The 72,089-nt window shown below is 41.3% G+C and overlaps 1 protein-coding gene and 1 pseudogene across 1 annotated transcript; both read left to right on the forward strand.

Moving 5' to 3' along the window:
* The first annotated feature begins 3,386 nt into the window (after nt 1–3,386).
* On the forward strand, nt 3,387–46,596 carry LOC128642676 (lysozyme C-1-like; annotated as a pseudogene).
* Nucleotides 46,597–67,764: 21,168 nt separating this feature from the next.
* On the forward strand, nt 67,765–69,986 carry LOC128642677 (lysozyme C-1-like). The gene is made up of 4 exons (XM_053695458.1): nt 67,765–67,903; nt 68,330–68,488; nt 69,509–69,587; nt 69,920–69,986. Exons 1-4 carry the CDS (start codon nt 67,765–67,767, stop codon nt 69,984–69,986), a joined length of 444 nt encoding a protein of 147 aa, XP_053551433.1.
* The last annotated feature ends 2,103 nt before the right edge of the window (nt 69,987–72,089 follow it).

The raw sequence follows: 72,089 nt of genomic DNA on the forward strand, positions 1-72,089 counted from the left end.
GGGTGTGGTTACACTGATTTCCTCTTTGCTGACCGTGCGGTTTACCGGAGAAGAAGTGGTTTCTCTGTTTGGCTTGGGTCATAGGAGGTGGTGAGTGCCCCAGCCATTGGGGGTATAAAGGTGCCGTTTTATCTTTTTATCTATAGTCTGCTTTATAAGCGCAAGCTATGGAGGGTTCTGATGCGTTAGAGGGTACTCCCTCTTTACCTAAATCTAATACTTGTCTATATTGTGAGGAGGATGCTTTGATAAAGTAATGATGTCAAAGAAAGTTAATATGTTTGATACCACTTAGCCGTCCACCTCTGAGGAGTCTCCGTCCCGTGAGGTGCGCACCCTACAGTCATCTCCTATTACACATGCAGCTTCCTGTAGCACTCCTAATCCTCCATCTGGAGGGGCCCTTTTACCGCCAGACTTTGCTGAGCAATTACAAACGGCAGTGTCTGCTGCCTTTAGTGCTTTACCTCGCCCTGCTAAGCGCAAGCGAAAGGTTAAATATTGCTATCCTTCCCAGGGGTCATCTACTAGCTTATTGGATTTATCTGATACAAGATTATCCGATGATGAGGGTGCCTCTGATATTTCAAAGGGGGCTCTTCATGGGTCGGAATCTGCTGCCTCTAGGCCTCCAGCTGCGGAGGAACCAGACTTTAGATTTAGGATTGAGCATTTACGGTTTCTGTTGAAGAAAGTTTTGGCTACGTTAGAGGTCCCAGAGCCCAAATTGCCTGAGGAACCTTTGATTCCTAAATTACATAAGGTCTACAAGGACAGGGTTGTACCACAAACTTTTCTGGTTCCTGTAAAGATGGCGAACATTATTAAGAATAAATGGGAAAGAATTGGTTCTTCATTTTCCCCTTCTTCTTCCTTTAAAAAATTGTTCCCGGTCCCGGACTCTCATTTGGAGTTAGGAGGCTCCATCCCTAAGGTGGATCGCACTATCTCCATGCTTGCTAAATGCACTACTATCCCGCTTGAGGATAGTTCATCTTTTAAAGAGCCCATGGATAAGAAAATAGAAACTCTGTTAAGAAAGATGTTTCAACATACAGGATATGTTTTTAAACTGGCAGTGGCTGCTGCTGCGGTTGCTGAAGCGGCTACCTACTGGTGCGTCTCCGTATCTGAGTTGATCGAGGTGGAGGGTCCCCTCAACGTGATCCAGGAAAGAATTGAGGCCTTAAGGGTGGCTAATTCTTTTATTTGTAATGCAAATTATTCGCCTTAATGTCAAGGTTTCAGGTTTTTCTGTACAAGCCCGTAGAGCACTCTGACTGAAGTCCTGGTCTGTGGCCGTGACTTCGAAGTCAAGACTTCTTTCCCTCCCATTTAAGGGAAAGATTCTATTTGGTCCAGGCCTGGACTCAATTATCTCCACGGTTACTGGAGGTAAAGGTGCCTTTTTACCGCAGGATAAGAAGAACAAACTTAAGGACAAGGTCTTAATTTTCGTTCCTTTCTTTCAGATAAATCCCAACGTCAGCCACCCTCCGCAAATCCCGAGCAATCCAAGATGACTTGGAAGCCGGCTCAGTCCTGGAATAAATCCAAGCAGACTAAGAAGCCCGCCGAGGCAAAGTCGGCATGAAGGGGCAGCCCCCGATCCGGCTCTGGATCACGTAGGGGGCAGACTGTCGCTCTTTTCGAATGCTTGATTTTGGGGACGTACAAGACCCATGGATCCTGGAGGTCATCTCTCAGGGATACAGGATAGGTTTCAAGTCTCATCCACCCAGGGGCAGATTCCTCTTCTCAAACCTGTCTTCAAGGCCAGAAAAGAGAGAAGCCTTACTGGGGTGTGAGGGATCTCTCCTCCCTGGGAGTTATTGTCTCGGTACCTCTTACAGAAAGAGGTCTGGGCTACTATTCAAACCTTTTTGTGGTCCCAAAGAAGGAGGAAACTTTCCGCCCGATTCTGGTCCTAAAGTGCTTAAACAAGTTCCTATCTGTCCCCTCATTCAAGATGGAGACAATAAGGTCCATCCTTCCCTTAGTTCAGGAAGGAAAGTTCATGACCACGATAGATCTGAAGGATGCTTACCGTCACGTTCCAATACACAGGGAACACTTCAAGTTCCTAAGATTTGCGTTCCTGGACCAGCACTTCCAGTTTATTGCACTTCTGTTTGGTCTGCTACTGCTCAAAGAGTCTTTACGAATGTTCTAGGGGTTTTGCTTGCAGTGACCAGAACCAGAGATATAGCAGTAGCGCCATACTTAGACGATATTCTGGTTCAAGCTTCATCCTGTCGTCTGGCAGAAGACCATTCAAAAGCCCTTCTATGGGGGCGGAGCTTGGCCGTGCTGGATAATGGCCGCACATTAAATTAGCTCTTAAGCCTCAGTGTTGTTCCAGCCATAAAATTAGGTGATCACAGCATTAAAGTATAATAACCAAACTTATACAGCGAGGTGAGACGTCTGCTCATCGCCATACAGGACGATATCAGCGACTTGAACAAGTTAAAAGCGCTGGAAGAAAAAGGTAAAGGAGCGCGAAAAGGGCACAACTTATCTTACAACGGCCCGTTAAAAGTCTCAAGACAGTGAGAGAGGGAGACCTTTACAAGATCCACCGGTGGCCTTAACTTGCTTGCCACAATTGGTAACAGCGGGGCGGATTGGGTCAGGTTGGGAGGGTCCGAGTCACAACCATTAAGTGCATTTCCGCCATTACAGGTCAGGCAGCAGCAGATTAGATACAGTTGCGGTAAAGGAATCTGACCACTGGAGATCATAGAGACACCTCTGAAATAGAGGAGAAGATTGGAGAGAAGAGACTTTGGAGCTGCGTGCCCTGTGACACAGCTACTTCACAGGGCAGGTAACACTTCCCTAAATAAAGCAGCATAATTAAGCTTGATGCAACGACGGGCCTTTGGCGGTGGCGGGGTTGACAGCGTCTAGCTCCAGACAGAACCCTTTCTCCTCATAAACCGGCACTACCCGATCTCCTATAGATATAAACTGTTTACAAATAAATGACCCAGAATGGTACACAGCACATAAGGGGAAACAAATAAACAAAAGAAAAAGTGAAACGCTCCACTCACAAGATCATAGATATTGGGCCACAAGAGGAAATAACAGGAAACTTTGCCTAGGTCTTATATCATCACCACACACTGTCAGAACTGCCACACTGTCAGTATACACAGGTTATGCTTGTACCTTTACTCAAATTTGATTAAGGCCTCATCCTTTTACCTTATACAATTGTTAACTGGGACACAGACATGTCTCTCTCAGAAGGAACTCCAAATTAGATAAACCTCCCAAGTCGTCTACATTAACTCAATATTTAAAGATACCGGAAGCCAGAGGTTTTAGAATCACTGAATACTTAACTTATTTCAGCCCAAGTGCATGACGCCATTATTATGGAAAATGAAACAGCTACTAAAGCGGATCTCAAACAATTAGCATCAAAAGATGATATGCAAACCGTGTTAACAGAGGTCCGCCAGCTCTTTGGAGACATAAAAAGAGACATTTCATCGGTAACCCAACAAGTACAGCACATAGAGGAGAAGCAGAAGGAGTTGGCTGGTTCTGTGCAAACAGTAACACATACACTTTGAGAACATGATGATAGCCTGTATTATTGTATGGAAAAGGTTGAAGACCTAGATATTAGGAACAGGCGCAACAATATCCGCATAAGAAGTATACCCAAATCTGTATCTACCTAGCACTCTGCCAGGCTACCTGCAGGACCTTTTCCGAACGATGAAGGGGACTCCTTCTTCCAGAGATATAATAATAGAGAGGGCACACAGGGCTTTAAAACCACGTCCACCACATCAAACTTTAAAATTTTCAAGACAAAGAGGAAATTTTAAAGTGCTTCAGAGCAGAACAACAGATTACACACACAGGAGTACCATTACAATTTTTCTCAGATCTGAGCCCTGTGACTCTGCAAAAACGGAGGGACCTCAGGTTTATCACTTCTTTTTTACAGTCTGAGAAAATACAGTACCGCTGGGAATTTCCGGTCTGCATCACAGCAACCAAAGATGGGAAGTCGACTACATTCAAGAGTGCAAAAGATTTACCGGAATTCTGCAAGACACTGAACATCCCTTTAATTACACCACCTCAAAACTATGGACAACAACATATTGCAGTAGGCAGTAAAAATTTTTCCATATAGTCCATGGTAAATTCTCGGCACTTTCACTGCTTCAAACATCTGGACCACGTAACTATCTATGGGCCTGCCCAATTAGAGAATGTGTTATTGTTTAAATCTAATTGTATTAGCCTATTTTCTTAGGATCCTTTTATAAATGTGTTATGTATTTACTGCTGAAAAAGTTAGATATAAGGAAACCAATTATATGTTATAGATAGCAGATGGGACCCCCTTCGATTGCTATGTGACTTAGGAACACCTGTACTTTGACTATAAGAAAGGTTTAAGAGTATTGTTTCTCTAATAAAGTTAAAAGTTGTTAATATACTCAGAGCACGGTGAAGCCCTCTTACACAATGTTTTCATAAAGTTTAGGGGTGACTTACGGGGGTTCCCTTTTGCCACATAGGTCGTCCTATTACAGTTTGTTACATCTAAAGTCATTTGGTCTACATTATAAAATTCATCTCTACCTTGGTCCTGGATTAAACTTTAGGCCCAGGACCGTCTTGGGCCCTATACCTCACACCTCCTGTTTTAACGAAATAGTAGCACCACCTACAGATTTTATCTCCACATATATGGACTCAGTTTATATTTTCATTAATAGAACAAAACTGAGGATACAACCCTCAAATTCTACTACTTATCTTACTGCAGCATACTACAGACTTTTGTTCTGATTTGGGCAGTAGGTTAGCAGCCGTTCCTCATTGGTCATTTTGTGATTTTCCTCCTTCCTCAGAACAACACAAATCATCCCCCCAAACACACTCTCTAAACACAGGAGGATATAATATTTGATAATCCCTATAATCTCTCATATACCCAGCTAAAAACCATTCTTTAGCTCAGAACCCTCCACTCTTACCCATCTTCACCCCCTTATCTTCCTCCCTCCCCCCTTTTTTTTTCTTGCGAGAAGAAAATGGTACCCAGTAAACAATACCTGACTTTCACATCACTTAATACTAAGGGACTTAATATCCCTGAGAAGCGCTCTATGATCTCCAGAGAACTCTCCAAACTGAAAGGTGATGTGGCATTTTTATAGGAGACTCACTTTAAAAAAGGCCACAAACCTAGGCTTCTTTGCATCTGGGCCAAACAAAAAAAAAAAATGGAGTTGGTATAATATTCAAACACTCCATCCCCTTCCAGATCATACAGGAAGAAAAAGACCCAGAGGGCAGATATATTATTCTTGTAGGCATTTTACAAGGGAAATCAACAACTTTAGTCAATGTATATTCTCCCAACGTACAACAACACACTTTCATTAAACATATTTCTAACAAAATTCTAGATCTTAGGAAATCCTGGGAGGAGACTTGAACATCCCGTTAGATCCACTTCAAGACACATAAATCAGCAGTCTCAAAAAAAATAACCAAACTGGTTAATAAAAGCTTAGCTGAATTGGCTATACACGACACATGGTGAATTTTACACCCTACAACTCAGGACTTCACTTTCAATTTGCATCCTCACCAGTCATACTCCCGTATAGATTATTTTCTGACAGATCAAATCAATTTAGCTTCACTGCAGTCTGCAGATATACATCAAATCACCTGTTCAGACCATGCGCCAATTCAATGTACATTCACATGGGACACAGCACCAGATAGACCTTTTATGTGGAGACTGGATGACCATCTCTTAGATAACCTATTAGTGAAAATAGAGGTAGAGAAGGCCCTGAGAGAATACTTTGCCTTGAACTCTTCCACTGACATCAACAACTCAATCATAGGGGAGGCGCATAAGTGTGTCATCAGGGGTGTACTCATACAACAAAGAGCAAAAATACTTAAACAACATAGATTAAGACATAATAACCGCCTTCTTCAAATTAAAACACTAGAAAACATACATAAAAAGACCCCACCCAACTCGAGATCTTAACAAAATTACAGCAAGCCAGGGAAGAGGTTAAAATCCTCTTGAGAGAAGAACATCTTAGAAATGCCCTACGTTTGAAACAATTATACTATGAACAAAGCGATAAAGCAGGGAAGCTATTGGCCAGGGCTTTGAAACGTAAGCAATTTAAATCTCACGTTCACAACATGAGTGATATCAAAGGCAAATCACAAACTTCCTCTCCTGATATAGCTGACGTATTTCGCTCCTACTATAGCACACTGTATAACATTAACAAATCGAAATCCCATACTGCCCAAGAACACTGTAAAATACAAGAGTATATACAGGACGTGAGGTCCGGGACAACAAGATAAAAGTTGTTCAACTCATCTCGCATACAAAAGCCAACCAAATACCAATGCTCCTAGTCTCCACAGACTCGGAAAAGGCATTTGACAGGGTGGACTGGGATTTTCTCAGGGCTACTCTGTCAAACATGCAATTTGGCAACAAATTTATACACAATATCTTCTCTCTATACTCTCAGCCCTCAGCACAAGTAAAGGTTAATAGGATATTGTCTGACCCATTTCAAATCAACAACGGGACAAGACAGGGGTGCCCCTTGTCATCTCTGTTATTTGCCCTATCTGTGGAGGTTTTGGCCCAGAAAATTAGGCGCAACCCTCTTATCTTGGGAATAACTATAGGGGAAAAGGAACATAAGCTTGCTATGTATGCGGACGATATTCTCTTAACTCTTTCCTCCCCTACCCTATCGGTGCCTCACACTCTCAAGGAATTTGAAGAATATAAAAAGGTCTCCAATTTTCAACTAAATTTGTCCAAATCAGAATTACTAAACATTTCAACACCAGATACCGAGTTAACTCATACTCTAAAAGACTGCCCCTTTAGGGTACAGCAACAGAAATTAAAATACCTAGGCATATTTTTGACACCGTCCCCTTCCAGCTTGTTCGAGGTGAACTTTCTGCTTTTACTAGACTCTATCATCTTGGACCTGTCATCATGGAAAACGAAAAACATCTCATGGTTGGGTCGTATAGGAGTGATAAAAATGAATATACTCCCTAGACTGCTGTATTATCTACAAACCTTACCAATCCCCCTGCACCCCACATTTAATAAAATGTTTCAAACAGCAATAAACAATTACATATGGGGAGACATCAGGCCCAGAGTGAATAGAAATACTTTATATCTTTCTAAGGAAAGGGGGGGTCTAGGCCTCTCGAACATAGACATATTAAAAAGCTATCACTTTGCAGCAACAAGCTGAGTGGTGTATGAATTCACCAATAAACTATAGATACAAATAACTAGGGACATACTACAAGTAGACAACATGGGCATGTTGAGTTGACTTCCCCCAAAATCTAGACCCACGATAATAAAAAATTACCCAATTCTAACAGAATTCTACTACTAATGGCACAAGATTCTAGCCATTTATCCACACATCTCATCAGAATACTCACTGCTCACACCCTTCATAGGTAACTCAGAATTGCCGGTATATATCCCTAGCTTACGACGACAATCCCCTACACCCGCGAGACCGTTAACTATATATCACATATCCACAGGTAACAAATTAAAACCCCTCTCTGATCTGCACAAAATAGATATACCTATTACTTGGTTTACCTATGCACAGTTAAAACATTACCTGGGCACCCATACTCAAAAAACTAAAATCTTTAGAGAACTCACTACATTTGAAAAGCTCTGCCCCTTAAACCCGCTACCTAGGCATATGATATCATTAACGTAAAGATTATTGCTAAACAAGGTTGACAGTTCACCTGCACCATACGCAATGAAGTGGAACCTGGAACTAGATTCCCAAATACCCGACAAAGATTAGCCTAAAATATTTATAATTAATGCAAAATCCTCAGTTTCAGCGAAAATACAGGAAATGAACTATAAATATTTATCTAGATGGTATCTTACTCCTCAGAAACTTAAAGTGATATATAAAAATTCGGACGGCAAATGCTGGAGAAGGTTGTGGAGGGGTTGGGTCTCTTTCGCACATCTGGTGGGGATGCGATAGGATACAGAACTTTTGGGAGGGTGTCATAAGTCATATGAGCGTGAAATTAGGCACCATCATTCCTAGACAACAGCAACTATTGCTGCTCTACAGATTACCCAAGTTAACAGACAAAAGTAAAAGAGATTTGCTTCTCCTGATGCTGAATAGTGCTAAAATGTTTCCTATTGATTCCTAAAAACTGGAAATCGACCATTGTCCCCACTGTAGAAGATTGGAAGAAACAAGTAGACTGGCTCTTACAGCTAGAGAGATATAGATACCTACGTGATGAGAGAGCAGAGCTTCACGAGCGCATGCAACAAATATGGAAAGGTGACTAAGCATAAAATCTTTTCACGATACTCAACGCCTATGTGCCTGATTGTTTTTTTTTTTCTCTCTCCCCTTCTAATCATATTCTTCCCCCTCCCCATCTGTTACTCTTTTCCCCCACTCTATGTAAGGAAATTGTACCCCTTTTCACCAATCATTATCTAAGTGCAAATTATCAGCTGATATAAATTAACATTGTTCTTCATAATGTTATAATCCTATCAAAAGTATTTAAACCCTCACTATCATTCATTTGTTTAAATTGGAGAAGAGAGGTAAAAAAAAAAAAAAGAGAAAACCTTGGGCTTATTGGATCTTGAGACATGGAAGGCATCGGAGTTCAAGAAAAGAACGAAAACAAAAAACTCTCTTAGGAAACATATATAAAAGACTAAGCTACAAGGTTTTGAGACAATGTAATTCTTTATTGTTGTTGGCATTATAAAACATGTATTGTCAATTTCCTCTTTTCTCAATAAAGCTCATTAAAAAAAAAAAAAAAAATCCAGGGATCCTCAGGCAGAGCTAACAGATGCATTAGCAGTGCCTTGGAGGTTCAATCTAATTTACATTTCTCTTGTAAGATGTATCGAGTCCACGGATTCATCCATACTTATGGGATATTCTCCTTCCCTACAGGAAATGGCAGAGAGAGCACCCACAGCAGAGCTGTCCATATAGCTCCTCCCTTAGCTCCACCCCCCAGTCATTCTCTCTGCCTGCTTAACTGCTAGGAAGGGCAAAGGGAGTGTGGTGACAAAAATCTTAGTTTTTATTTTCTCAAGCAAAAGTTTATTTTAAATGGTTCCGGTGTGTACTATTTACTCTCTGGCAGAAAAAGGGATGAAGATTTCTGCAAGGAGGATGATGATCTTAGCATTTTGTAACTAAGATCCACTGCTGTTCTCACAAGGGCTGAAGAGTACAGGAAAATTTCAGTTGGGGGAACAGTTTGCAGGCTAAACTGCATTAAGGTATGTTCAGTCTATTTTTTTCTAGACAGACTGTGTTATTTCTAGAAAAGGCTGGCAATATCCCCATGAGGGAAAGGTAAGCTGTATTCAGTAAAAGAGGAATCCAAGCTTGCATTAAGAGCTCATAGTTACTGGTGACACTAATAGGAAAAAACGTTTTGGTTTAATTACAAATAAAACGTTTTTTGAGGGACTTTAAAGGGTCTTTGTGGCTTGTTTAAGGGTTATTAACCCACATGGCTAGTTTAAGAAACACTCTGTGGTGTTTCTTTTAGGCCCCATAACATCGAGTGAGGTGGGAGGGGCCTATTTACAGTTTATTTACCTCAGAAGCATCCAGCTACTTCTCCAGAGATTCCTGCTGTATTTGAGGGCTGTAAAGAGTTTTCCCCACAAATCGTTCCTAAAGGGCAGGTAGGCGCCACAGCAGAGCTGTGGCAAGGTGCTGAACGTTATTTTACCGGTTTTGACGTTTTTCAATCCGGTTTTTACATTAAGGGGTTAATTGTTTATTTGCATAATGGTGCAAAGTTACTAAGGCTTTATGATGCTACTGTAAAAATTTTGTTTTGTTTACTGCTTTTTTACACTGTTTTGCAGAGTTTGTGCAGCTTTTTTTCTCTTAAAGGCACAGTACTGTTTTTGTTTAAAGTGTTATTTTCTTTGATTAAAGTGTTTTCCAAGCTTGTTTGTTTCATTACTAGCCTGTTTAACATGTTTGACACCAAGGAAAATCCTTGTTCTATGTGTTTAGAAGCCATTGTGGAACCCCCTCTTAGAATGTGTCCCACTTGCACTAATATGTCTATAAATTATAAAGAGCATATTTTAGCACTTAAAATATTGCAATAGATGATTCTCAGTTAGAAGGAAATGAGGGTTTAGCATCTAGCTCTCCCCAAGTGTCACAACCAGTAACGCCCGCACAAGTGACGCCAAGTACCTCAAATGCGTCAAATTCATTTATGAATAAAACCCTCACAGAGGTTTTCTCTAAACTGCCTGGTTTACAAGGAAAGCGTGACAGCTCTGGGTTAAGAACAAATGCTGAGCCGTCTGACGCTTTAGTAGCCGTATCCGATATACCCTTACAATGTTCTGAAGTAGGGGTAAGGGATTTGTTATCTGAGGGAGAGATTTCTGATTCAGGAAAGACGCTCCCTCAGACAGATTCTGATATGACGGCCTTTAAATTTAAGCTTGAACACCTCCGCTTATTGCTCAAGGAGGTATTAGCTACTCTAGACGATTGTGACCCTATAGTGGTCCCAGAGAAATTGTGTAAAATGGACAGATACTTAGAGGTTCCTGTTTACACTGATGTTTTTCCAGTCCCTAAGAGGATTGTGACTATTGTTACTAAGGAGTGGGATAGGCCAGGTATTCCGTTCGCTCCCCCTCCTGTTTTTAAGAAAATGTTTCCCATATCTGACACCATACAGGACTCATGGCAGACTGTTCCTAAGGTGGAGGGAGCTATTTCTACTCTTGCTAAGCGTACAACTATACCTATCGAAGACAGTTGTGCTTTCAAAGATCCTATGGATAAATAATTAGAGGGTCTCCTAAAGAAAATTTTTGTTCATCAAGGTTTTCTTCTCCAACCTATTGCATGCATTGTTCCTATAACTACTGCAGCTGCTTTCTGGTTTGAGGCTCTAGAAGAGGCTCTCCAGGTGGAGACTCCATTAGAGGATATTATTGATAGAATTAATGCCCTTAAATTGGCTAATTCTTTCATTACAGATGCCGCTTTCCAAATGGCTAAATTAGCGGCAAAGAATTCAGGTTTTGCCATTTTAGCACGCAGGGCGTTATGGCTTAAGTCCTGGTCTGCTGATGTGTCATCAAAATCTAAGTTGTTGAACATCCCTTTCAAAGGAAAGACCCTATTCGGGCCTACACTGAAAGAAATTATTTCAGACATCACTGGAGGGAAAGGCCATGCCCTCCCTCAGGATAAAACAAATAAGATGAGGACCAAACAAAATAATTTTCGTTCCTTTCAGAACTTCAAAGGTCCCGCTTCAGCTTCCCCTGCAGCAAAGCAAGAGGGGAATTCTGTCCAATCCAAGTCAGTCTGGAGACCTAACCAGGCTTGGAACAAAGGTAAACAGGCCAAGAAGCCTGCTGCTGCCTCTAAGACAGCATGAAGGGGTAGCCCCCGATCTGGGACCGGATCTAGTAGGGGGCAGACTCAGGCTTGGGCAAGAGATGTTCACGATTCCTGGGCTTTAGAAATTGTGTCCCAAGGATATCTTCTGGACTTCAAAGACTCCCTCCCAAGGGGGATATTTCACATTTCTCAATTGTCTGCAAACCAAAGAGAGAGGCGTTCTTACGCTGTGTAGAAGACCTGCATACTATGGGAGTGATCCGCCCAGTTCCAAGAGCGGAACAAGGGCTAGGTTTTTACTTCAACCTGTTTGTGGTTCCCAAAAAAGAGGGAACTTTCAGACCGATCTTGGATCTCAAAATTTTAAACAAATTCCTCAGAGTACCATCTTTCAAGATGGAGACTGTTCGGATATTCCTCTGATCCAGGAGGGTCAATATATGACTGCGTATCTACACATCCCTATTCACAGAGATCATCATCAATTCCTCAGATTCGCCTTTCTGGACAGGCATTACCAGTTTGTGGCCCTTCCTTTCGGGTTGGCCACGGCTCCCAGAATTTTCACAAAGGTGCTAGGGTCCCTTTTGGCGGTTCTAACACCGCGGGGTATAGCAGTGGCGCCTTATCTAGACGACATCTTAATTCAGGCTTCGACTTTCCAGCTAGCCAAGTCTCACACGGACATCGTGTTGGCTTTTCTGATATCTCACGGATGGAAGGTAAACATAAAAAAGAGTTCTCTCGTCCCTCTCACAAGAGTTTCCTTCCTAGGGACTCTGATAGACTCGGTAGAAATTAAAATATTTCTGACGGAGGTCAGAAAATCTAAACTTTTAATCACTTGCCGAGCTCTTCATTCCATTCCTCGGCCATCAGTGGCTCAGTGTATGGAGGTAAGCGGACTCATGGTAGCGGCAACTGCAACTATGCATGCTCAAACAGTGGAATGGGGATTATGCAGATTTATCTCCTCAACTGCATCTGGACCAAGAGACCAGAGATTCTCTTCTCTGGTGGTTGTCTCAGGACCACCTGTCTCAGGGAATGTGTTTCCGCAGGCCAGAGTGGCTCATAGTAACAACAGATGCTAGGCTGGGGTGCAGTCTGGAAATCCCTGAAAAGCACAGGGCTTATGGTCTTGGGAGGAATATCTCCTCCTGATAAACATTCTAGAACTGAGAGCGATATTCAATGCGCTTCAGGCATGGCCTCAGCTAGCTGTGGCCAAATTCATCAGATGTCAGTCGGACAACATCACGACTGTAGCCTATATCAATCATCAAGGAGGAACACGGAGTTCTCTAGCGATGATGGAGGTAACCAAAATAATCCGATGGGCGGAGTGGGAGCTCCACCTGGAGGTATTTGCCCAGCTGACTCAGCTATGGGGCACACCAGAATTGGATCTGATGGCGTCCCGACAGAACGCCAAACTTCCTTGTTACGGGTCCAGGTCCCGGGATCCCCAGGCGGTACTGATATATGCTCTAGCAGTGCCCTGGTCCTTCAATCTGGCTTATGTATTTCCACCGTTTCCTCTCCTCCCACGTCTGGTTGCCAGAATCAAGCAGGAGAGAGCTTCAGTGATTCTGATAGCGCCTGCGTGGCCACGCAAGACTTGGTATGCAGACCTGGTGGATATGTCATCTGTTACACCGTGGACTCTGCTAATGAGGCAGGACCTTCTAATCCAAGGTCCATTCAAGCATCCAAATCTAACTTATCTGCGTCTGACTGCTTGGAGATTGAACGCCTGATTCTATCAAAGCGTGGTTTCTCTGAGTCGGTCATTGATACCCTGATTCAGGCTAGAAAGCCTGTCACCAGGAAAATCTATCATAAGATTTGGCGCAGATATCTTTGTTGGTGTGAATCCAAGGGTTACTCATGGAGTAAGATTAGGATTCCTAGAATTTCGTCCTTTCTCCAAGAAGGATTGGAGAAGGGATTATCAGTTAGTTCCTTAAAAGGACAAATATCTGCTTTGTCTATTCTTTTACACAAACGTCTGGCAGATGTCCCAGACGTTCAAGCGTTTAGTCAGGCCTTGGTCAGGATCAAGCCTGTATTTAAACCTGTTGCTCCACTGTGGAGCCTAAATGTGGTTCTTTATGTTCTTCAAGGGGTTCCGTTTAAACCTATGCATTCCATAGATATTAAGCTTCTATCTTGGAAAGTTTTGTTTTTAGTAGATATCTCTTCGGCTCAAAGAGTTTCTAAGTTATCTGCTTTACAGTGTGACTCACCTTACCTAGTTTTCCATGCAGATAAGGTGGTTTTGCGTACCAAACCTGGGTTTCTTCCTAAGATTGTTTCTAATAGGAATATCAATCAGGAGATTGTTGGTCCTTCTCTGTGTCCTAATCCTTCATCAAAGAAGGAACGTCTGTTGCACAATCTTGATGTGGTTCGTGCTTTAAAGTTCTACTTCCAAGCAACTAAAGATTTCCGTCAAACATCTTCATTGTTTGTTGTTTATTCTGGTAAACGGAGAGGTCAAAAGGCTACGGCTACCTCTTTCCTTTTGGCTGAAAAGCTTGATCCGTTTGGCTTATGAGACTGCTGGCCAGCAGCCTCCTGAAAGAATTACTGCTCATTCTACTAGAGCAGTGGCTTCCACATGGGCTTTTAAAAATGAGGCTTCTGTTGAACAGATTTGTAAGGCGGCGACTTGGTCTTCGCTTCATACTTTTTCCAAATTTTCCAAATTTGATACTTTTGCTTCTTTGGAGGCTATTTTTGAGAGAGAGGTTCTACAAGCCTTCCGTTTAAGGTACCTGTCTTGTCCCTCCCTTCATCCGTGTCCTAAAGCTTTGGTATTGGTATCCCATAAGTATGGATGAATCCGTGGACTCGATACATCTTACAAGAGAAAACAGAATTTATGCTTACCTGATAAATTTCTTTCTCTTGTGATGTATCGAGTCCACTGCCCGCCCTGTCTATTTAAGACAGGTAGTATATTTTTATTTAAAAAACTTCAGTCACCACTGCACCCTATAGTTTCTCCTTTTTTTTTTCCTAGCCTTTGGTCGAATGACTGGGGGGTGGAGCTAAGGGAGGAGCTATATGGACAGCTCTGCAGTGGGTGCTCTCTCTGCCACTTCCTGTAGGGAAGTAGAATATCCCATAAGTATGGATGAATCCGTGGACTCGATACATCACAAGAGAGAGAAATTTATAAGGTAAGCATAAATTCTGTTTTTTCCACCGTTACCACTTCTCCCTCGTGTAGTGGCCCGCATCAAGGAGGAGCAGGCATCAGTGATACTGATTGCTCCATCGTGTCCACAAAGGATGTGGTTAGTGGATCTGGTGGGGATGTCCTCATCTTCTCTGTGGAAGTTACCTTGTTGCAGGGATCTGCTGGAACAGGGTCCTTTTGTTCATCAAAATCTAGATTCTCTGAGGCTGACTGCGTGGAGATTGAACGCTTAGCCTTAGCCAAAAGAGGTTTTTCTGAGAGGGTTATTGACACACTCATTCAGGCTCTTAAGCTTGTTACTCGTCACATCTATCATAAGGTGTGGAGAGCTTACTTATTCTGGTGTGAAGAGTGTGTTTCACCTGGCATAAGATCAAGGCTGCCAGGATTCTTTACTTTCTCCAGGAGGGTCTGGAGAAGGGCCTTTCTGCCAGCTCCCTGAGGGGACAGATTTCGGCCCTTTCTGTTTTGCTGCACAAGAGGCTCACGGAGCTCCCTAACATGCAATCCTTCATTAAGGCTCTGATCAGAATCAGACCTGTGTTTAGATCTAACGCTTCACCTTGAAGTTTGAATCTTGTTCTTTCATTTTTACAACAGGCTCAGTGTGAGCCTATGCATTCAGTTGACATTAAGTTGTTTTCCTGGAAGGCTCTTTTTCTATTGGCTATTGCGTCGGCACGCATACGCCTAAATTTAGAGTTCTGCGTTAGCCGTCAAAACCAGCGTTAGGGGATCCTAACGCTGGTTTTGTCCTACCGCTGGTATTTAGAGTCTTGTAGGTAAGGGTCTAACGCTCACTTTCCAGCCGCGACTTTTCCATACTGCAGATCCCCTTACGTCAATTGCGTATCCTATCTTTTCAATGGGATCTTTCTAACTCCGGCATTTAGAGTCTTGGCTGAAGTGAAAGTTAGAACTCTAACGACAAGACTCCAGCCGCAGAAAAAAGCCAGGAGTTAAGATCTTTTTGGGCTAACGCCGGTTCATAAAGCTCTTAACTACTGTGCTCTAAAGTACACTAACACCAATAAACTACCTATGTACCCCTAAACCGAGGCCCCCCCCACATCGCCGCCACTCTATTACATTTTTATAAGCCCTAATCTGCCGACCACACACCGCCGCAACCTACATTATCCCTATGTACCCCTAATCTGCTGCCCCTAACATCGCCGACCCCTACATAATATTTATTAACCCCTAATCTGCCCCCCCTCCAACATCGCCGCTACCTACCTACACTTATTAACCCCTAATCTGCCGACCGGACCTCGCCGCTACTCTAATAAATGTATTAACCCCTAATCCGCCGCACTCCCGCCTCAAAAACCCTATAATAAATAGTATTAACCCCTAATCTGCCCTCCCTAACATCGCCGACACCTAACTTCAAGTATTAACCCCTAATCTGCCGACCGTACCTTGCCGCTACTCTAATAAATGTATTAACCCTAAAGCTAAGTCTAACCCTAACACCCCCTAAATTAAATATAATTTAAATCTAACAAAATAAAATAAATCTTATTAAATAAATTATTCCTATTTAAAGCTAAATACTTACCTGTAAAATTAACCCTAATATAGCTACAATATAAATAATAATTATATTGTAGCTATTTTAGGATTAATATTTATTTCTCCAACATAGGTGTGTCCGGTCCACGGCGTCATCCTTACTTGTGGGATATTCTCTTCCCCAACAGGAAATGGCAAAGAGCCCAGCAAAGCTGGTCACATGATCCCCCCTAGGCTCCGCCTTCCCCAGTCATTCTCTTTGCCGTTGTACAGGCAACATCTCCACGGAGATGGCTTAGAGTTTTTTGGTGTTTAAATGTAGTTTTTATTCTTCAATCAAGAGTTTGTTATTTTAAAATAGTGCTGGTATGTACTATTTACTCTGAAACAGAAAAGAGATGAAGATTTCTGTTTGTAAGAGGAAAATGATTTTAGCAACCGTTACTAAAATCGATGGCTTTTTCCACACAGGACTGTTGAGATGAAGTAACTTCAGTTGAGGGGAACAGTGTGCAGACTTTTGCTGCTTGAAGTATGACACATTTCTAACAAGACTTGGTAATGCTGGAAGCTGTCATTTTCCCTATGGGATCCGGTAAGCCATTTTAATAACAAGTTATAAAGGGCTTCACAAGGGCTTTAAAGACTGGTAGACATTTTTCTGGGCTAAAACGTTTGTTTTATAAACATGTTTAATGGTTTATTACTTTGAGGAGTTAATTTTATCTTGGGAATTTTGATAAAAAAGACGGCAGGCACTGTATTGGACACCTTTTTCACTGGGGGCCTTCTCTAGTCATAGGCAGAGCCTCAGTTTCGCGCCACTAATGCGCAGTTGTTTTTTGGGAAGCAAAGCATGCAGATGCATGTGTAAGGAGCTCTGATACACTGAAAAAGCGTGCTGAAGGCGTCATTTGGTATCGTATTCCCCTCTGGGCTTGGTTGGGCCTCAGCAAAGCAGATACCAGGGACTGTATAGGGGTTAAATGTAAAAACGGCTCCGGTTCCGTTATTTTAAGAGTTAAGACTTTCAAATTTGGTGTGCAATACTTTTAAGGCTTTATGACACTGTGGTGAAATTTTGGTGAATTTTGGACAATTCCTTCATACTTTTTCGCATATTCAGTAATAAAGTGTGTTCAGTTTAAAATTTAAAGTGACAGTAACGGTTTTATTTTAAAACGTTTTTTGTACTTTGTTATCAAGTTTATGCCTGTTTATCATGTCTGTACCATCAGATAGACTATGTTCTGTATGTCAGGAAGCCAAAGTTCCTTCTCATTTAAATAGATGTGATGCATGTGATAGTGAAAATGATGCCCAAGATGATTCCTCTAGTGAGGGGAGTAAGCATGGTACTGCATCATCCCCTTATGTGTCTACACCAGTCTTGCCCACACAAGAGGCCCCTAGTACATCTAGTGCGCCAATTCTTCTTACTATGCAACAATTAACGGCTGTAATGGATAATTCTATTAAAAACATTTTAGCCAAAATGCCCACTTATCAGCGTAAGCGCGACTGCTCTGTTTTAGATACTGAAGAGCATGAGGGCGCCGATGATAATGGTTCTGACATGCCCTTACTCCAGTCTGAAGGGGCTAGGGAGGTTTTGTCTGAGGGAGAAATTTCAGATTCAGGAAAAATTTCTCAACAAGCTGAACCTGATGTTATTACGTTCAAATTTAAATTGGAACATCTCCGCGCTCTGCTTAAGGAGGTGTTATCTACCCTGGATGATTGTGACAATTTGGTCATTCCAGAGAAATTATGTAAGATGGACAAGTTCCTAGAGGTCCCGGTGCCCCCCGAAGCTTTTCCTATACCCAAGCGGGTGGCGGATATTGTAAACAAAGAATGGGAAAGGCCCGGCATACCTTTTGTTCCTCCCCCTATATTTAAGAAATTGTTTCCTATAGTCGACCCCAGAAAGGACTTATGGCAGACAGTCCCTAAGGTCGAGGGGGCGGTCTCTACTTTAAACAAACGCACTACTATCCCTATAGAGGATAGTTGTGCTTTCAAAGATCCTATGGATAAAAAGTTAGAAGGTTTGCTTAAAAAGATGTTTGTTCAGCAAGGTTACCTTCTACAGCCAATTTCATGCATTGTTGCAAGAGGGTAATACGTCTCAGTCGCTAGATAAGGATACCTCTTATGAGGAGATTATGGACAGAATTCGTGCTCTTAAATTGGCTAATTCTTTTACTCTAGACGCTACCCTGCAATTAGCTAGATTGGCGGCGAAAAATTCAGGGTTTGCTATTGTGGCGCGCAGAGCGCTTTGGCTAAAGTCTTGGTCAGCGGATGCGTCATCCAAGAACAAATTGCTTAATATTCCTTTCAAGGGGAAAACGCTGTTTGGCCCTGACTTGAAAGAGATTATTTCAGATATCACTGGGGGAAAGGGCCATGCCCTTCCTCAGGATAGGTCTTTCAAGGCTAAAAATAAGCCTAATTTTCGTCCCTTTCGTAGAAACGGACCAGCTTCAAGTTCTACACCCTCTAAGCAAGAGGGTAATACGTCTCAGGCCAAGCCAGCCTGGAGGCCAATGCAAGGCTGGAACAAAGGTAAGCAGGCCAAGAAACCTGCTACTGCTACAAAGACAGCATGAGATGTTGGCCCCCGATCCGGGACCGGATCTGGTGGGGGGCAGACTTTCTCTCTTCGCTCAGGCGTGGGCAAGAGATGTTCTGGATCCTTGGGCCCTAGAAATAGTCTCCCAAGGTTATCTTCTGGAATTCAAGGAGCTACCCCCAAGGGGAAGGTTCCACAGGTCTCAATTGTCTTCAGACCTCATAAAAAAACAGGCATTCTTACATTGTGTAGAAGACCTGTTAAAAATGGGAGTGATTCATCCTGTTCCATTAAAGGAACAAGGGATGGGGTTCTACTCCAATCTGTTCATAGTTCCCAAAAAAGAGGGAACATTCAGACCAATCTTGGATCTCAAGATCTTAAACAAATTTCTCAGGGTTCCATCGTTCAAAATGGAAACCATTCGAACAATTCTTCCTACCATCCAGGAAGGTCAATTCATGACCACGGTGGATTTAAAGGATGCGTATCTACATATTCCTATCCACAAGGAACATCATCAGTTCCTAAGGTTTGCCTTTCTGGACAAACATTACCAGTTTGTGGCACTTCCATTCGGATTAGCCACTGCCCCAAGAATTTTCACAAAGGTACTAGGGTCCCTTCTAGCGGTGCTACGACCGAGGGGCATTGCAGTAGTACCTTACTTGGACGACATTCTGATTCAAGCGTCGTCCCTGCCACAAGCAAAGGCTCATACGGACATTGTCCTAGCCTTTCTCAGATCTCACGGGTGGAAGGTGAACGTAGAGAAAAGTTCTCTATCTCCATCAACAAGAGTCCCCTTCTTGGGAACAATAATAGACTCCTTAGAAATGAGGATTTTTCTGACAGAAGCCAGAAAATCAAAACTTCTAAACTCTTGTCAAGTACTTCATTCTGTTCTTCTTCCTTCTATAGCGCAGTGCATGGAAGTAATAGGTTTGATGGTTGCGGCAATGGACATAGTTCCTTTTGCGCGAATTCATCTAAGACCATTACAACTGTGCATGCTCAGACAGTGGAATGGGGATTATACAGACTTGTCTCCAACGATTCAAGTAGATCAGAGGACCAGAGATTCACTCCGTTGGTGGCTGACCCTGGACAACCTGTCACAAGGGATGAGCTTCCGCAGACCAGAGTGGGTCATTGTCACGACCGACGCCAGTCTGGTGGGCTGGGGCGCGGTCTGGGAACCCCTGAAAACTCAGGGTCTTTGGTCTCGGGAAGAATCTCTTCTACCGATAAACATTCTGGAACTAAGAGCGATATTCAATGCTCTCAAGGCTTGGCCTCAGCTTGCAAAGGCCAAATTCATAAGGTTTCAATCAGACAACATGACGACTGTTGCGTATATCAACCATCAGGGGGGAACAAGGAGTTCCCTGGCGATGGAAGAAGTGACCAAGATAATTCAATGGGCGGAGACTCTCTCCTGCCACTTGTCTGCAATCCACATCCCAGGAGTGGAAAATTGGGAAGCGGATTTTCTGAGTCGTCAGACATTTCATCCGGGGGAGTGGGAACTCCATCCGGAAATCTTTGCCCAAATAATTCAATTATGGGGCATCCCAGACATGGATCTGATGGCTTCTCGCCAGAACTTCAAGGTTCCTTACTACGGGTCCAGATCCAGGGATCCCAAGGCGACTCTAGTGGATGCACTAGTAGCACCTTGGAGCTTCAACCTAGCTTATGTGTTCCCACCGTTTCCTCTCATTCCCAGGCTGGTAGCCAGGATCAAACAGGAGAGGGTATCAGTGATCTTGATAGCTCCTGCGTGGCCACGCAGGAATTGGTATGCAGACCTGGTGAATATGTCATCAGCTCCACCATGGAAGCTACCTCTGAGACAGGACCTTCTTGTTCAAGGTCCGTTCGAACATCCGAATCTGGCCTCACTCCAACTGACTGCTTGGAGATTGAACGCTTGATTTTATCAAAGCGAGGGTTCTCAGATTCTGTCATTGATACTCTTGTTCAGGCTAGAAAGCCTGTAACTAGAAAAATCTACCATAAAATATGGAAAAGATATATCTGTTGGTGTGAATCTAAAGGATTCCCATGGAACAAGATAAAAATCCCTAGGATTCTATCCTTTCTTCAAGAAGGTTTGGAGAAAGGATTATCTGCAAGTTCTTTGAAGGGACAGATTTCTGCTTTATCTGTTTTACTTCATAAAAAGCTGGCGGCTGTGCCAGACGTTCAAGCTTTTGTTCAGGCTCTGGTCAGAATCAAGCCTGTTTACAAAAATTTGACTCCTCCCTGGAGTCTCAATCTAGTTCTTTCAGTTCTTCAGGGGATTCCGTTTGAACCCCTACATTCCGTTGATATAAAGTTATTATCTTGGAAAGTTTTGTTTTTGGTTGCAATTTCTTCTGCAAGAAGAGTTTCAGAGTTATCTGCTCTGCAGTGTTCTCCTCCATATCTGGTGTTCCATGCAGATAAGGTGGTTTTGCGTACTAAACCTGGTTTTCTTCCGAAAGTTGTTTCTAACAAAAATATTAACCAGGAGATAGTCGTGCCTTCTTTGTGTCCTAATCCAGTTTCAAAGAAGGAACGTTTATTGCACAACTTGGATGTAGTTCGTGCTCTCAAATTTTACTTAGCAGCTACTAAGGATTTCAGACAAACATCTTCTTTGTTTGTTGTTTATTCTGGTAAAAGGAGAGGTCAAAAAGCAACTTCTACCTCTCTCTCTTTCTGGCTTAAAAGCATTATCCGATTGGCTTATGAGACTGCCGGACGGCAGCCTCCTGAAAGAATCACAGCTCACTCCACTAGGGCTGTGGCTTCCACATGGGCCTTCAAGAACGAGGCTTCTGTTGATCAGATATGTAAGGCAGCGACTTGGTCTTCACTGCACACTTTTACCAAATTCTACAAATTTGATACTTTTGCTTCATCTGAGGCTATTTTTGGGAGAAAGGTTTTGCAAGCCGTGGTGCCTTCCATCTAGGCGACCTGATTTGTTCCCTCCCATCATCCGTGTCCTAAAGCTTTGGTATTGGTTCCCACAAGTAAGGATGACGCCGTGGACCGGACACACCTATGTTGGAGAAAACAGAATTTATGCTTACCTGATAAATTACTTTCTCCAACGGTGTGTCCGGTCCACGGCCCGCCCTGGTTTTTTAATCAGGTCTGATGAATTATTTTCTCTAACTACAGTCACCACGGTATCATATGATTTCTCCTATGCATATTCCTCCTTTACGTCGGTCGAATGACTGGGGAAGGCGGAGCCTAGGGGGGATCATGTGACCAGCTTTGCTGGGCTCTTTGCCATTTCCTGTTGGGGAAGAGAATATCCCACAAGTAAGGATGACGCCGTGGACCGGACACACCGTTGGAGAAAGTAATTTATCAGGTAAGCATAAATTCTGTTTTTACAGGCAACTTTGTATTTATTTTAACCAGGTACAATAGCTATTAAATAGTTAATAACTATTTAATAGTTACCTAGTTAAAATAATTACAAAATTACCTGTAAAATAAATCCTAACCTAAGTTACAATTAAACCTAACACTACACTATCAATAAATTAATTAAATAAACTACCTACAATTACCTACAATTAAATCAACTAAACTAAATTACAAAAAACAAACAAACAAACACTAAATTACAAAAACAAACACTAAATTACAAAAAATAAAAAAAGATTACAAGATTTTTAAACTAATTACACCTACTCTAAGCCCCCTAAAAAAATAACAAAGCCCCCCAAAATAAAAAAAATGCCCTGCCCTATTCTAAAATAAAAATTTTACAGCTCTTTTACCTTACCTCGACTGCTTCAAGATGGTCCCGCTCCGCGCCGGATGGAAGAAGATAAAAGATGCCGCCTGGATGAAGATGTCTACCGGTCCGGATGCCCTCTTCTTGCCGGATAGGATGAAGACTTCGGACCCTCTTCTGGACCTCTTCTTGTCGGATAGGATGAAGACTTCGGACCCTCTTCTGGACGGATCGGTGATACCCGGCGTGGTGAAGATAAGGTAGGAAGATCTTCAGGGGCTTAGTGTTAGTTTTTTTAAGGGGGGTTTGGGTTAGTTTAGGGGTATGTTGGTGGGTTGTAATGTTGGGGAGGGTATTATATGTTTTTTTACATGCAATTTTTTTATTTTTTGTAATTTAGTGGGGTTTTTTGTAATTTAGTGTTTGTTTTTTTGTAATTTAGTTTAGTTGATTTAATTGTAGATAATTGTAGGTAGTTTATTTAATTAATTTATTGATAGTGTAGTGTTAGGTTTAATTGTAACTTAGGTTAGGATTTATTTTACAGGTAATATTGTAATTATTTTAACTACGTAACTATTAAATAGTTATTAACTATTTAATAGCTATTGTACCTGGTTAAAATAAATACAAAGTTGCATGTAAAATAAATATTAATCCTAAAATAGCTACAATATAATTATTATTTATATTGTAGCTATATTAGGGTTTATTTTACAGGTAAGTATTTAGTTTTAAATAGGAATAATTTATTTAATAAGATTTATTTTATTTTGTTAGATTTAAATTATATTTAACTTAGGGGGGTGTTAGGGTTAGACTTAGCTTTAGGGGTTAATACTTTTATTAGAGTAGCGGCGAGGTCCGGTCGGCAGATTAGGGGTTAATACTTGAAGTTAGGTGTCGGCGATGTTAGGGAGGGCAGATTAGGGGTTAATACTATTTATTATAGGGTTTTTGAGGCGGGAGTGAGGCGGATTAGGGGTTAATACATTTATTATAGTAGCGGTGAGGTCCGGTCGGCAGATTTGGGGTTAATAATTGTAGGTAGGTAGCGGCGACGTTGGGGGGGGGCAGATTAGGGGGTAATAAATATTATGTAGGGGTCGGCGGTGTTAGGGGCAGCAGATTAGGGGTTAAAAATAATATGCAGGGGTCAGAGATAGCAGGGGCGGCAGATTAGGGGTTAATAAGTGTAAGGTTAGGGGTGTTTAGACTCGGGGGACATGTTAGGGTGTTAGGTGCAGACTTAGAAACTGTTTCTCCATAGGAAACAATGGGGCTGCGTTAGGAGCTGAACACTGCTTTTTTGCAGGTGTTAGGTTTTTTTTCAGCTCAAACTGCCCCATTGTTTCCTATGGGGGAATCGTGCACGAGCACGTTTTTGAAGCTGGCCGCGTCCGTAAGCAACGCTGGTATTGAGAGTTGCAGTGGCGGTAAATATACCTGTACGCTCCCTTTTTGGAGCCTAACGCAACCCTTCTGAGAACTCTAAATACCAGCTTTGTTTAAAAGGTGCGGAGGGAAAAAACCATGCGTAGCTAACGCACCCCTTTGGCCGCAAAACTCTAAATCTAGGCGATAGTTTCTGAAATGGCTGCCTTGCAATGTGAGCCTCCTTATCTGGTGTTCCACACTGATAAGCTGTTTTACGTACTGCTTGGGTTTTCTTTCTAAGGTGGTGTCTGATCGTAACATCAATCAGGAGACTGTGGTTCCTTCCTTATGTCCTAATCCTTCTTCTTCGAAGGAATGTTTACTTCATAAACTGGATGTAGTTCGAGCTTTGAAGTTTTATCTTCAAGCTACTAAGGATTTTAGACAAACTTTATCCTTGTTTGTTATCTACTCTGGGAATCGTAAGGGTCTGAAGGCCTCTTCGACTTCCTTTTCTTTTTGGTTGAGGAGTGTTATACGCTTAGCTTACGAGTCAGCGGGAATTAGACCTCCTCAGAGGATTATGGCTCATTCCACTAGAGCGGTGGCTTCCTCTTGGGCCTTTAAGAACGAGGCCTCTATGGATCAGATTTGTAAGGTGGCTACCTGGTCCTCCTTACATACTTTTTCAAAGTTCTACAAATTTGACGTTTTTGATTCGGCGGAAGCAGCTTTTGGGAGAAAGGTTTTGCAGGCTGTGGTGCCCTCAGTTTAAGGTCCGCCTTTTCTTTTACCCCTCCCATTATCATTCAGTGTCCTTTAGAGCTTGGGTATAGTTTTCCCAGCAGTAAGGAATGATGCGTGGACTCTCCTCATATTAAGAAGGAAAACATAAATTATGCTTACCTGATAATTTCATTTCCTTCTGTATGAGGAGAGTCCACGGTCCCCATCCGTATACTCCGATGGGCGGAACCAAAATTTGTTTTTCTCTTCCGGCACCATTTATACCCTGATATTTCTCCTACTGTTCCTTGTTCCCTTGGCAGAATGACTGGGATATGAGGAAAGTAGGGGGGATATTTAAGCCTTTGGCTGGGGTGTCTTTACCTCCTCCTGGTGGCCAGGTTCAGTATTTCCCAAGAGTAAGGAATGATGCCGTGGACCTTCCTCATACAGAAGGAAATTAAATTATCAGGTAAGCATAATTATGTTTTTCTTTCCTATGACATGGAGAGTCCACAATGTCATTCCAATTACTAGTGGGATATTCAACTCCTGGCCAGCAGGAGGCGGCAAAGAGCACCCCAGCCAAGCATTTGTAAATTCCCTTACCCATAATCCCCAGTCATTCTCTTTGCTTCTGTCAATGGAGGTTGTGCAAAGTTGGTGTCTGAAGATATTTAATCCTTTTATGGGTATCTTTCCCTGCAAGCAAGGATTGGGGTCTAGCTGTGTCCACGTCAATCTCTTGAGTAAGTGTAGTGGTGGCTTTTAGCAGTTAGAAGGCAGTGAGGTAGTCTTTGCTTTACTTCTAATAATTTTGCCACCCTTGGTTACTCTGCTCTTTCTTTTACTACAGGTCCATGACAAGGAGTGCAGTGTCTGTCACACCTATGTAGCTGCTTTTTGCCCTGCAGCCGGATCCACAGGTAAGTGACTATTCCTTCTAGGTTAGGAAGGACAGCACTTCAGGGGTTTACCCTCTAGTGGATCACATTATGGGACACAGTTACCCTATTGTCTTAGGGGTACAGTGTTGGGGCAGCTTTTATTGGGGGTCAATAGATCCTAAAGTAATATCTCTAGATCCTAAAGTAATTTCTCTAGTTCTTGGCAGAGTTTATCGTATACTGTTCCCTCTTATACCACCTTAAAACTGCAGAGAGGATTGACGGCTTTTAAAATCAATGCAGTTGTTTCTTTTTTTGCGCTCTTATGTGTGGCACAGTTAGTTTTCTTGGCCACTCATGTGACTTCCGCACTTCTGGTTTTACGGAGCGGACTTTTGTGAACAGAGTGTCGGATTGAAGCGGATGAGGAGAGGTGTCGGCTTAGTTATCTTGTCGATCGGAGTGACTCCGAGAATCGTTTAGCTGACAGTTCACAGCTTCTTTTTCTTTGCTAGTGGGGTTATCTCTCTGGTCCGGTAGGTGCTTCAGAAAACTTGTCTGAAGTTGATCTTCATACTTGATTTCCAACCTTGTTAAACATATTTTAATTTAATTTAAAGAAAAAATACTCCCTTGTGAGCCAAGTGTCTCTCAATATATTCCTGTGCGTGACATGCCTCCGCTTTCTCCTCAAACATCCCAAGCCTTAATTGTTTCTCATACTGTGCCTTCTGTGTCCTCTCAACCACCTGGGGGTGTTTATTTACCTGGGGAATTTGCCACTCAGATTACTTCTGCAGTATCAGTGGCTTTATCTGCTTTCCTATCTTCACGTAGGCGTAAGAGGAAATCTAAACATTTGCCTGCTAGTGATGTTTCTGACCCCTCTATGTCAGCGTTAGTCAATTCTCTTTCTCTTTCTCAATTGTCTGATGAGGAAATACTTCAGTAGCTTCTGAGGGTGAAATCTCAGACTCTGACACTTTAGCAGAAACATCTTCAGAATCTGAAGAAGTAAATTTTAGATTTAAACTTGAACACCTCCGGTTACTACTGAAGGAGGTTCTAGCTACTTTGTACTTCTCTGAACCTTCAGTTTATGTCAACCCTACTAAGTCTTCTAAACTGGATAGAAATTATGATTCTCCATCTTCTGAGGAGGTTTTTCGTGTTCCAAGGAAGATGTCGGAAATTATAGCTCATGAATGGGATAAATCAGGGGTTTCTTTTTCCCCTTCCCCTGTTTTTAAAAAGATGTTTTCTGTTGCAGACTCTATTTGTGACTCATGGTGCACTGTGCCTAATGTAGAAGGAGCTATTTCTACTCTTGCTAAGAGAACTACCATTCCTATTGAGGATAGTTGCTCTTTTAAGGATCCAATTTATAAAAACTAGAGGCTTACTTAAAAAAAGATGTACATCCATCAAGGATTACAGTGGCAACCTACAGCGAGTATTGCCACGGTTGCGGGAGCAGCATCTTATTAGTGCAATGCCTTGTCTGATCTTATTTCTGAGGAAACTACGGTAGAGGAGATCCAAGATCTCCTTTATCTTTGATGAAAACATGCAAATGATTAGACTGGGAGCTAAGATGTCTAGCTTCACTGTACTAGCCCACAGTGCTCTGTGGTTAAGATCTTGGTCAGCTGATGTTTCTTTAAAGGCCAAGCATTTAGCTTAGCCTTATAAGGGTAAAACTCTGTCTGGTGGAAATAATTTCAGAGATTACGGGTGGAAAGGGATCTTTCCTACCTCAGGACAAGAAGAATAAACATAGGGGTTGCCAAACTTCTAATTTTTGCTCCTTTCGCAACTTTAAGGGGCAAAAGTCCTCCTTTTCCCCTTCTAAACCAGACCAATCCAGGGCCACTTGGAAATTCAGTCAGCCCTGGAACAAGGGAAAACAAAACAAAAAAGCCTTCCACTGACTCTAAATCAGCATGAAAGGTCCGCCCCTGATCTGATTTTGGATCAGGTTTGGGGCAGACTTTCTCTTTTCCAACAGGCATGGATACACAATGTCCCAGATCCATGGGCTGTGGACATAGTATCCCAGGGTTACAAAATAGGATTCAAGTCTTGCCCTCCAAGAGAAAGATTTCTCCTGTCAAGATTATCCTCAAACTAGGTAAAGAGGGAGACCTTCTTAAATTGTGTAAAGGACCTATCCTCCCTGGGAGTTATTGTACCAGTCCCTCTAAAGGAGAACAAGGTCTAGGATTCTATTTGTGGTTCCCAAAAAGGAGGGAACTTTTCGTCCCATTCTAGATTTAAAGTGTCTCAACAAGCTCCTAAGGGTCCCGTTCTTCAAGATGGAAACTATTCGTTCCATTCTTCCCTTGGTCCAGGAAGGTCAGTTCATGACGACCATAGACCTGAAGGATGCGTACTTACATGTTCCCATTCACAGGGATCATCTCCAGTTTCTAAGATTTGCCTTTCTGGACAAGCATTTCCAGTTTATTGCTTTTCCATTTAGTCTTGCCACAGCTCCCAGTATTTTCACAAAGGTCCTGGGAGCATTATTAGCAGTGATCAGATCCCAAGGAATTGCAGCAGCGCCTTATCTAGACAACATCTTGGTTCAGGCATCATCTTTTCAACTAGCAAAACCTCATTCAGAGATATTGTTGTCTTTTCTACTTTCCCACGGGTGGAAAGTGAATCTGGAAAAGAGTTATCTAGTTCCTTCTACAAGAGTGTGTTTCCTAGGAACTATCATATACTGTATTCCTTGTCCATGAAGATTTTCCTGACGGATGTCTGAAAACCCAAACTTCTTTCTGCTTGCCTTTCTCTTCAGTCTGCCTTTCGTCCAACAGTGGCTTAATGCATGAAGGTGATTGGTCTGATGGTGGCTTCCATGAACGTCATTCATTTTGCTCTGTTCCATCTGCAACCACTGCAGCTTTGCATGCTCCGTCAATGGAACAGAGACTATTCAGATTTATCGCAGAGGATAAATCTGGACCCCCTAACAAGAGAATCTCTCTCGTGGTGGATTTCACAGGAACATCTATCTCGGGGCACTTGCTTCCTGAGACCTTCCTGGGTGATTGTAAATGCGGACGCCAGCCTATCAGGCTGGGGAGCTGTTTGGGGTTCTCTGAGAGCTCAGGGCCTGTGGTCTCGGGAAGAGTCTTTTCTTCACATAAACATCTTGGAGTTGAGGGCAATCTTCAATGCCTTGACAGTGTGGCCTCAATTATCCTTAGTCCGGTTTATCAGATTCCAGTCGGACAACATCACCTCAGTGGCTTACATCAACCAACAGGGAGGAACTCGGAGTTCCTTGGCCATGAAGGAGGTGACTCACATTCTTCAGTGGGCGGAAGCTCACGATTGTCTCCTATCTGCCATCCACATTCCAAGAGTGGAAAATTGGGAAGCAGATTTCCTGAGCAGACAGACTTTTCATCCCAGGGATTGGGCTCTCCATCCGGAAGTGTTCTCTCAGATAACCCTCAGGTGGGAGGTTCCGGAGTTGGATTGGATGGCGTCCCGCCAAAACGCCAAGGTTCCAAAGTACGGTTCAAGGTCAAGAGATCCCAGGCCGTTCTGATAGATGCTCTATCGGTTCCTTGGGTTTTCTCTCTAGCATACCTGTTTCCTCCATTTGCTCTCCTTCCATGAGTCATTGCTTTCATCAAGCAGGAGAGAGCATCTGTAATTCTAATAGCTCCTCCTTGACCTCGCAGGATCTGGTTCGCGGATCTAGTAAGGATGTCATCTCTTCCTCCTTGGAGGTTACCTCTGAGGAAGGACCTTCTAATTCAGGGTCCTTTCCTCCATCCAAATCTGGATTCTCTGAAGCTGACTGCTTGGAGATTGAACGCCTAGTTCTGTCTAGATGTGGTTTTTCTGAAGCGGTCATTAATACTATGCTTCAGGCTCGCAAACCTGTTACTCGCAAGATTTACCATAAGGTATGGCGTAAATATCTTTATTGGTGCGAATCTAAGGGTTTCTCCTGGAGCGGGGTGAGGATTCCACATATTTTATCTTTTTTTTCAGGGTGGCCTGGAGAAAGGTTTTTCAGTCAGTACTCTGAAGGGTCAGATTTCTACATTATCATTCCTTTTGCACAAACGTCTGGCAGACTTACCAGATATGAAGAAAAAACTTGTAAGCGAGTCAGCCAGTGTAAAAGTTAAAATATAACTTTTATTAGAAAATAATAAAAATAAACATGAAAGTGTCCTGAGGCTAGTGCAACACCAGTCTTACATGTTTCAGCATTACGCCTTCCTCATAGACAGTCTATGAGGAAGGCGTAATGCTGAAACATGTAAGACTGGTGTTGCACTAGCCTCAGGACACTTTGATGTTTATTTTTATTATTTTCTAATAAAAGTTATATTTTAACTTTTACACTGGCTGACTCGCTTACAAGTTTTTTCTTCATATCTGACAAGTGGATTGGGAATCCTCCCTGCGGTTTGCAGCACAGTGTTTTCTTTGATACTAGTAGGAGAGCGGGCGGAGCAAATTTCAGTGCGAGACACGGACTGAATAGTGTGAAGCAGTTTGGAGCTCAGAAGTGCCTACGTACTCTATCAAGCAGGAGACCAGCAGCTATCAAATTGTGACCTGGATGCCGATGAGTGACTAGTAAGTCTTTTATACCAGCAGGTCTATGAATAGTTGTGAGCTAACTCTGTGGCATCTGTGGATTAGATATATGGAGTGTCAGTGCGCTTTTTAAAGGGATATTGCTTTGTTGTGGAGACTTACCAGATGTTCAAGCTTTTGTTCAGGCCCTGGTCATAATCAGACCTGTGTTTAAACCAATTGCTCCTCCTTGGAGCCTTTATCTTGTTCTTAAAGTTTTGCAGCAGGCTCCGTTTCAGCCGATGCATGTTGTTGATATAACATTTTTATCTTTGAAGGTTTTGTTTCTCCTTGCTATCTCTTCCGCTCGCAGAGTTTCTGAGCTTTCAGCTCTGCAGTGTGATTCCCCGTACCTTATCTTTCATGCAGATAAGGCGGTCCTTTGTACTAAATTGGGGTTTTTCCCTAAGGTGGTATCGGATCAAAACATTAATCAGGATATTGTTGTCCTAATCCTTCTTCTCATAAGGAACGTCTTTTGCATAACTTGGATGTTGTGCAGGCTCTAAATCTTTACTTACAAACTACTAAAGATTCTCGACTATCTTCTGTCCTGTTTGTTGTTTTTTCTGGAAAACGTAAGGGTCAGAAGGCCACTTCTGCTACTCTTTCTCTCTGGTTGAGAAGTTTGATTTGTTTTGCTTATGAGACTGCTGGAATTACGGCTCATTCCTCTATAGCTGTCTCCTCTTCTTGGGTTTTAAAAAATGAAGCTTCTGTGGAACAGATTTGCAAGGCTGCAAAGTGGTCCTCTCTGCATACTTTTTCTAAATTTTACAAATTTGATACTTTTTCCTCGGCTGATGCCTCTTTTGGGAGAAAGGTTCTTCAAGCGGTGGTGCCTTCTGTTTAGGTTCTTCTGCCTGTTTTTTGTCCCGCCCTGTTCATTCCGTGTCCTCTAGCTTGGGTATTTGTTCCCACTAGTAATTGAAATGACGTTGTGGACTCTGCATGTCATAGGAAAGAAAACAAAATTTATGCTTACCTGATAAATTTCTTTTTTTTTTGGACATGGAGAGTCCATGACCCCGCCCTCTTTTTGGTTATAATTCGGCAGTTTTTTTGAGTAAACCTCAGGCACCTTTTCACTTTTGTGTTTCTTCTTTTTCCATTTTCCCTCGGCTGAATGACTGGGGATTATGGGTAAGGAAAGTTACTCTTAACAGCTTTGCTGGGGTGCTCTTTGCCTCCTCCTCGTGGACTCTCCATTTCCGGAAAGAAAGAAATTTATCAGGTAAGCATAAATTTTGTTTTTTATTTTTCTTCACTTGCACGGCTGGTTTATAATATGATACTTATTAAATATGTACTTATTCCTTTAGAACAAATGTATATATACTTTTTTATTAGCTTCCACAACTGGCGCATGTGTATAAACAGAAATAAGAGTCAGTCAGAGAGAGTGGATGTTCTTAGCAGAGATTCACAGTTAGATATTATTTTCTTTTCAGTCAACTTACTTTGGGCAAGTCGCACGTTATGATTTTTCCACGCGTGATATGGTCTTTTCGCAATCAATTTCCATTACACAGCTATTACAAGTCTTGAAAAATCGGGATTGCATGCACGCATTCGCCTTTTACGCAACAATCCTTTCCTTGCTCATAGATAAACCCTTAAAAAAACCTAACACTAACCCCTGACGATCCACTTACAGTTTTTGAAGACTGGACATCCATCCTCATCCAGGCAACAGAAGTCCTCATCGAAGCCGGCAGAAGTCTTCATCCAAGCGGGTAGAAGTCTTCATCCAGACGGCATCTTCTATCTTCATCCATCCGGCACGGAGCGGGTCCATCTTCAAGACATCCGGCGCGGAGCATCCTCTTCTTACGATGGTTGCTGAAGAATGAAGTTTCCCTTTAAATGACGTCATCCAAGATGGCGTCCCTTACATTCCAATTGGCTGATAGAATTCTATCAGCCAATAGGAATTAAGGGGGGAAAAATCCTATTGGCTGTTGCAATCAGCCAAGAAAATGCAAGTTCAATCCTATTGGCTGATTGCAACAGCCAATATGATTTTTTCCCCCTTAATTTCTATTGGCTGATAGAATTCTAGCCAATCGGAATGTAAGGGACGCCATCTTGGATGACATCATTTAAATGGAAACTTCATTCTTTAGCACCAATCTTAAGAAGAGGATGCTTTGCACCGGATGTCTTGAAGATGGACCAACTCTGTGCCGGATGGATGAAGATAGAAGATGCCGTCTGGATGAAGACTTCTACCCGCTTGGATGAATACTTCTGCCGGCTTCGAGGAGGACTTCTGCCTGCTTGGATGAAGACTTCTATCGGCTTTGATGAGGACTTCTGCCGCCTAGATGAAGATAGATGATCATTAGGGGTTAGTGTTATTTTTTTTTAAGGGTTTATTGGGTGGGTTTTATTTTTAGCTTAGGGTTTTGGGCAATGTAAAAGAGCTAAATGCCCTTTTAAGGGCAATGCCCATCCAAATGCCCTTTTCAAGGCAATGGGGAGCTTAGGTTTATTTAGATATTTTTTTTGGGGGGGTTTGGTTGTGTGGGTGGTGGGTTTTACTGTTGGGGAATTGTTTGTATTTTTTTTACAGGTAAAAGAGCTGATTTCTTTGGGGCAATGCCCGCAAAAGGCCCTTTTAAGGGCCATTGGCAGTTTAGTGTAGGCTAGGGTTTTTTTTTATTTTGGGGGTTCTTTTTTATTTTGATAGGGCTATTAGAATAGGAGTAATTTGTTTTTATTTTTGATAATTTCTTTTTTTATTTTGTCTAATTTAGTGTTTATTTTTTTTGTAATTTAGATAATTGTATTTTGTTAATTTAATTTATTTCATTTTATTGTAATCTTAAGTGTTAGTGTAACTCAGGTTAGGTTTTATTTCACAGGTAAATTGTATGTATTTATTTTAACTTGTATTTTGTATTTTTTTTTGTTTTAACTAGGTAGTTAGTAAATAGTTAATAACTATTTACTAATTAGTCTACCTAGTTAAAATAAATACACACTTGCCTGTGAAATAAAAATAACACCTAAGCTAACTACAATGTAACTATTAGTTATATTGTAGCTAGCTTAGGGTTTATTTTACAGGTAAGTATTTATTTTTAAATAGGAATTATTTAGTTATTAATAGTAAGTTTTATTTAGAATTATTTTAATTATGTTAAAGTTAGGGGGTGTTAGGGTTAGGATTATGTTAGGGTTAGACTTAGGGTTAGGGTTACGTAAGGGGTTAATATATTTATTTAGTGTTAGTGATGTGGGAGGCTAAGGTTAATAACTTTACTATAGTGGCTGCGGCGGCGACATTGGGGGCGGCAGATTAGAGGTTAATAAGTGTAATGTAGGTGTTGGCGATGTCAGGGGCAGCAGATTAGGGGTATTTAGGGTTTATGTTAGGGTTCTAGGTTTAAACAGTAGAAAAGTAGAAGTTAAGCGCTATAAGCGAGGGTTAAGGAGAGGACTGTATTCTCAGTATAATATGTACAATATATGTAAAAAAGCCACTGAAATGGTGTGTGAAATGGAAATATTACCCAATTATAGGTCTATTATATAGACAGGACAGGAGATAGCGGGTGCTGTATTTGTATCCAACACTGTGAAAAACATTAACCGACTAGAATGTGTCTAGAGGAATGTATATTAGAAACAAGTACAAAGTAAAGATTATAAATATAGAAACAATTTATTTAAAACAAATTACTAAAACAATGTGTCAAATAGTAAGCATATCTAAAACAGGCGTATCTAAAAATACAGGGACGTCTCCCTTATTCGTTACTAATAGTAACAGATGATAAATGAACTTTTTATAGTATATAGTACTTGCGTTTAAAAAGGTATTAGCAGCAATGGAGCAATAATATGTCTCCTTGGATATCCAGTTGTATTAAAAGAAGAAAGGTAAGTGTCGGATAGGAGGCCGTGTTGTATACGGCTTGGCGTTACCGGATAGTACTGAATGCGCCTTTTTTGTGTGGCTCCTGCGTGACCGTTATGACGACACCTGTGGTGATTACGTGCAGAGTTTTCGTAGTAGCCCCTATTCCACAAAGGATGTGGAAGTCTTGGAGGGATCAATAGGATACTTTGCGGTCAATGAATGTGACTTCAATTCTTCCTTGTATATAGAGATAAGGGAAGGTGATCCTCAAGGCTTTGTAGGCTGTGCGGTCGCGATATAGCGACTAGAAACGGGGTATGCTTCCTGTGGTTGCTCGTAGCAACTAGTGAATCCTCAGGTGTAGAAACTTGGCGGTCGTTTGTACGACTCAGATTAGAAAATTATCTTTGCGGTCGCTAAAAACGACTAAAGTTCTTTAATTGAAATGCTTGGCGGTCGCTAGGTAGCAACTAGGAGATCCTTAGAAGTATTCAACTTTCCGGTCGCTAGTAGCGACTAAGATGTTCCTATGTTGATGCTACCAGGCACAACAAAATAGGTTTAAAAGTCCTCCAAAGTGCAGTATTGTGAAATTAACAAATGCTAATAAACACATAGCACAGTGTCCAGTCAACGCATTTCGCCCTTGGGCTTTATCAAGACATATTATTCTGTGCTACCACAAGAGTATTTGAATGCTTACATCTATTTCTATTGGTCATACAATTAATCAATTAAAGGTGGAATACACTGATACAATGGTTCATACTGAAGGTGGAATTACTTTAGACTAACATGAGTTTCCAAATTAAGTTACATTAAGTTATAAAGATGCAATTTTGTGTGTTAGATATTATTATAAGAGCAGAGTTATATACCCGATAATACGTTAACAAAGTGTTTGAAAATGTTCTCAAGGATGGGCCTACAATGTATTAAAAGAGAAAAAATAGAAAGGAACTCCAAGTAAAATAAAATGAAATAGAATTGGATATGAAAAATAAAATGTATGAAATGAATAAGATATATATAAAATATATATATACAATTAAACTAATAATATATATACAAAATAAATAGATCCATATATATGTATATATGTGGGGGGGGGATCTGACTTATAGGAAAGGGGGATATCTAATTCTGAATTTAACCCTATGGGATGTAGTGTGTCCATATTATATATCATTTTGGCTTCTAATTTTAATAGTTGTTTTTCTAGGTTACCCCCTCTCCAGTTTAATTTCACTTTGGCTAGGCCCTTAGAATCTGAAGTGTTTCAGATTATTATGATGAATTTCTCTAAAGTGTGAATACAAGTGTGTATCAAGATTCCCTCTATCTATACAGGAGAGGTGTTCCCTAATCCTCTCGCGGAGGGTCCTAGTTGTTTCTCCGATGTAATATTTCTTACAAGAACACTCAATAATATAGACTACTCCTTTGTCCTGACATCTTATGGTGTCCTCTATTTCTTCTGTTAAGTGTGATCAGTCCACGGGTCATCATTACTTGTGGGATATTAACTGCTCCCCTACAGGAAGTGCAAGAGGATTCACCCAGCAGAGTTGCTATATAGCTCCTCCCCTCTACGTCACCTACAGTCATTCTCTTGCACCCAACGACTAGATAGGATGTGTGAGAGGACTATGGTGATATATTTAGTTTTTATATCTTCAATCAAAAGTTTGTTATTTTATAATAGCACCGGAGTGTGTTATTCCTTCTCTGGTAGAATTTGAAGAAGAATCTACCTGAGTTTTTCTATGATTTTAGCCGGAGTAGTTAAGATCATATTGCTGTTTCTCGGCCATCTGAGGAGAGGTAAACTTCAGATCAGGGGACAGCAGGCAGATTAATCTGCAAAGAGGTATGTAGCAGTTTATTATTTTCTGACATGGAATTGATGAGAAAATCCTGCCATACCGTTATAATGTAAACTCAGCCTTGAATGCAGTAGATGTAGCTGATATCAGGCTGTCATGTATGTATATTTTACACTTCAGTTTTCTGGGAAATGGTACTTCTCTGGCTTTTAAACTGTATACATAGACTTAACCTATTTTGCAGGGTCTTGCAATAGGTTTTAAATGACAATTAATTATTGAGGTAAAACGTTTTTTTGCTGGCATGTAAAAACGTTTTTTTCTCTGAGGTACTGGGTGAAAAAATGTTTTGGGCACTTTTTTTCCACTTGGCAATAGTTTTGATTTAAATTAGAGCAGTTCACTGATCCCTCTCACTGTTATGTGTGTGGGGGAGGGGCCATTTTGGTGCTTTCACTATGCATCAGAAAAACTCAGTCAGAGGTTCATTTTCTTCCTGCATGATCCGGTTCATCTCTACAGAGTTCAGGGATCTCAAGAGTCTTTTTTGAGGGAAGTAATCATTCACAGCAGAGCTGTGCTGATTGTATTGACTGTGATATAAAAAACGTTTATTTGTGTATTTTTTTCTGCTGCCTGGGTTAGTTATCATTTGCTGAGGGGAACAATCCTTTGCTAAAACTGTATATTCTGACAAAGATTGATGCTATAACTTAATTATTTTATCTGTTATAATATTTTCTGTGCTTCTTAAAGGCACAGTTCGTTTTCATATTATTTGTAAATTACTTTGAAAAGTATTTCCAAGTTGCTGTTTATTTGCTAGTGTGTTAAACATGTCTGATTCAGAGGAATATCTCTGTGCTATATGTGTTAATGCCAAAGTGGAGCCCAATAGAAATTTATGTACTAAATGTATTGATGCTACTTTAAAAAATAGTCAATCTGTACAAATTGAACATATTTCACCAAACAACGAGGGGAGAGTTATGCCGACTAACTCGCCTCACGTGTCAGTACCTGCATCTCCCGCTCAGGAGGTGCGTGATATTGTAGCGCCGAGTGCATCTGGGCGGCCATTACAAATCACATTACAAGATATGGCTACTGTTATGACTGAAGTTTTGGCTAAACTACCAGAACTAAGAGGTAAACGTGATCACTCTGGGATGAGAACAGAGTGCGCTGATAATGCAAGGGCCATGTCTGATACTGCGTCACAGTTTGCAGAACGTGAAGACGGAGAGCTTCATTCTGGGGGTGACGGTTCTGATCCAAATAAACTGGACTCAGACATTTCAAATTTTAAATTTAAGCTTGAGAACCTCCGTGTGTTACTAGGGGAGGTATTAGCGGCTCTGAATGATTGTAACACAGTTGCAATCCCAGAAAAAATGTGTAGGTTGGATAAATATTTTGCGGTACCGACGAGTACTGACGTTTTTCCTATATATATATATACCTAAGAGACTTACTGACATTGTTACTAAGGAGTGGGATAGACCCGGTGTGCCTTTCTCACCCCCTCCTATATTCAGAAAAATGTTTCCAATAGACGCCGCCACACGGGACTTATGGCAAATGGTCCCTAAGGTGGAGGGAGCAGTTTCTACTTTAGCTAAGCGTACCACTATCCCAGTGGAGGATAGCTGTGCTTTTTCAGATCCAATGGATAAAAAATTAGAGGGTTACCTTAAGAAAATGTTTGTTCAACAAGGGTTTATATTGCAACCTCTTGCATGTATTGCGCCTGTCACGGCTGCAGCAGCATTTTGGTTTGAGTCTCTGGAAGAGACACTTCAATCATCCACACTAGATGACATCACACACAAACTTAAATTCCTTAAGTTAGCTAATTCATTTATTTCAGATGCCGTAGTACATTTAACTAAACTTGCGGCTAAAAATTCAGGATTCGCCATTCAGGCACGCAGAGCTCTGTGGCTAAAATCCTGGTCAGCTGATGTTACGTCTAAATCTAAATTGCTTAATATTCCTTTCAAAGGGCAGACCTTATTCGGGCCCGGCTTGAAAGAGATTATTGATGACATTACAGGAGGTAAAGGTCATGCCCTGCCTCAGGACAAGGCCAAAGCCAAGGCTAGACAGTCCAATTTTCGTTCCTTTCGTAATTTCAAAGCAGGAGCAGCATCAACTTCCTCTGCACCAAAACAGGAAGGAGCTGTTGCTCGCTACAGACAAGGCTGGAAACCTAACCAGTCCTGGAACAGGGGCAAACAGGCCAGAAAACCTGCTGCTGCCCCTAAGACAGCATGAATTGAGGGCCCCCGATCCGGGACCGGATCTAGTGGGGGGCAGACTTTCCCTCTTCGCCCAGGCTTGGGCAAGAGATGTTCAGGATCCCTGGGCGTTAGAGATCATATCTCAGGGATACCTTCTGGACTTCAAATCCTCTCCCCCAAGAGGGAGATTTCATCTGTCAAGGTTGTCAACAAACCTAACAAAGAAGGAAGCGTTTCTACGCTGCGTACAAGATCTTTTATTAATGGGAGTGATCCATCCAGTTCCGCGGTTGGAACAAGGACAAGGGTTTTACTCAAATCTGTTTGTAGTTCCCAAAAAGAGGGAACCTTCAGGCCAATCTTGGATTTAAAGATCCTAAACAAATTCCTAAGAGTTCCATCGTTCAAGATGGAAACTATTCGAACAATTTTGCCCATGATCCAAGAGGGTCAGTACTTGACCACAGTGGATTTAAAGGATGCTTACCTTCACATACCGATTCACAGAAGTCATTACCGGTATCTAAGGTTTGCCTTTTTAGACAGGCATTACCAGTTTGTAGCTCTTCCATTCGGACTGGCTACGGCTCCAAGAATCTTCACAAAGGTTCTGGGCACTCTTCTGGCGGTACTAAGACCGCGAGGAATTTCAGTAGCTCCGTACTTAGACGACATACTGATACAAGCTTCAAGCTTTCAAACTGCCAAATCTCATACAGAGATAGTACTGGCATTTCTAAGGTCGCATGGATGGAAAGTGAACGAAGAGAAAAGTTCTCTCTTTCCACTCACAAGAGTTCCCTTCCTGGGGACTCTGATAGATTCTGTAGAAATGAAGATTTACCTGACAGAGGACAGGTTAACAAAACTTCAAAATGCATGCCGTGTCCTTCATTCCATTCAAGAGACCAGAAATTCTCTTCTATGGTGGCTTTATCGGCCACATCTGTCCAGGGGAATGCCATTCAGCAGGCCAGACTGGTCAATTGTAACAACAGACGCCAGCCTACTAGGTTGGGGCGCTGTCTGGAATTCTCTGAAGGCTCAGGGACTATGGAATCAGGAGGAGAGTCTTCTTCCAATAAACATTCTGGAATTGAGAGCAGTCCTCAATGCTCTTCTGGCTTGGCCCCAGTTAGCAACTCGGGGGTTCATCAGGTTCCAGTCGGACAACATCACGACTGTAGCTTATATCAACCATCAGGGAGGGACAAGAAGCTCCCTAGCAATGATGGAAGTATCGAAGATAATTCGCTGGGCAGAGTCTCACTCTTGCCACCTGTCTGCAATCCACATCCCGGGAGTGGAGAACTGGGAGGCGGATTTCTTAAGTCGTCAGACTTTTCATCCGGGGGAGTGGGAACTTCATCCAGAGGTCTTTGCCCAAATACTTCCACGTTGGGGCAAACCAGAGATAGATCTCATGGCGTCTCGACAGAACGCCAAGCTTCCGCGCTACGGGTCCAGATCCAGGGATCCGGGAGCGGTCCTGATAGATGCCTTGACAGCACCATGGACCTTCAGGATGGCTTATGTGTTTCCACCTTTCCCGATGCTTCCTCGATTGATTGCCAGAATCAAACAGGAGAAAGCATCAGTGATTCTAATAGCGCCTGCATGGCCACACAGGACTTGGTATACAGATCTGGTGGACATGTCATTCTGTCCACCTTGGTCGTTACCTCTGAAACAGGACCTTCTGATTCAGGGTCCTTTCAAACATCAAAATCTAACTTCTCTGAAGCTGACTGCTTGGAAATTGAACGCTTGATCTTATCAAAGCGTGGTTTTTCTGAGTCAGTTATTGATACCTTAATACAGGCTAGGAAGCCTGTCACCAGAAAGATTTACCATAAAATATGGCGTAAATACCTATATTGGTGCGAATCCAAAGGTTACTCTTGGAGTAAGGTTAGGATTCCTAGGATATTGTCTTTTCTACAAGAAGGTTTAGAAAAGGGGTTATCCGCTAGTTCCTTAAAGGGACAGATCTCAGCTCTGTCCATTCTGTTACACAAGCGTCTGTCAGAAGTTCCAGACGTTCAGGCTTTTTGTCAGGCTTTGGCCAGGATTAAACCTGTGTTTAAAGCTGTGGCTCCACCATGGAGTTTAAACCTTGTTCTTAACGTTTTACAGGGTGTTCCGTTTGAACCCCTTCATTCCATTGATATAAAGTTGTTATCTTGGAAAGTTCTATTTTTAATGGCTATTTCCTCGGCTCGAAGAGTCTCTGAGTTATCAGCCTTACATTGTGATTCTCCTTATTTGATTTTTCACTCGGATAAGGTAGTTCTGCGTACTAAGCCTGGGTTCTTACCTAAGGTAGTCACTAACAGGAATATCAATCAGGAGATTGTTGTTCCATCCTTGTGCCCAAATCCTTCTTCGAGGAAGGAACGTCTTTTGCACAATCTGGATGTAGTTCATGCCCTTAAATTTTATTTACAGGCAACTAAAGATTTTCGACAAACGTCTTCCCTGTTTGTCGTTTACTCTGGTCAGAGGAGAGGTCAAAAAGCTTCTGCTACCTCTCTCTCTTTTTGGCTTCGTAGCATAATTCGTTTAGCTTATGAGACTGCTGGACAGCAGCCTCCTGAAAGAATTACAGCTCATTCCACTAGAGCTGTGGCTTCCACTTGGGCCTTTAAGAATGAGGCCTCTGTTGAACAGATTTGCAAGGCTGCAACTTGGTCTTCGCTTCATACTTTTTCCAAATTTTACAAATTTGACACTTTTGCTTCCTCGGAGGCTATTTTTGGGAGAAAGGTTCTTCAGGCAGTGGTTCCTTCTGTATAAAGAGCCTGCCTATCCCTCCCGTCATCCGTGTACTTTTGCTTTGGTATTGGTATCCCACAAGTAATGATGACCCGTGGACTGATCACACTTAACAGAAGAAAACATAATTTATGCTTACCTGATAAATTCCTTTCTTCTGTAGTGTGATCAGTCCACGGCCCGCCCTGTTTTTTAAGGCAGGTAAATATTTTTTAAATTATACTCCAGTCACCACTACACCCTTGGCTTCTCCTTTCTCGTTGGTCCTTGGTCGAATGACTGGAGGTGACGTAGAGGGGAGGAGCTATATAGCAACTCTGCTGGGTGAATCCTCTTGCACTTCCTGTAGGGGAGCAGTTAATATCCCACAAGTAATGATGACCCGTGGACTGATCACACTACAGAAGAAAGGAATTTATCAGGTAAGCATAAATTATGTTTTTGTATTTAAAATTATTGACCTCAATTTCTTTCATTTTGCAACTGTATTTACAAGAGCGGCACCCAAAGCATGGAAAGAAGCCGGATATTTACAAGAGCGGCACCCAAAGCATGGAAAGAAGCCGGATAATTTATTTCCCTCTAAATTTGTCTCATAGCTCTTTCTTGTCAGGGGTCTTAGCTCACTTTGTGTGAGTTTATTCTTCAGGTTTTTTGCTCTTCTATAAATTATTCTAGGATGTATAGGTACTTTCTCTCCTATTATTGGGTCTGCTTGCACTAACTGGGTAATATTTCCATTTCACACACCATTTCAGTGGCTTTTTTACATATATTGTACATATTATACTGAGAATACAGTCCTCTCCTTAACCCTCGCTTATAGCGCTTAACTTCTACTTTTCTACTGTTTTTACTATTTCTGTTTTCCTGGAGGGGAATTCATTAGTTAAGCTGGGTTTTATTCTCTAGCGCTTATAATTTACTTTTACATTGCAGGGTTCTAGGTTTAAACATACATTTGGTTTTCCCAATAGACATCAATGGGGCTGCGTTATGGAGCTTTACGCTCCGCGATTGCAGGTGTTAGGCTTTTTTTTAGCTGGCTCTCCCGATTGATGTCTATGGTTAAATCGTGCACGAGCACGTCAAAACACTGCTTGTATTTGGGTGAGGTATGGAGCTCAACGCAATCATATAGCTCGCACAAGCCGGGTTTTTGCAAACGTGTAATAGCAGCGCTATGAAAGGTGAGCGGTGAAAATAACGTACATGTTAATTAGCAAGCCAGCCATAACGCAAAACTCGTAATCTTGTTGATTGTTAAGTTTAAATAAAACTTGGTCCTGGAAATGACAAAAAAAGAAGAGGCGCTCTGGTGCAGATAAACCCAACAATAAGTGAGAATTCCAAAAGAAAAAATACTAGTACTCACAAAGGTATTTGCACTTCCAGTGCAATAATCCACAAGCCGAAACTTCAGAGCCGTTCGGCTGACTCTTTCTCTCCCGATATGCTGATATGCTCCCGGCAGTATTCAGGCCCCTAGGAGAAATGAAGCATAGAACACCTTTGGTGCAGATAACCCTTACCAATATGGGACTGCTAACAGTGGGTAAGTGTATATACTCACAAACGTGCATGCACAATCAGTGCAATATCGAGCGGACCGAAACTTTTTAAAGCCGTTCGGCTGACTTCCCAAAAAGGTAGCTGGTACTCCCAAACGTCCGGTGGAAAAGAATAGTTCAAAGCAAGGTAGAACAATATAAAAACTTTTATTAAAATAATTAAAACTTCGCTACGCGTTTCTCGGCTGCACGCCGTTTCATCAGGCTCATAACCTGATGAAACGGCGTGCAGCCGAGAAACGCGTAGCGAAGTTTTAATTATTTCGCTACGGCTTTAAAAAGTTTCGGTCCGCTCGATATTGCACTGATTGTGCATGCACGTTTGTGAGTATATACACTTACCCACTGTTAGCAGTCCCATATTGGTAAGGGTTATCTGCACCAAAGGTGTTCTATGCTTCATTTCTCCTAGGGGCCTGAATACTGCCGGGAGCATATCAGCATATCGGGAGAGAAAGAGTCAGCCGAACGGCTCTGAAGTTTCGGCTTGTGGATTATTGCACTGGAAGTGCAAATACCTTTGTGAGTACTAGTATTTTTTCTTTTGGAATTCTCACTTATTGTTGGGTTTATCTGCACCAGAGCGCCTCTTCTTTTTTTGTCATTTCCAGGACCAAGTTTTATCCTCACGTATATTTTGGAGAGAGCTGCTGTTGTTCGGGGGATATCTACATTGCACCACTCCTCAGGAATTTTGGGACTTTCAGTACACTGAATATATATGGACATTTCTTTTGTTGTATATCCATACCAAGGAATCTACCAAGTACTTATTTGTTATTATTGACCATTTATATATATATATATATATAATTATATAGTTGTATTATTGTTTTCTATATATATCTTTCACAAAAAAACAGAAAATATTATAATTAGAATCTCCACTTTAGGAATAGCATTGAATAGGCGCACCTCTTTTTTTCTAAACACACTTTGATAGTGTTGTTCCTTCTAAGTTTAAATAAAGTTGCGCTGTGACGTCATTACGTTATTGCGCGTGACATCACCGTGCATAACGTGAAGCCCCGGCGATGCCTGTCACTATGCAGGCCTGATCGCCGGGGTAGGAGCGGGTGTGAGCCCCCAGATCTCCCTCAAGATGGGTGTCACTATGCAGGCCTGATCGCCGGGGTAGGAGCGGGTGTGAGCCCCCAGATCTCCCTCAAGGTGGGAGAGTGCTAGTGACGGCTCTGAGCCGTCATTAGCACCAGAGTGGGAAACTCTGTGACGGCTCAGAGCCGTCATTAGCACTCAAGGGGTTAACACTGTCTAATAAAAAATATTTAAAAAAAATATTGCGCACAAAAGTTATAAGGGCTAAAAGAAAAGAGATCTCGGGTGTTAGAAAAAAAGGCAGACAAAGAGATTTTACATTGACATACATACAGTACACATACATAGAGAAACATGGATTTATATGTATAGAGATGTGTTTAACTATAAGGATAATGAAAAGATTTCACATTACAATCTTATGCACATTAAACAATATCTCAGAGGGATTTTCAGAGAGATATTCGCATATAGATCTCAGGATATCTAGACATATATATATATTCATATACATATCTCGCTATAAATAGATATATCAGTCCAAAAATCATCACATATATAGAGAAATATTTATTTAGAAATAAATAGAACATATTCCGTTACGAAAACATTTTCGCAATATGAAATATTCACATTTTCATGTACCCTTTTCAAGGAGAAAACGTCAAGGGCTTTGCGCAACAGATTAGGGTTTTGTGGGTTTTTTTTCTATTTGTCTTCTCCATTGACTTATATGGGTAATACGTAAACGTGCATGTGATTTGGCTGTTTGGATTACGCGTCTTAACGTGCACGCAAAATATTATTTTGCAACTTGTAATAGCTGCACAACCCCAAATGCGAGAAAAAGCATAATGTGTGCAGTGTTTTCGCAACTGATTTGGTGCGCGACTTGTAATCTTGCCCTTTATGTGTGGTGGGGATTAATTTGTACACTGATGCTGGCAAGCATTTTATATTTACTTTTATACTTCAACTTGTATACTGGAGAGGTGGGGGCTGATTATTAATTAATCATTATTATTGAGTTCTTGGTGAGGCTAACCTAAAACATGACCATACTGAAAAAATTGTACTGCATTTGAAAAGGTGTCCTGGTTTTTCATTTTGAAAATCTTGTCACCCTGTGCATAATCATGCTCTACAATGTAAATTGAAGGCATAATCTTTATATCGCTTTGTTACATTCTGTATTAAAAGTGTACTCTATCCTTTCACTACAGTTAATTTTCTATAAAAAATGTTTTACTCAATTCTCAATCTGATCTTTCATATGTCCAGTCCCTTACATATGATCCATTAAGATCATACAGTTGGCCTTTTAATAATATCATATAAGTACAATTGTATGAAACATTTTGTTTTATTTTATCACTATGATATAATTCAAGGCAATGTTGTCATCAATCTCTAGTAATTGTTATGATAAGTTAATGGTTTACCAAATATCCTGACTTTTTCATGTATCTCAAACAAATTGCCTGTTCTTAACAGCCGCTTGTCATCAACATGAAGGGTTTCTTTTTTTGTCTTATTCTTTGCTGTGCCTTCCTGGCAAGCAGTGAAGCCAAAGGTCTTCACAAAATGTGAGCTGACCAGGGTCCTGAAATCTGACGGTCTTGATGGATATTTTTGGTACAGCCTGGCCAACTGTAAGTAGCAATCTTGTCTCTGTTTGCCGAGTATATTTAGGATATTATAAAATTGTTGGTGGTTTAAAATTCACAATGGTAGGTTCACCATGAATTTTATTTTATACTTATTGCTATTAGATGTCAAGAATAATTAATTAATTGTCCCATGTTTAAATCTGCTTTTAGTTAAAGTTTTCTATTCCCTTCAATTCTGTATTTGTTTCTTTGCAACAAAGGTTTAAAGACATATTATATAACATGATTTCTCATATGATGATAATGCCTGTAATCCTCATATCACAAAAATCAGTGTCCTAAACAACAAGCCCTTATTGGATATGTTTTTACAAATATTGGTACACATGATTGGGGTCCTTGTACCTGACACATTTCATGCAAAAAGCATGATGATAATGCCTTTAATGTTTGTAAAATAAATAGTCACTGTTTCTATGGAGCATGTACTATTTTCATGACTATATATCTAGTTTTACTTAAAATATGTCAAAGCTCTTTGTTTTTTGTTAATTTTTTATGTCTGTTGTGCGCCTCTAATATGTAAGCAAGAGGAACAGAAGCCTGTGTTGTGTGATATTTATAAGTATTCTCCTTTTGACTCCAGCTTCCTCTTTTGTTACAGGGATGTGTCTGGCTTATTTTGAGAGCCGTTACACAACCAATGCTAAGAACGACAATGGCTGGAGCCGGGACTATGGAATTTCCCAGATCAACAGCTACTGGTGGTGTTATGATGGCATAACCTCAGGATTAAAGAACGCTTGTAGCATAAGCTGCAGTAGTAAGTATATATATTGGCGTGTGTATGTAAATTAGATAATATCCAGTTTTGAGGATTTTTTCCATAAAATACTTCCTTCTCTAACCAGTGGCTATGCCTAGCCTTTATAGAAAAAATAGACTATTAATTGTTGTATTATCCTTTCTTACCTAAGCGTATTCTTCCATAATAAAATGGTACCATTATGTCTCTTTTCTTCACTCATTAACAATTTTCTCTCCTTGTACAAGGTTTAATGAACGACAATACCAGTGACGACATTGTGTGTGCCAAACGTGTTGTTAGAGATCCCAATGGTATGGGATCCTAGTAAGCCCACTTTATAGGGTTTGTATCAATGCAGTGTATAGTTGGACTGTAATAAAATATTACTGTAATAAATTGTGTATCCCTTTGTGTGTGTTCATATTTATTAATGAGCTGTTTAAATAAAAAGTGAAAAGTGTTACGTATAATTTTGCTTCTTAACATGTTCCTGTTCCATGTTTTCCCTTCATCTTTATAAAGTTTTTATTATGATTATTAATTGTTTCTTGTATTTTTAAGATTTTACTTTTAGGTAATGACTTCTGTCTTTTACTAACAATCATTTTTTATTGGTAGGGTTGCTTGGAACAATTACTGCAAGAATAAGGACGTGAACAGTTTTGTCAGTGGCTTTGCTCTTTAAAGAGGAGATTGGAACACCCTTTCTGTAATTACACCATTCAGAAAAATCACAATTATCTTACCTGTTTTTATCTGTAATTGCTAAAACTATATCATGCAATAAATACTGGGAATTGATGTTCAATGTCTGTAGACTCTTATTTCTATGCCAGAATGGACTGTACTCATGGTTTGATGATTTCTAAGACCATCTTTCAACCTGAGGCAATATTAGCAAAGTTTTCATTTGGCTTTAGTTATTGATAAGGTTTTGTACCTTGGTGTTTATACTTGTAAATGTTCTATACAACCTAATGCTATTTTCACAAAATAAAATGTTATGAACCAATGAATTTATAGTATAGTACTAAATATTAAACTCTTAAATTATAATTGTTTAACGGTATACAGAATATTAATATTAGTGAATTAATGTACTAGTATTTATATTGAATTTGTATGTACTGGAAAGTCGATGTTTGCTGGTTCCCCATCTCACATACCTTTCTCACTTCCTATTTCTCATGTTTGTTTTTCCCCAAATGAATCTAGGTTTAATATATTTCTTTCCTAAGATATGGAGAGTCCACAACGCCATTCCAATTACTAGTGGGAATATCACTCCTGGCCAGCAGGAGGAGGCAAAGAGCACCACAGCAAAGCTGTTAAGTGTCACTCCCCAACCCATACTACCCATAATCCCCAGTCATTCTCTTTGCCTCTGTCAATGGAGGAGGTGAAGTTTGGTGTCTGAAGAAATTAATTCCTTTTTAGGTACTTTTCCCTGCAAGCAAGGATTTGGGTTTAGCTTAGTTCACGTTAATCTCTTCAATAGAGTAGTGTTGGCTTTTAAGCAGTTAGGAAGTAGTGAGGTGGTCCTTGCTCTGTTCCTAACATATTGCTGCCCTAGTTATAGAAAGCCAGAGTAGGCTTTTTTCTACAGGTCTCTGTAAGGAGTATGTTTCCTTTCACGCCTTGTGAGCTGTCTTCCTGCGGGACAGCTAGATTGCAGGTAAGTGCTTTTCTCTTACATGGTGTATCCAGTCCACGGATTCATCCTTACTTGTGGGATATTCTCAATCCCTACAGGAAGTGGCAAAGAGAGCACACAGCAGAGCTGTCCATATAGCTCCCCTCAGGCTCCGCCCCCAGTCATTCTCTTTGCCGCTCTAACAAGTAGCATCTCCACGGGAGGGTAAAGAGTATGTGGTGTTAGATTTGTAGTTTTTATTTCTTCAATCAAGAGTTTGTTATTTTAAAATAGTGCCGGTTTGTACTATTTACTCTGAGGCAGAAAGTGATGAAGATTTCTGCTGAGAGGAAAAAGATTTTAGCATGTTGTAACTAAAATTCATTGCTGTTCCCACACAGGACTGTTGAGTACCGGAGAACTTCAGTTAGGGGGAACAGTTTGTAGGCTTAACTGCTTAAGGTATGCTCAGTCACTTTTTTTCTAACAAGACTTGGTAATGCTAGAAGACTGACAGAAATCCCCATGTGGGAAGGTAAGCCATATTCTCAGACTCAGAATAGAAGGATGGCTTAGTTAAAAGGGCTTGAATCACTGGTGGACACTGTTATGGGGAAAATCGATTATTTTTTAATATAATCTGATGTTTTCACAAGTGTTTATCATGTTTGGAACACTTTATAGAGTTTTTTTTACGCCTGGCATAATTTTAGACACCTAAATTGACTCAGGAAGGCCCCACAACTCCGGAGTGAAGAGGGAGGGGGCCTAATTTTCGCACCTCAGTTGCTCAGTTGTTTTGCAAGTCAGCTTCATGCAGCTTCACATGTAGAGTCCAGAGATTGCAGAAGGACTTCAGGGAGGCTTGTTTTCGTTCCAAAACTAATCCCCAAGGAAGGTAGGGCCACAGCAGAGACTGTGGCATCGTGCTGTAGTGTGTTAAACCAGTGGCAACTTAAATTTGCTCCGGTTTGGGCAATAAGGGGTTAATTGGCTTGAAACTTGGTGTGCAATCTTTTCAAAGCATTAGGATCATATGGTGTAAATTTCATAAAGACCGGATGTTTTTTTGAGATTTGGTAAAAAAGTGGGTGCTTTTTATTATTTAAAGGCACAGTAACGTTTTTTCAAAAAGTGTATTTTTTTGTATTTAAGTGCTATCTAAGCCTGTCTAACATGTCTGAGCCTACAGATAGACCTTGTTCTATGTGTTTGAAAGCCATGGCGGTACCCCCATTGCATTTGTGTTTAAAGTGTGCTAAGGTATCTAAACATTTTAATGACCATGCAGTGACACTTAAAAATGTAGCCCAAGATGATTCTTTAACGGAAGGTAATGAGGATAGTCCTCCTTCCTCTCCCCATGTGTCTACACCAGTTACACCCGCGCAAGCGTTGCCTAGTGCCTCTAGCGCATTGTGCCCTATTACATTACAACAATTAGCAGCAGTCATGGATAATTCCCTTGCGGCATTTCTATCCAAACTGCCAGTTTTGCCAAAAAAGCGTGATAGCTCAGTTTTAAGAACGGAGGATGAGCAATCAGAAGCTTTGGATGATTTATCTGTAGTACCCTCACAACACTCTGAAGTGGCAGTGAGGGATGGTCTGTCCGAGGGAGAAATTTCTGACACAGGAAAAATTTCTCAGCGGGCAGAGTCAGATTCATTAGCGTTTAAATTTAAGCGGGAACACCTCCGCGTCCTGCTTAAGGAGGTTTTAGCTACGCTAGATGATTGTGACCCCATGGTGGTCCCAGAAAAATTGTGTAAAATGGACAGATTTTTAGAGGTCCCTGTATACACTGATGCGTTTCCGATCCCAAAGAGGGTGGCGGATATTGTGACTAAGGAGTGGGAGAGACCAGGTGTACCTTTTGTCCCCCCCCCCTATCTTTAAGAAAATGTTCCCCATAAATGACCCCAGGCGGGACGCGTGGCAGACGGTCCCTAAGGTGGAGGGAGCAGTTTCAACACTTGCTAAGCGTACAACTATACCAATAGAAGACAGTTGTGCTTTTAAAGACCCTATGGATAAAAAATTGGAAGGTTTGCTGAAGAACATGTTTGTTCAGCAAGGTTTCATTCTCCAGCCAATTGCCTGCATTATTCCTGTAACTACTGCAGCGGCCTTTTGGTTTGAGGCGCTGGAGGAGTCGCTCCAGAGGGAGACTTCATATGACGAAGTCATGGATAGAATTCACACTTTAAAGCTGGCTAATTCTTTTATCACTGATGCCGCTTTCCAATTAGCGAAGTTAGCAGCGAAAAATTCAGGTTTTGCCATTATGGCGCGAAGAGCGCTTTGGCTCAAATCATGGTCGGCTGACGTGTCGTCCAAAACAAAATTACTAAACATTCCTTTCAAGGGAAAGACCCTTTTTGGTCCCGAGTTGAAAGAAGTTATCGCGGATATCACTGGGGGGAAGGGTCATGCCCTCCCGCAGGATAGACCGTTTAAGGCCAAAAACAAGGCTAATTTTCGCTCCTTTTGCAACTTCAGGAGCGGACCTGCTTCAACCTCTGCTGCCGCTAAGCAAGAGGGTAACACTTCCCAGCCTAAAGCAACCTAGAAACCCTTGCAGGGCTGGAATAAGGGTAAACAGGCCAAGAAGCCTGCGTCTGCTGCCAAGACAGCATGAAGGGGTAGCCCCCGATCTGGGACCGGATCTAGTAGGGGGCAGACTTTCTCTCTTTGCTCAGGCTTGGGCAAGAGACGTTCCAGATACCTGGGCATTAGAAATTGTTACTCAGGGGTATTTTCTAGAATTCAAGGACTCTCCCCCAAGGGGAAGGTTCCACATTTCTCGTTTGTCTTCAGACCAGACAAAGAAACAGGCATTCTTACGCTGTGTCGAAGATCTTCTAAAGATGGGAGTGATACACCCAGTTCCAATTGCAGAACAAGGACTGGGATTTTACTCAAACCTGTTTGTAGTTCCCAAAAAGGAAGGAACTTTCATGCCAATCCTGGATCTAAAAATTATAAACAAATTCCTCAGAGTTCCATCTTTCAAAATGGAAACCATTCGGACAATCTTGCCGATGATCCAGGAAGGTCAATATATGACTACGTGGATCTAAAGGATGCGTACCTACATATTCCTATCCACAAAGATCATCATTAGTTCCTAAGGTTCGCCTTTCTGGACACGCATTACCAGTTCGTGGCCCTTCCTTTCAGGTTGGCCACCGCTCCCAGAATTTTCACAAAGGTGCTAGGGTCCCTTCTAGCGGTACTAAGACCGCGGGGCATTGCAGTAGCACCTTACCTAGACGACATCTTAATACAGGCGTCGTCTTTTCACAGAGCCAAGGCTCATACGGACATTGTTCTGGCCTTTCTAAGGTCTCACGGTGGAAGGTGAACGTAGAAAAAAGTTCTCTGTCCCCGCTCACAAGGGTTCCCTTCCTGGGAACACTAATAGACTCGGTAGAAATGAAAATCTTTCTGACAGAGGTCAGGAAGTCAAAGCTTTTGAATACTTGCCGAGTTCTTCATTCCATTCCTCGGCCTTCTGTGGCTCAGTGCATGAGGTAATTGGCTTGATGGTTGCGGCAATGGACGTAGTCCCTTTTGCCCGAATTCATCTAAGACCACTGCAACTGTGCATGCTCAAACAGTGGAATGGGGATTATGCAGATTTCTCTCCTCAAATACAAATGGACCAGAAAACCAGAGACTCTCTTCTCTGGTGGTTGTCTCAGGATCACCTGTCCCAGGGAATGAGTTTCCGCAGACCGGAGTGGATCATTGTCACGACCAATGCCAGTCTGTTAGGCTGGGGTGCGGTCTGGGACTCCCTGAAAGCTCAGGGTCTATGGTCTCGGGAAGAATCTCTTCTCCCGATAAACATTTTGGAACTGAGAGCGATATTCAATACGCTCCAGGCGTGGCCTCAACTAGCGGAGGCCAAATTTATCAGATTCCAGTCGGACAACATCACGACTGTAGCGTACATCAATCATCAGGGGGGAACAAAGAGTTCCCTAGCGATGAAGGAAGTAACCAAGATCATCAATTGGGCGGAGGATCACTCCTGCCATCTATCTGCAATTCACATCCCAGGAGTAGACAACTGGGAGGCGGATTTTCTGAGTCGTCAGACTTTCCATCCGGGGGAGTGGGAACTCCACCCGGAGGTTTTTGCTCAGCTGACCCAGCTATGGGGCATTCCAGAATTGGATCTGATGGCGTCCCGTCAGAACACCAAACTTCCCCTTTACGGATCCAGATCCATGGATCCCAAGGCGGCATTGATAGATGCTTTAGTAGCGCCTTAGTCATTCAGTCTAGCTTATGTCTTTCCACCGTTTCCTCTTCTCCCTCGGCTAGTAGCCAGAATCAAACAGGAGAAGGCTTCTGTAATTCTGATAGCGCCTGCGTGGCCACGCAGGACTTGGTATACAGACCTAGTGGACATGTCATCGGTTCCATCATGGAGACTGCCATCGAGGCAGGATCTTCTAATTCAAGATCCATTCAAGCATCCAAATCTAGTTTCTCTGCAACTGACTGCTTGGAGATTGAACGCTTAATTCTAGCTAAGCATGGGTTCTCTGAATCAGTGATAGATACTCTGATCCAGGCCAGAAAGCCTGTCACCAGGAAAATTTACCATAAGATATGGCGGAAATATCTTTGTTGGTGTGAATCCAAGGGTTACTCCTGGAGTAAGGTTAGGATTCCATGGATATTGGGGGGTAGTTATCAAGCGTCAACCTCAAATACGCTGGAATTCCGCAGCGTATTTGTGGCGAGGCTGATACGCCTTAGTTATCAAAGGCTCGAGACCGGCAAAAGTAGAATTTTGTGACGTAAGCATCGATCCGCCGGACTCCGTCCGACACAGATCGATTCTTACGTCACTCCAGATGTTCCGCACACAAGTGCGGCACATTCTCACTACTTTTGCTAGTTATCAAAAAACTAGCAGGTACGCTCGGCACTTTTACGGCCCAGCGTACCTGGTTTTCAATCCGCCACCCCTGGAGGCGGCGGATCCCATAGGAATCAATGGGAGTCTGACCATAGCGAAAGTACAAGTTCGCTGCTGACAGACATCCCATTGATTCCTATGGGAGCTGTCTACACCTAACACCCTAACATGTACCCCGAGTCTAAACACCACTAATCTGCCCCCCCCTACACCGCCGCAACTAAATAAAGTTATTACCCCCTAAACCGCCGCTCCCGGAGCCCACCGCAAGCTACTCTATACCTATTAACCCCTAAACCGCCGCTCCCGGAGCCCACCGCAAGCTACTCTATACCTAATAACCCCTAAACCGCCGCTCCCGGAGCCCACCGCAACTATAATAAATGTATTAACCCCTAAACTGCTGCTCCATGAACCCGCCGCAACCTATATTAAATGTATTAACCCCTATCCTGCCCCCCCCTACACCGTCGCCACCTATAATAAATGTATTAACCCCTAATCTGCCCCCCCTACACCGTCGCCACCTATAATAAATTTATTAACCCCTATCCTGCCCCCCACTACGCCGCCGCCACTGTAATAAAATTATTAACCCCTAAACCTAAGTCTAACCCTAACGCCCCCCTAACTTAAATATTAATTAAATAAATCTAAATAAATTAACTCTTATTAACTAAATGAATCCTATTTAAAACTAAATACTTACCTTTAAAATAAACCCTAATATAGCTACAATATAAATAATAATTATATTCTAGCTATCTTAGGATTTATATTTATTTTACAGGTAACTTTCAATTTATTTTAACCATGTACAATAACTATTAAATAGTTATTAACTATTTAATAGCTTACCTAGCTAAAATAAAGAGAAATGTACCTGTGAAATAAATCCTAACCTAAGTTACAATTACACCTAACACTACACTATACTTTAATAAATTATTCCTATTTAAAAATAAATACTTACCTGTAAAATAAACCCTAAGATAGCTACAATATAATTAATAATTATATTATAGCTATCTTAGGATTTATATTTATTTTACAGGTAACTTTGTATTTATTTTAGCTAGTTAGAATAGTTATTAAATAGTTATTAACTATTTAATAACTACCTAGCTAAAAGAAATACAAAATTACCTGTAAAATAAATCCTAACCTAAGTTACAATTAAACCTAATACTACACTATCATTAAATTAACTAAATAAACTACCTACAAATAACTACAATGAAATACAATTACATAAACTAACTAAAGTACAAAAAATAAAAAAAGCTAAGTTACAAAAAATAAAAAAATAAGTTACAAACATGTTAAAAATATTACAACAATTTTAAGCTACTTACACCTAATCTAAGCCCCCTAATAAAATAACAAACCCCCCAAAATAAAAAAATGCCCTACCCTATTCTAAATTAAATAAATTTCAAAGCTCTTTTACCTTACCAGCCCTTAAAAGGGCCATTTGTGGGGGCATGCCCCAAAGAAAACAGCTCTTTTGCCTGTAAAAGAAAAATACAACCCCCCCCAACATTAAAACCCACCACCCACATACCCCTAATCTAACCCAAACCCCCCTTACAAAAACCTAACACTAATCCCCTGAAGATCATCCTACCTTGAGTCGTCTTCACTCAGCCGAGCCACCGATGGAACTGAAGAGGACATCCGGAGCGGAAGAAGTTAATCCTCCAAGCGGCGCTGAAGAAATCTTCCATCCGATGAAGTCATCATCCAGGCGGCGCTGAAGAAGTCTTCGATCCGGCCGATGTCATCTTCAAAGAGGCGCTGAAGAGGTCTTCTATCCGGGCGAAGTCATCTTCCAAGCCGGGTCTTGAATCTTCCTTCCGCCGACGCGGAACCACCTTCTTCACCGACGGACTACGACGAATGACGGCTCCTTTAAGGGACGTCATCCAAGATGGCGTCCCCTCAATTCCGATTGTCTGATAGGATTCTATCAGCCATTCGGAATTAAGGTAGGAAAAATCTGATTGGCTGATGGAATCAGCCAATCAGATTGAGCTCGCATTCTATTGGCTGTTCCGATTATTTTTTGTACTTTAGTTAGTTTATGTAATTGTATTTAATTGTAGTTATTTGTAGGTAGTTTATTTAATTAATTTAATGATAGTGTAGTATTAGGTTTAATTGTAACTTAAGTTAGGATTTATTTTACAGGTAATTTTGTATTTCTTTTAGCTAGGTAGTTATTAAATAGTTAATAACTATTTAATAACTATTCTAACTAGCTAAAATAAATACAAAGTTACCTGTAAAATAAATATAAATCCTAAGATAGCTATAATATAATTATTAATTATATTGTAGCTATCTTAGGGCTTATTTTACAGGTAAGTATTTATTTTTAAATAGGAATAATTTATTAAAGTATAGTGTAGTGTTAGGTGTAATTGTAACTTAGGTTAGGATTTATTTCACAGGTACATTTCTCTTTATTTTAGCTAGGTAAGCTATTAAATAGTTAATAACTATTTAATAGTTATTGTACATGGTTAAAATAAATTGAAAGTTACCTGTAAAATAAATATAAATCCTAAGATAGCTAGAATATAATTATTATTTATATTGTAGCTATATTAGGGTTTATTTTAAAGGTAAGTATTTAGTTTTAAATAGGATTCATTTAGTTAATAAGAGTTAATTTATTTAGATTTATTTAATTAATATTTAAGTTAGGGGGGCGTTAGGGTTAGGGTTAGACTTAGGTTTAGGGGTTAATATTTTTATTACAGTGGCGGCGGCGTAGTGGGGGGCAGGATAGGGGTTAATAAATTTATTATAGGTGGCGACGGTGTAGGGGGGGCAGATTAGGGGTTAATAAATTTATTATAGGTGGCGACGGTGTAGGGGGGGCAGGATAGGGGTTAATAGGTTTAATATAGGTTGCGGCGGGTTCATGGAGCGGCGGTTTAGGGGTTAAACTATTTATTTAGTTGCGGAGAGGTGCGGGATCAGCAGGATAGGGGTTAATAATTTTATAATAGAGGGCGACGGTGTAGGGGGGGCAGGATAGGGGTTAATAATTTTATAATAGAGGGCGACGGTGTAGGGGGGGCAGGATAGGGGTTACTAGGTATACTGTAGGTGGCAGCGGTGTCCGGGAGCGGCGGTTTAGGGGTTAATACATTTATAAGAGTTGCGGCAGGGTCTAGGAGCGGCGGTTTAGGGGTTAATACATTTATAAGAGTTGCGGCGGGGTCTAGGAGCGGCGGTTTAGGGGTTAGTAACTTTATTTAGTTGCGGGGGGCTCCGGGGGCGCCGGTATAGGGATAGAACAGTGTAGTTTAGTGTGAGTGCTTAGTGACAGGCTAGCAATAAAGCTGGGAAAAAGCCGAAGGGCAGCGAGATCTGATGAGTGATAACTGTCACAGTCCGCTGCTCATCGCCCCGCGGCTTTTTGACAGCTTTATTTGATAACTTAGGCGTATTTTTTCAGGTCCGCGGCGGCGAAGGTAGGCGAGCTTAGGCGGGCATATTGGGCCGGCGAAGTCAGAAAAGTAGACGGCTTGATAACTACCCCCCTTAGTCTTTTCTCCAAGAAGGATTGGAGAAAGGTTTGTCAGCTAGTTCCTTAAAGGGACAGATATCTGCTCTGTCTATCCTGTTACACAAGCGTCTGGCAGCTGTACCAGACGTTCAGGCGTTTGCGCAGGCCTTAGTTAGAATCAAGCCTGTTTACAAACCAGTGGCTCCTCCATGGAGTCTAAACTTAGTTCTTTCAGTTCTTCAAGGGGTTCCGTTTGAACCTTTACATTCCATAGATATTATGTTATTATCTTGGAAAGTTTTGTTTTTGGTAGCTATTTCTTCTGCTAGAAGAGTTTCTGAATTGTCTGCTTTGCAGTGTAATTCACCCTATCTGGTGTTCCATGCAGATAAGGTTGTTTTGCGTACCAAACCTGGTTTCCTTCCAAAAGTGGTTTCTAATAAGAATATTAACCAGGAAATTATTGTTCCTTCTCTGTGTCCTAATCCAGTTTCTAAGAAGGAACGACTGTTACACAATCTTGATGTGGTTCGGGCCTTAAAATTCTATTTAAAGGCAACTAAAGATTTCAGACAAACATCATCTTTGTTTTTTGTCTATTCTGGTAAGAGAAGAGATCAGAAGGCGACTGCTACCTCTCTTTCCTTCTGGCTGAAAAGCATCATCCGATTGGCTTATGAGACTGCTGGACAGCAGCCTCCTGAACGAATTACAGCTCATTCCACTAGGGCTGTGGCTTCCACATGGGCTTTCAAGAATGAGGCTTCTGTTGAACAGATTTGTAGGGCAGCGACTTGGTCTTCACTGCATACATTTGCCAAATTTTACAAATTCGATACTTTTGCTTCTTCGGAGGCTTTTTTTGGGAGAAAGGTTTTGCAAGCAGTGGTGCCTTCCGTTTAGGTTACCTGACTTGTTCCCTCCCTTCATCCGTGTCCTAAAGCTTTGGTATTGGTATCCCACAAGTAAGGATGAATCCGTGGACTGGATACACCATGTAAGAGAAAACAGAATTTATGCTTACCTGATAAATTACTTTCTCTTACGGTGTATCCAGTCCACGGCCTGCCCTGGCAATTAAGTCAGGTTCAAATTTATTTTTGTAAAACTACAGTCACCACTGCACCCTATAATTTCTCCTTTTTCTCCTAACCGTTGGTCGAATGACTGGGGGGGGCGGAGCCTGAGGGGAGCTATATGGACAGCTCTGCTGTGTGCTCTCTTTGCCACTTCCTGTAGGGATTGAGAATATCCCACAAGTAAGGATGAATCCGTGGACTGGATACACCGTAAGAGAAAGTAATTTATCAGGTAAGCATAAATTCTGTTTTTTGTCTTCTAGGTTCTGTAGACATTGCACTTAAAGAGGGATTAGCTGCAATTTCTGGGGACATTTTATATCCTTGGGATAGGATATTTTCTGGTAGGGTGCAGGCACTGGTCATGTGATAGGAGACTAGGGGGCCTATTTATTAATGTGCGAGCGGACATGATCCGATATTGTGAACTGCTGGTGCAACGCCGCCTTCTGCAGATTCGCGGCCAATTGGCTGCCAGCAGGGGTGTCAATCAACCTGATCATATTGGATCGGGTTGATTTTCGGTGTTGTCTGTTTGCCTCCTCAGAGCAGACGGACAGGTTATGGAGCAGCGGTCTTTAGACCGCTGCTTCATAACTTGTGTTTCTGGCAACCCTTCAGGCTCGCCAGAAACACGCGGCTTCAAGCTCCATACGGAGCTTGATAAATATGCCCCTAAAGGGTTAATGGCAGTTTTTAACCTTTATTTCATTGTGGCTCATTATTGGAAGTATGTTTTGTGTTTTTTTCAAATACACACTCTTGCAGGGAGTAACGGTTTTATTTCACTTTTAAAATTGAGTGAATATGCCTTTAATATCCTCCTCATGAGATGTGGGTATGTTTGGTGTTTAGACTGCAAGACACGGATTCAAGCTGCTGAGGCGGTTTTTCGATACACACGCTTTCATTTTTAGCTGCGCAATTGTGTCAGCTGGATGGTCATGTGACTCGCTCTTCCGCTTTTAGTTATAAGCAGAGCAGCGTCTTTTCCGACATTGCAAGCTTCCCTTGGTCGGCAGGAGGTCTGTGTCGTCTTCTGTACTTTGGGAATCCTAGTCTGGAGGTCAGGTGATACACCTCAGTCAAAGCTGAGGTGTAGAGGTCTCTGTTAGTTTTGCTTTTTTTAGCGTATTTAATGCTCTAAAACGCTTGAGAAAAATTGATCTTTTCTTTTTAAAGAGACAGTATTAAAGTATTAAAAAAAAAGTTTTTTTTTTTTTTTTCTATTTTTTATTTGGCTGATATATGGACATAGAGCAAGACTCTGTGTCTTTTACTAAATACTTGCTATGTCTAGATGCACAATTTGTTATGCCCATGCAAATCTGTTCTGCATGCTTAACCACAACTCTTGAGAATAAAAATAGATTGTTGCCCTCTGAGCCTAATGTCTCTGTCAGGGTTTTTTCCCTGTTGTGTTTGCCATGTGCTGCTGGCAGCCATTTTACTCACCTCTCTTCCTGACTATGGTGCATTGTGGGGATGCTGCTCAATTTCTGCACTTCCTTTTATTGCCAGACTGGTGTGCATCATCCATGTGAGACAGGATGCAGTCTCAGAATTGTGATATCATCCCTTATTATTTAAAGGGCCTCTGTTCAGTATGCTTTGCCTTTGCGTTGTCTCAGACCTGTTTGTGAGAGTTCCTGTGTATTACCTGGCTGCCTGACGTCCATCCTGGTTCCTGATCCCTGGCTTGTTCCTGACTCTGCTGTTTTCCTTGTTCCTGATTCCGGCTCGTCTGACTATTCGCTTTGGCTCCTGGCTCGGCTCGTCTGACTACCAGCTCTGGTTTTGATTCCTGGGTTGTTATTTGACTTGTGGACTTTTTATTATTTTTTGCTATTAATAAAGGTGTGATTATTTTTGCACTTCTCGTCTCAGTCTGATTCCTGGCACCCTGACAGTCTCCCAGGATGATGCTGTTCAGGCAATGCCACAGCTTTCTCCTCAAACGTCCCAAGCCTCAATGGCGTCACATGCAGTGCCCTGCGGTTCCTCCCAGCCTCCTGGATGAGTTTATTTGCCTGCAGATTTTGCTGTACAGATATCTTCTGCTGTGTCTGTGGCATTATCTGCTTTTCCTATGCTGGGAAAACGCAAGAGGATAATTAGACATTCAGATAGTAAGGTTTCTGTTCCACCTACTGCTACGCAGTTTGCCCTCCCTCATAAGTCTGATGAGAAGGATACGTCGGTAGCCTCTGAGTGTGAAATCTCAGATTCAAACAGTATAATTCCTTCATCTGATACTGAAGAAGTAAACTTCAGATTTAAGCTTGATGAACACCTTGGTGTACTGTTAAAGGAGGTATTGGCTACTTTTGACAACTCCGATACTTCTGTCATTGTCAACCCTAAGAAGTCTAGTAAATTTAATAAATACTTTTAGTGTGACAGAGATTATTTCACAGGAATGGGAGAAGCCAGAGATACTTTTCTCCCTGTCTCCCGTCTTTAATTTTGTTTCCTGTTGCTGACTCCATTTAAAGATTCATGGCACACAGTGCCTAAAGTAGAAGGGGCTATTTCTACTCTGGCTAAGAGAACTACTATCCCTATAGAGGATAGCTGCTCCTTTAAGGATCCCATGGACAAAAAGCTGGAGGCTTATTTGAAAAAGATGTATGTTCATCAAGGTCTTCAATGGCAACCTGCAGTTTGTTTTGCCATAGTAGCAAGTGCGGCATCTTATTGGTGCAACGCCTTTTCTGAATCAATTTTAGTAGAGACTCCATTGGAGGAGATCCAAGATAGGATTAAGGCTCTCAAACTAGCCAATTACTTTATTTCTGATGCTAACATGCAAGTTATTAGACTGGGAGCCAAGATGTCTGGCTTCACTGTCTTAGCCCGCAGGGCTTTGTGGCTAAAATATTGGTTAGCTGATGTTACCTCCAAGTCCAAGCTTCTGGCACTTCCTTACAAGGGTAAGACCTTGTTTGGACCTGGTCTGGCAGAAATAATTTCTGATATTACGGGTGGAAAAGGGTCTTTTCTACCACAAGAAAAGAAGAACAGACCTAAAGGACGTCAAAGTAATTTTTGTTCCTTTCGTAATTGCAAAGGTTAAAAGTCTTCCTCTCCCTCTTTCAAGCAGGAACAGTCCAAGTCTTCTTGGAAGCCCAATCAATCTTGGAATAAGGGGGAGCAATCAAAGAAACCCTCAGCCCCCGAAAGTGAGACATTCCCTGTTTTGTCAAGCGTGGATACAAGATGTCTCAGATCCTTGGGCTGTAGACATAGTATCTCAGGGTTACAAAATAGAATTCAAAACTTTCCCTCCCAGATGCAGATTCCTCCTCTCAAGATTATTTGCAGACCAGGTAAAAAGAGAGGCATTCTTGAACTGCGTTCAGGACCTTTCCTCTCTGGGAGTGATTGTTCCAGTTCCAGTAAGGGAACATGGTCTAGGATTCTATTCAAATCTGTTTGTGGTTCCCAAAAAAGAGGGAACCTTTTCAACCCATTTTAGACCTAAAGTGTCTCAACAAGTTTTTCAGGGTACAAAAAACTGTTTTTTCAGGGTACCATCCTTCAAAATGGAAACCATTCGTTCCATTCTTCCTTTGGTCCAAGAGGGTCAATTCATGACAACCATAGACCTGAAGGATGTGTATCTTCATGTTCCTATCCACAGGGATCATCACAAGTTCCTGAGATTCGCCTTTCTACAAACACTTTCAGTTTGTGGCTCTTCTGTTTGGCCTTGTCACAGCTCCCAGAATTTTCTCAAAGGTTCTGGGGGCTCTCTTGGCAGTGATCAGGTCTCGGGGAATTGCAGTGGCACACTACCTGGACGACATATTTGTTCAGGCGCCATCTTTTCAACAAGAAAACTCTCATACAGAGATCTTGTTGTCTTTTATATGTTCCCACGGATGGAAAGTGAATCTGGAGAAGAGTTCCCTTGTTCCAGCTACAAGGGTGGTTTTCTTAGGAACCATAATAGAATCCCTATCTATGAAAATGTTTCTGACAGAGGTCAGAAAATATAAGATTCTTTCCTCTTGGCTCTCTCTTCAGTCTACTGTTTGGCCAAAAGTAGCTCAATGTATGGAGGCAATTGGTCTGATGGTCGCTTCTATGGACATCATTCCCTTTGCTTGATTTTATTTGAGAGCTCTGCAGCTATGCATGGTCAGACAATGGTACGGAGACCATTTGGATCTGTCTCGGAGGATAGATCTAGACCAGTCGACAAGAGACTCTCTCCTGTGGTGGCTTGCTCAGGAGCATCTGTCTAAGGGCACATGCTTCCGGATATCTTCCTGGGTGATAGTGACCACGGACGCCAGCCTGCTAGGCTGGGGAGCAGTCTGAGACTCGTTAAAGGCTCAGGGACTATGGATTCGGGAGGAGTCTGCTCTCCCAATAAACATCTTGGAGTTGAGAGTGATTTACAATGCTCTGATGGCTTGGCCTCAATTGTCCTTAGCCTGATTTATCTGATTCCAGTCAGACAACATCACCTCAGTGGCTTACATCAACCACCAGGGAGGAACTCAGCGGTCCTTAGCCATGAAGGAGGTGGCTTGGATTATTCAGTGGGTGGAAGCTCACAATTGTTGTCTTTCTGCCATCCACATTCCAGGAGTGGACAACTAGGATGCAGATTTCCTGAGCAGACAGACTTTTCATCCCGGGGAGTGGGCTCTCCATCCGGAGGTGTTCTCCAGGTTAACCCTCAAGTTGGGGGTGCCGGAGTTGGATCTGATGGTGTCTCGGCAGAACACCAAGCTTCCAAGGTATGGTTCAAGGTCAAGAGATCCTCAGGCCGCTCTGATAGATGCTTTGGCGGTTCCTTGGGTTTTCGGTCTAGCATACATGTTTCCTCCATTTGTGCTCCTTCCACGAGTCATTGCTTGCATCAAATAGTAATTCTAATAGCTCCTGCATGACCTCGCAGGATCTGGTATACAGATCTAGTGAAGATGTCATCTCTGCTACCTTGGAGTGCCTCTGAGGAAGGACCTTCTAACTCATGGTCTATTCCTCCATCCAAATCTCGTTTCTCTGAAGCTGACTGCTTGGAGATTGAACACTTAGTTCTGGCTAAGCGTGGGTTTTCTGAGTCGGGCATCGAGACCATGCTACAGGCTTGCAAGCCTGTTACTCGTAAAATTTACCATAAGGTATGGCGTAAATACCTTTATTGGTGTGAATCCAAAGGCTACTCTTGGAGTAGGGTCAGGATTCCTAGGATTTTGTCCTTTCTCCAGGAAGGTCTGGAGAAAATGTTGTCAGTCAGTTCTCTGAAAGGTCAGATTTCTGCTTTATCCATTCTTTTACTTAAGCGTCTGGCAGATGTGCCAGATGTTCAATCTTTATGTCAGGCCCTGGTCAGAAACAGGCTTGTGTTTAAACCTGTTGCTCCTCCTTGGAGCCTTAACCTTGTTCTTAAAGTTTTGCAGCAGGTTCCGTTTGAGCCAATGCATTCTATAGATATTAAGCTGTTATCTTGGAAGGTTTTGTTTCTTACTGCTATCTTTTCTGCTCGCAGAGATTCGGAACTCTTGGCTTTGCAGTGTGATTCGTCTTACCTTATCTTTCATGCAGATAAGGCGGTTCTTCGTACTAAATTGGGTTTTCTTCCGAAAGTGGTTTCGCCAGTCTTTTGCCCTGTTTGTTTGTTTCTCAGGAAAGTGTAAGGGTCAGAAGGCTACCGCTACTTCTCTTTCCCTCTGGTTGAGAAGTATAATTCGTTTTGCTTATGAGACTGCTGGTCAGCCTCCTGAGAGAATTACAGCTCATTCCACTAGGGCTGTCTCCTCTTCTTGGGCTTTCAAAAATTAAGCTTCTGTGGAACAGATTTGCAAGGCTGCAAAGTGGTCCTATTTGCATACTTTTTCTAAATTTTACAAATTTGATACTTTTGCCTCGGCTGAGGCCTCCTTTGGGAGAAATTGGTTCTGCAAGAGGTGGTGCTTTCTGTTTAGGTCTGCTTCTCTTGTTCTCCCTCCCTTTTTATTCCGTGTCCTCTAGCTTGGGTATTGGTTCCCACTAGTAATTGGAATGACGTCATGGACTCTCCATATCTTAGGAAAGAAAACAAAATGTATGCTTACCTGATAAATTTATTTTTTTCCGGATATGGAGAGTCCACGATCCCACCCTTAATTAAGACAGTTATTTTAGACTAAACCTCAGGCACCTCTACACCTTTGTGTTATTCCTTTTTCCATTTCCCTTCAGTCAAATGACTGGGGATTATGGGTAGGGGAGTGACACTTAACAGCTTTGTTGTGGTGCTCTTTGTCTCCTCCTGCTGGCCAAGAGTGATATTCCCACTAGTAATTGGAATGAAGTTGTGCACTCTCTATATCCGGAAAGAAAGAAATTGATCAAGTAAGCATACATTTTGTTTTTAATTGATTTATTTCTTCAGTTTTGGTACAATTTTACTTTTCTTTGGTTCCCTTTTTTCTTTCAGTTTTTGAAGAAGTGGGGAACTAAATAAGCGATGTAACACAATATGTGTGCTTAGCCATTTCTTATAATTTTTTGTACATATTGTTCTTATCTTTAGTGCGCTTATTTTCTATATGTTACAATTGTTTTGTTTAAGCAATAGTATTTAGGACTCACTACTAGTTTTATAAGCACATAATCCGATTATTGGCCTGGATTCCAGGCTTACATTTAATGTTTTTCTGCTCTGCGAAAATGATCAAAAATTCAAACCAATGACCCAATTATCTAAAAAGATGCAAAAACATGTAGGCATCACATTGTGTAATCAGTATAAACTAAAAGAGATTCAGTGATTGCATGTTTATACTAACAAAAGAAGCAGAACTCCTTGTGCTGATAGAAACAGGCTGAGCTATTGGCAGTGGACCAGCTCACTATAACTCATAAACAAACGCCATCTATCCCAGTAGCTGAGAAACAGGACTCATAACAAAGCGACACGCACTCTCTTCCTATTAAAAGCACAAAATAAAAGTGTAAACCTCACCAATAATGTCCAACAATTGAAATACGTTTCTCAGCGATATAAATACCGTTTTAACTGGCATATAACTTACACATTTGATCAGCTTTACAAAGTAATCAACATCCAATCCCATGATGCTATATAAAATTTAAAACACCATTCTGGAGATTTAACTCACACCACCTGTAATACACAGGGTCCTGTACCCCAAACTCAGTTACCACCTATATTAAAAAACTTTGACTTGGCTTTTTCTGAGGGTTCTGAGGTTGAAATCTCCTCTGAGGACCCTGAACCAGCAACTGAGCCAGAGACCGATTACAAGTTTAGATTTAGGGGTAGATTTAACAAGCAGCGGATGCTGCAATCTACCCCCATAGTTTCCAGATCGTTGGAAACAGGAGTTAAGAAGCAGCGGGCGTAAGACCACTGCTCCTTAACTCGTCCGCCACCTCTGATGTAGAAGACAGCAATCAGCCCGATTGGATACGATCGGGTTGATTGTCACTCTCTGCTAGCGGCCGATTGGCTGCAAATCTGTAGGGAGCGTTATTGCACAAGCATTTCACACGAAATGCTTGTGCAATGATAAATGCCAAAAGCGTATGTTGTTGACATTTATCGATGTGCGTCGGACATGATAATTCGGCCACTTAAAGTAGGCCATATCCACTTTCTGCTTCAGGAGGTTTTGAATACTTTAGAACTATCAGAACCAATTCCAGAGGATTCCAAGACTGTAAATAAGTTGAATCAGGAATTTAAATCTCTGCTCAAAGTGCCTAAGGCCTTTGAAGCCCCAGACTTGGTTACAGAATATATAGCCAAAGAACAGGAAAAAATAGGGATTCATTATGCACCTTCAAAATTTCAGAAAATAATTTAACAGCCTGGGAAGTAGTCCCTAAGGTTGATGGAGCTATTTCCACTTTAGCTAGACGCACTACTATTCCTATGGAGGATAGTTCTTCCTTTAGGGTTCCAATGGACCGCAAATCCTTGCTAAGAAAATTATTTTTCAATCAGCTCTTCAACTTAGACCTGCAGTAGCAATCGCCTGTGTGACCGCTCTGGCGTACTTCTAGTGTGATTCTCTTTCTCAGAAGGTTTCTGATCAATCTTCTAAGGATATTCATAACTGCAATAAAGTCCTTAAAGGGTCACTAAACACTAAATACATGCTACATAAAATTATGCATTCAAAGAAAAGATTAGTCCAAGAATAACATGTAGATGTATTTTTTAAAGTTTCATTAACTATTTAAATATTGACAAAATAAGTGTAAAGTTTTAATGTTTATAACACATTGGGAGCTGCCATGTTGTAACTTAGGTTACCTTCTCTGCTGTGGCCAGTTATGGACAGCTATAAATAAGTCACTAGAGTGTGTGGAATATAACAGTGTCCTGCACTTCCTTTTCTAACAGGAACTGAAAAGCTCACAATTTCAGAATGGAATTACAGGAAAAGGGGACAAAATAAATAATAAAAGTATATTGCAGACTTCTTTTTATATATGCAATTTATAATGATATATTACCATCTCAAAGTGTTTAATGTCCCTTTAAAATAGTTAATGGTTTAATTTGTGATGCAATATGTCTATTGCTGTTTTATTAAAGTGAAAGTAAATTTGGTCCCATTTGAACAAAGTACTGCATTGCCTAAGTCTATAATAAGCAAATCGCTATTTTTATTTCTAATAAATCTATTGATTTATGCATTTTTTTAATTACATTCTCGTTATACCGTTCTCCTGCTGACTCCTCCCATCTTCTACTTCCTATTTTTTACAGTGTTTACGTATAGAGCGGTCCCACCCGCTCTATATGTATCAGAGAAGCGCGTTCACATGGACCATTTATATTGCGCATGTGCGAATCGCTGATTCCAAACTCGATGCGCATGCAATTTTAACTTCAACAAGTCTCCAAAGTGCATGCGTGTATTTAGTTGTTTTTTTTTCCAGTTAAAACGGACAGAGGCACTTACATAGTAATCCGTGGGCAATGCGTTGCGCCTCAATGTATCAAATAGGGACTCAAAGCAGATGACGTTTCTGCTCAGTCCCAAATGTTCTGCGCATGCGTGAAAAGGGCGCGTGCATTGTAGAAAAAAGTAAAGATCAACGATTTACCGCATGCGCAGATGCCACAATAGGCCGATGACGTCGCTTCACGGCCGCCTAACGGCCAGTATTTCAGTTGGCTCAAATAAGAACGTGACCAGGAAGTAATATGCAGCCAAAAAAAACGGGTTGCATTTATCGACGATAAAATTCAGATTTTATTTCAGGTAAAACTTAATTTGCGAACAAGTAATACAAATTTGATGACTGAAAGTCCTATTGATTTTAAACATAATATGTTATAACGGTGAGCAACAGAGGAAACTTTACTTTCAATTTAAGGAGAGCTTTATGGCTTAAATCTTGGTCAGCTGAAATGGTCTCAAAGGGGTATATTTATTAATGTGCAAGCGGACATGATACAATGTAGCGTATCATGTCCGCCGCACAACGATAAATGCTGACAGCATACACTGTCGGCATTTATCATTGCACCAGCAGTTCTTGTGAACTGCTGGTGCAATGCCACCCCCTGCAGATTTGCGGCCAATCAGCCGCTAGCAGGGGCTGTCAATCAACCCAATCGTATTCGATCGAGTTGATTTCTGTCCGCGGCCTCAGAGCAGGCGGACAAGTTATGGAGCAGCAGTGTTTAGACCGCTGCTTCATAAGTTCTGTTTCCGGCGAGCCTGAAGGCTTGCCGGAAACAAGGGGCATCAAGCTCCGTACGGAGCTTGATAAATCGGCCCCTAAGAATAGACTATTGTCGGTCCCTTTTGAGGGGAAGATGGTTTTTCGATCAGAATTGGTTTTTATTATAAAAACAAACAGAAGCTGGAAGTTTACCTTCATACTTACATTACAGTCCTCCAAGACAACTAGACTTCACTGTTACCACTTGCCAAACCATTCTTGCTGGCATACTTCACTTCAGACCACTCTCTTTTACACAGCTCTGGGATACAACCCAATAAATTTTCCAACACACTCATGCTCCTCAGGAGTACCCACTGGAGATGATGCTATGTCCTCCCTAACATGCCCTCTCAACATGCTTGTATTGTTCAAAAGGCTGCCCTATACTTTCCTATGAAAGGCTAATCGTAGCTTAGTCTGTACAGCAAGACTCAGCACACTATTTTATAGCATTTTGCCTGGTGAAAGCTTTATTAAACTGGCAATACTGAAGCATTTCTTTCCGACCTGCCAATCTTAAGAACATTGGGCCCCTAGGCTGTTGAGGGGGCTAATTATAAATTAATCATTATTGAAGTTTTTCACCTTTATATCACTCTGTTACTTTTTTAACCAAAACGGTATCATCACCTTACATTTTTAACCCATTTTCTATCTGATCTTTAAAATGTCCAGTCCCTTAAACAGGATCCATTAAGAGGCCATACACTTACCCTCCATTTTAATAATGTCACTTATGTAAAATTATATAAGAAATTGTGAAGCAGTGTTTGTTTTGTATTATCACTATGATATAATTCAAGGCAAACGCTATCCATAAGCTTAAGTAATTTCTGTAAGTTAAGTTAATGGTTTACTAATTCTCCTGACTTTATCAGGTTACTTAAACAAATCACCTCTATAAAGTCCAGTGTCTCGAGTCACAAAGAGCAGTCATTCTAGCTTTCCCTCATTGACAGCCGCTTGCCATCAACATGAAAGGTTTCCTTGCTCTCATTCTTTGCTGTGCCTTCTTGGCAAGCAGTGAAGCTAAGGTCTTCACAAAATGTGAGCTGGCCAAGGTCCTGAAAACTGCTGGTCTCGATGGATACTACGGGTACAGCCTGGCCAACTGTAAGTAGCAATCTGGTCACTGTCTGTTGAATATGTCTAGGATGTCATAAAAAGGTTGGTAGTATAAAAATCTATATGGTTGGGTCACCAGTTTGATCAAACCTTTTCATTGCTATAAGATTTCAAGAAACTCTGTGGACTTCTGTACATTTTAATTTCTCTTTGTTTTAACACAATTTACATATGTTAACAATGCCTGTAATGTTAATGAAATAAGGATCCTATATAACATGACATTTTCAGGACGGTTGTTCTAGCTATCCAATTTTACTTTAAATATATAATTCAAGCACTTTGTTTTGGGTAAACTTATTGTGCTAGTAATCACTTTGTCTGAGTTTTGTGCCTCTGAGAGAAACGGAGGCCGGTGTTGTGTGATGTTTGTAAGTATTCTCCTTTTGACCTCAGCTTCCTCTTTTGTCACAGGGATGTGTATGGCTTATTATGAGAGCCGTTACACAACCAATGCTAAGTACGACAATGGCTGGAGCCGGGACTATGGAGTTTTCCAGATCAACAGCTACTGGTGGTGTAATGATGGCATAACCTCCGGAACAAAGAACGCTTGTAGCATAAGCTGCAGTAGTAAGTATATAGAGTGTGTGTATATGTCTGTGTATATATATATATATGTATATACACACCGCTGTATATATATATATATATATATATATATATATATATATATACAGGTGGCCCTCGGTTTACAACGGTTCAATTTACACCGTTTCAGAATAACAACCTTTTTTTCCAGTCATGTGACTGCTATTGAAAAGCATTGAGAAGCAGTGCATTGATTAAAATAGCCAGTAGGTGGAGCTGTCCGCTTGTGTTGCAGCAAAGCCAAGCAAGCTGAAATTAATCAGTTTAACCAGACCTGAGCTATCGAGCAGATTTCAAAGGAACAATATCTTCCTGTCTATAAATCAGTCCAGATTGGAATGCATAAAAAGAACTGTTTGCAGATAAATGCAAGTGAAGTCTGTGTTGTGTGATTATTTTATTAGGTTTATAATGCTGTTTAGCAATTTTTTTTGTTCATTTAACTTAGTTTAATTATATATTCTGTGTTGTGTGATTATTTTATTAGGATTATAATGCTGTTTAGCATTTAAAGTCTTCATTTCAAAGCTTTAAAAATAATGTATTAGGTGTTACTTATGACAATTTTGAGAGGGGCCTGGAACCTAACTCCCTCACTTCCCATTGACTTACTGGGAAACTGGGTTTCAATTTACAACGGTTTCGATTTACAACCATTCCTTCTGGAACCTATCCCCGGCGTAAACTGAGGGCTACCTGTATATATATATATATATATATATATATATATATATATATATATATATATATATATATATAGTATTTTACAGAAGATCAGCATATATATATGTAACATTTCTACTAAAAGCAAGAACATCTGGTTGTGGCAAATTTTTCCTTAAAATACTTTCTACATTAACCATTATAGAAAATATTGACTATTCATAGCTATTATATAATGTATTGTCCTTTCATACCTGCGCTTCCTTAAAAACACTGTAGGTTCCTTTTCACTTAATTTTTTCCCCTTAATTCATTAACAGTTTTCTCTTCTTGTACAAGGTTTAATGAATGACGACATCAGTGATGACATTGTTTGCGCCAAACGTGTGGTTAGAGATCCCAACGGCATGGGAGCCTGGTAAGCATTCTGTTAAAGATGCGGATCAATACAGTGCGCTATTGGACAATAAGATCTGAAAAAAATAACTATAGTATCTTAAAGTATTAAAGATACAAACACAGAAACAAGTGAACATAGTCTTTTGCAGTCTAAGTAACCACTCTAATTTTTCACTCAGACAAATAAAATTTAGAACATGTTACAAATAATTGTATTACTTTATATCTTCATCTTGCATATTGCCCTTTCTTCCTTATACAATCATGATGATTTCTTGTAATTTTAAGATTTTTTTTATTTTCGGTAACACCTTTTTCTGTCTTTTGCTAATAATTATTCTTTATTTGTAGGGTCGCTTGGAACAATTACTGCAAGAATGCGGACGTTAGCAGCTTTGTTAGCGGATGTGCTCTTTAAAGAGATCAGAACACCTTTCCTGTGATTACACTATTCAGATTGGACACAATTAAGCTTGTGTTTTAGGATTGCTTAAAGTCTTTCATGCAATAAATAATGGGAATTAATATACAAAACATATCTGCAGACTCTTATTTCTATGTCAGGATGGTCTGTGTGATGATAGTGATTTGTGTATGCTCTAAAGCATGGGTCTGCAACCTTGGCTCTTCAGATGTTTTAGAACTACATTTCCTATGATGCTTAGGCAGCTTAAAGACACTTAAGCATCATGGGAAATGTAGTTCTAAAACAACTGGAGAGCCAAGGTTGCTGACCCCTGCAGCCAGCTTTTAAACTTTGACAGTAGTATATGGGGTAGATTTATTATTAGTCGAGCAGACATGATTCGCTGTAACTAATCATGTTTGCTCGACCTCGATAAATGCTGACAGCATACGCTGTTGGCTTTTTACATTGCACAAGCATTTCACTAGATACCCTGTCACTAAACACTGCCACTATACTAAAATGTTTAACCCCTATCCCGCCTACCGGACCCCGCCGCAACTAAATAAAAGTATTAACCCCTATCCCGCTGCTCCCGGACCCCGCCGCAACTAAATAAAGTTATTAACCCCCATCCTGCTGCTCCCGGAGCCCACCGCAACTTTAATAAAGTTATTAAACCCTTATCACGCCGCTCCCAGAGCCCACCGCAACTTTAATAAAGTTATTAACCCCTATCCCGCCGCTCCCAGAGCCCACCGCAACTCTAATAAAGTTATTAACCCCTATCCCGCTGCTCCCGGACCCCTCCACAACTAAATAAATGTATTAACCCCTAAACCTCTGGCCTCCCACATCATGACGCCCCTTGCTCACTGGTGGCCAATCGGCCGGTAGCAGAGGCTGTCAATCATCCCAAACCCGATTATTTCAACCTGCCACGACAAGTTAAGGAGCGAGCCTGAAACGATGGGGCTCCGAAGCAGCATCCACTGCTTAATAAATGGAGACCTATGACTTTACATGTGACAGTTAAATGATCGTGCTAAGGCTTTTGTTCTTTGGTTTATAGTTGTATAGACTCCATACAATTTAATCTTATTTTCTTTTCTAAGATATGGTTACTATATATTACTAGTGGGATATCAATCCTGGCCAGCAGGAGGAGGCAAAGAGCACCACAGCCAAGCTGTTAAAGGGACATTAACCCAATTTTTTTTCTTTTATGATTTAGAAAGAGCATGCAATTTTAAACAACTTTCTAATTTACTTTTATTATCTAATTTGCTTAATTCTCTTGATGTAATTTGCTGAAAAGCATATCTAGATAGGATCAGAAGCTCCTGATTGGTGGCTGCACATAGATGCCTTGTGTGATTGGCTCACCCATGTGCATTGCTATTTCTTAAACAAAGGATATCTAAGGAATGAAGCAAATTAGATAATAGAAGTAAATTGGAATGTTGTTTAAAATTGTATTCTCAATCTGATTAAAGATTATTTTTTTTTTAATGTCCCTTTAAGTGTCACTCCCCCTTATCCATTACCCCCAGTCATTCTCTTTTCCTCTGTCGATGGAGGAGGTGAAGTTTTGGTGTCTGAAGAAAACTGGAATATTTTCGCTGCAAGCAAGAATTTTGGGTCTAGCCGTACTCCACATTAGTCTCTTCAGTATGGCAGTGGTGGCTTTAAAGCAGTTAAGAACTTGTAAGGTGGGCCTTGCTGCGTTTTCCTAACATATTTGCTCCCCATGGTATAGAAAGTCAGTGAAGGTTTACTCTGTTCTTTCTTTTTTCCACAGGTCTCTGTGAGGAGTATGTGTCCTCTCATACCGGGTGAGCTGTCCTCCTGCCGGACAGCTAGATGCAGGTAAGTGCTTTTCTGTCTTCTGAGTAGGAGACTAGCACTTTAAAGATTCCCTGCAGCTTTAAGGGACAAACGGATCCTAAGTAGGATTGATTGTGGCAGAATGCAGGCACTGTTATTGTATGTGATAAGAGACTGTATGGGTTAAACCTTCTTATAGTTATGAGGGTATTAACCTCTTTTTAGTTGGCTCACTTTTTCTCTGTGGAGAATCGTTATGTAAGGGGTTAAATTATTTTTGATTCAGGG

The sequence above is a fragment of the Bombina bombina genome, chromosome 12 (assembly GCF_027579735.1).
Source record: "Bombina bombina isolate aBomBom1 chromosome 12, aBomBom1.pri, whole genome shotgun sequence".
Classification (NCBI taxonomy): Eukaryota; Metazoa; Chordata; class Amphibia; order Anura; family Bombinatoridae; genus Bombina; species Bombina bombina.

What these genes read in the sequence shown, in the direction of transcription:
- LOC128642677 (XM_053695458.1), top strand. Translation starts at nt 67,765, where the DNA reads ATGAAAGGTTTCCTTGCTCTCATTCTTTGCTGTGCCTTCTTGGCAAGC. An exon ending in CGGGTACAGCCTGGCCAACT is followed by an intron (nt 67,904 to 68,329) that starts GTAAGTAGCAAT and finishes CTTTTGTCACAG; the next exon opens with GGATGTGTATGGCTTATTAT. An exon ending in TTGTAGCATAAGCTGCAGTA is followed by an intron (nt 68,489 to 69,508) that starts GTAAGTATATAG and finishes TTCTTGTACAAG; the next exon opens with GTTTAATGAATGACGACATC.